The following is a 72,089-nucleotide window of genomic DNA, read 5'->3' on the forward strand; positions in this document are numbered from 1 at the left end:
GCTGTGTATACACACGCTATGTGCACTAGGTGATCAGCAAAGAAGCAAAACACTGGATCAGTATCTTACACAACAATAATGTGTGCTTGTAAACATGAGAATTTATTAAAATGAAGATCCCTTAAAACTTCACAATGTTGACTTGCTGTGGGATGTTCTGTATGCTGTGAATGTGTTGCTCTGATTGATTGATAAATAATGCTGATTGGCTAGTAGCCAGGCAGGAAGTATAGTATAGGTAGGATAAGGAGAGAGGAGAGTGCTGGGAAGTGGAAGACTGAGTCAGGAGACACTGCCAGCCACCGCTGCCATGAGAAGCAAGACATGAAGACAAAACTGGGAAAAGGTACCAAGCCATGTGGCTAAACATAAAATAAAAATTATGGGTTAATTTAAGTGTAAGAGCTAGTCAATAGTTAGCCTGAGCTAATGGCCAAACAGTTTTAATTAATATAAGCCTCTGTGTGTTTATTTGGTTCTGAGGGGCTGTGGGCTGGGCAGGACTGGAAAAAACTCCAGCTTCATTGACTGAAACATTTCCTGGGACAATTTGTTGAACTTGTGTCTCTAAATGTTGGGATACCTTATTCTTTCTGTCACCATTAACCCCAGGAACAAATATCAGGGATCTCTGTCCCTCCTGCCTCCTCATCCCCCATTCACCTGTAACCACACCTTATTCCTTACCAAGTTAAGTTCATCTTCTTCCTTACCAAGTAAATGTTTGACTCTTGGATGGAAGTGAGTAGGGAAAGCCTTGATTTATAGCATTGTGGTATTTGCCAACTTAAAGATCCTTCCACCATAGCTGATTTAAAGCTGCTGCCTTGATGTCACTGAAAGCGGAACTAACTGAATGTGTCTAAGAGACTTTCAAGGGCAGGTGCATCTCCACTGTTCCTCCTTCTGAAGCAGCAGTGCTCACCTGGGCATGATGCAGACCTTCTAAAACATTCAGTTTCTCTACCGCTGACCAGTGGGCAGCATTGGCCACTCCCTTATTGGAGAGCCATTCTCCTCTTCCGGTTCTCTCTCTATTTCTGCAGCAGATACTTGTCTTTTTGTGCCACATGCCACCTGCCCAGTTGATGTTTCCCAGGGGTTCCATTTCGGGCCCCATTCTGTGTTCTGTCTTCACTATCTGGGTTTCATGCCCCTCCCTCCCCTCATAAGCTCCAGTCATCTGACTCAGCAAGTGTGCACACAGTGTACTGCTGCTTCTCTTTGGCTTACCACACGTGCTTTTAGCAGAATTTTCAGTCCTGACATCTTAGACTCTTTTTATTCTTTCTCATTTTCCCTGCCACTGTCTGATATTTTGATCATGTTACATCTACCTTGAGGTAATGCCACAGCTTTCCTAGATGATGTCCTTCTTCCAACTTCTTTACTGGTTCTTCTCTTCTACACCAGCTTATGATAGTTAAAATTACTCTTATTTAGAACAATCCAGTCATAACTTCTCCCATTTTCACTATAGAATAAAATTTTAAGTGTGTGGTTCATAATTTCTCTTGCCTTCCCACAATGCATAACACATAACATAGGAATCCAGACATATTAATATTAAATAATCTACCTTCTACTTAATTTTCCCATTATAAGCACAGGATCTTGACTTAAAAAATCAGGTATATGAAAGAAAAAATACCTCGTGAATTTTATGATTCCTTATGCTCCCGTGGCATGTTAAAACACAGTTATTTACAAACAACACACATTTATGCTCTTACAGTTCACAAAATGAGAAGTTGTGCAACTCTTCCCTCTAGAATGAAACATTCCCAACTGGAGGATGGGGGAAGGCTACAGACTCACAAGAAAATCACAACCCATGAGACCTCTCTTCAATGTCATACAAGGTAGACAGTTGCTGGGAGAGAAGAAACCCTCTGATGTAGCTACTTGCAAATGATGTAGGGAACCGTGTTGATGCAGCTTTTGTGTGCCACTGTTCATGCTGGGGTGGACTTTTTAATGTTATGTTTGCTGGAGTCACACATGCTCCTGCAAGAAAATCTAAGAAACCCATTGGCTCCACAAGATAGGTATGGGGTGGATAATGTCTTTGGTCTGCTATTGGTTTTGTCCAACATTGGTTGACAGGGCCACAAGTCTGGAGGATAAAAGGAGAATCCATAGAAGCTGATCAAATCCTCTGGCTAAGGCCCTGGATCACTCCAGCCCCTGTCTTCACTGTCCTCACACAGGTCACCCTCCCACTGTTCTCTTAGGAAGACTCATGTGACTACATTGGTTCCTCCAGAATCATAGAGGATAGTTCCTGCTATGATTTTGAAAGCATTAAGCTAATTAATTTAAAAAATAAGGTAATGTATTTCCCAAATGCTAGGGATTCAGCTATGGACTTCTCCCCCTGCCACCTTCCCAGGAGAAGGCACACACTACCTGCTTAAACTGTTAGTTAAGAGCACCAGTTCTAAGTTAGTCTAACTGGATTCAATTTTATTTGTAGTTATTAACCACTAAAATAAATATCCTGGGAAAAATAATTAAGTTTTCTAGACCTTCATTTTCTCACCTATAAAATGTGACCATACAAAATGTTGGTGTTTTATAAGGACAGATAAAGGTTAAAATAAACAACATTAGCAAAGCATAAAGAATTATACCAGACCCAGCATAGTTAGCAACAGTTCTAGTATCCACCCAGACCATGTGTCTAACTAGAACATCTGTAGTGACACATTACCCAGGACATTAACCTAACAACAAAGACAGTTTGTTCAAGATGATGAGTTCTTGTAGTGATATATTTATAATCTAAGAAATAAAACTTGCTTGAAGATTAGAGGACAGAGCCAGCCACAGAGTTAGCTGCAGAGATTAGGCAGTGGGGCACACACCTTTAATCCTAGCACTCGGGAGGCAGAGATCTGTCTGGATCTCTGTGAGTTCGAGGCCACCCTGGAATACACTAGATTAATCCAGTTGAAAAGGGAAACAGGCAGGCAATGGTGGCTCACACCTTTAATTCTAGCACTTGGGATCACACACCTTTAATCCCAGTACTTGAGAGTCACACACCTTTAATCCTAGCACTAGGAAGATTGAGACAGGAAGTGATATGGCTGGGCAGAGAAAGGAATATAAGGCAGGAGGAGACAGGAATTGGGCCCTTTCAGCTGAGGACTCAGAGGCATTCAGTCTGAGAATTCATGGAGACAGGATCTTCTCTTTTTTGGCTGAGGAGTTGGTAAGAAGAGAAGTGACTGTGGATTGCTTCCTCCGATCTTTCAGTATTTATCCCAATCTCTCACTCCAGGTTTTATTATAAGACCATTTATTTTTGCATTTCCCTGATGATTAGGGATGTTGAGCAATTCCTTAAATATTTTTCAGCCATTTGAGCTTCCTCTGTTGAGAATTCTCTGTTTAGCTACATAGCCCAAGTCTTAATTGGACTGTTGGGCATTTTGATGTCTAATTTCTTGAGTTCTTTATATATTCTGGATATCAACCCTCTGTCAGATGTGGGGTTGGTGAAGAGACCCCATGGGAATAGGAAGAAGCAAAGTGCTAGAGAGGTCCCCAGAAATCCACAAAGATACCTCCACAATAGACTACTGACTACTGGCAATGGTTGAGAGAAAGCCCAACTGACCTACTCTGGTGATCTGTTGCGATAGAACTCTCATCCAATGACTGATGGAAGCAGATGCAGAGATCCACAGCCAGGCCCCAGGTGGAGCTCCAGGAGTCCAATTGGCAAGAAAGAGGAGGGATTGTATGAGCGAGAGATATTGAGACCATGATTGGAAAAAGCACAGGGACAAATAGCCAAACTAGTAAAAACATGAACTATGAACCAATAGCTGAGAAGCCCCCAACTAGATCAGGCCCTCTGGATAAGTGAGACAGTTGATTAGCTTGTACTGTTTGGGAAGCCCCCAGGTAGTGGGACCGGGACCTGTCCTTAGTGCATGAGCTGGCTTTTTGGAGCCTGGGGCCTATGCTGGACACTTTGCTCAGCCTGGGTGAAGGGAGGAAGAGACTGGACCTGCCTCGACTGAATGAATCTACCAGGCTGAGCTGAATCCCCAGGAGATGGGAATGGTGGGTGGATTGAGGGCAGATGGGGGGGGCAGGTGGAAGGAGGACAGGGGAATCTGTGGCTGATATGTAAAATTAAATTAAATTATAAAATTAAAAAATATATAAAAAAGAGTTGTCATGGTCATGGTATCTCTTCACAGCAATAAAACCCCAAGACAAAAAAAAAAAAAAAAAAAAAAAAAAAAGACCATTTAGGATTCGTGCAATAAGTCCTGTTTTAGAATAAATGATCACGTTTCTCTTGCTGTATAGTAATTCAAAAGTCCCTAAATAAAATGCAACGGTGCATAGTTATATTTGGCAACTTGAATTTTTAAACCAGTGAGATTCTCCAAAAACAAAAAGGAAATTGTTTGGCAATAGCAGAACATTGTCATGGGAACATGTACATTTTAGCAAATTATGGACATATGCAAGGACATTGGAACAAAAGATCAAAATGGGATATTTTGAAACAATAACCTTAAGTCTCTGGTTAATAAAAAGAATGGGGTCATTTCCAGTCTGAACAGGTAGGTATGAAAAATTACACTTAAACCACTGCAGTTTACCATAGGGGGATGACTTTCCTTGAGATTCTGATGTCCACGTTTGTGAGTCCCTTTCTTACAGCAGTGCACTCCCCCATAATTCCCCAACTGTCAGTGTGCTTGTATCTGAGCTCAGCCTTCATCCATCAACAGCCATGGTGATTCAGGTATAGCACACTATCCAGTGCCCAAGGGCAGCTGGATTTATCATCCCGTGTTGGCTGTGAGCACAGATCCCTGTTCCTTTTCTATTTTTATTTGACCCGCACCACAAGCCACACAAATACAGATAGCTTCCTGCTGTGTGAGGATAAGGAACTGTTGAAGAAAAGTCCCATCTCAATTGCTTTGTCCTGTGAAAAGGGGTCTTCCTGCTTTACACCCTGCCCCTCCCACAGACACACACATAGAGGCACCCAACACACACATACACACAGAGGGAAAGAGAGAGAGATACAGACACATACACACAGAGACATAGAGAGAGAGAGAGAGAGAGAGAGAGAGATACACAGACACACACACACACACACACAAGACACATACACACAGAGACATAGACACACACACAGAGAGAGAGAGAGAGAGAAAGAGAGAGAGAGACAGACAGACACACACAGACACACAAGACACATACACACAAAGAGACATAGACACACACACACACACACACCAAGCCCAACAGGCAGTACAAGCTGAATAAACACCACAAGCGTATCTTAAGCACTAGCAAAAGGTGTGGTGATATATTGTGTACCCTAATAAATTTGCCTGAAGATCAGAAAACAGAATAACTCACTAGATTAAATAGAGAAACTAGGCAGTGGTGGCACACACCTTTAATCCTAACACTTGAGAGGCAGATATCCAGCTGGATCTCTGTGAGTTCAAAGCCATGCTGGATTACATGAAATTGACTCAGTCTAGGAGAGAAAACAGAGCCAGGCAGTGGTGGCACACACCTTTAATCCCACCATTTGAGATGTCGTCCCTTACTTGGGAAGCACACACTTTCTTTAATACCAGGAAGTAATATGGAAGGGCAGAGAAAGGTATCTAAGGCAGGAAGAGACAGGAACTAAAGGGTCTCTTTGGCTGAGGCCTTTCAGGTGAGGACTCAGAGGCTTTCAGTCTGAGGATTCATGGAAAGAGGATCGACTGAGGAGTTGGCAAGGTGAGGTTGCCTGTGGTTTGCTCTGCTTCTCTGATCTTTCAGCTTTCACCCCAATATCTGGTTCAGGATTTTTTGTTTGTTTGTTTGTTTGTTTGTTTTTTAATAAGACCATTTAAGATTCGAACAGCAAAAAGGCAGCACCTGTTCTCAACCACTCAAAACCACTGTCACATGGACTCCGTGGACTGACTTCCGGGCCTGTCTTCTCTCCTAAGCTTGGTATTCAGCTCACACTCGCATCTGTAAAAACTGAAATACTGCCAGGAAGAATTCTTTTTAGAGCTTCTCATTTTGTGCTTGTGGGGAGCAATCATCTGAACAGATTCCCATTGTGAATTTACTCAGCCTTGCAGCCGTGTCCTGTTGGGAGCCAGGAACTTGGTGTTCTCCATTTGGACTCTCAAAGTCAGACTCAGAACGTGTTGTTTCTATGAGTATAACAAAGGGATAAGCCCAAAGCTTAGACATGGAGGTATTAAACTCAACAGACATATGAAATGGTAATACGTAATTTAGAGAAAAATTTAAAGCTACTGAGATTTTTTTTTGTGCCCCGCAGAGCTTCTTTTTAAAAGAAAGTTATCTGTGAGCTTTTGCAGTACTTTAATAATGTCTTTCAGTTAATGTATTATTTGGTTATTCATGAGCTTATTCACTCAACAATTATGGGTCTATAAGTGTGCATCAGAAAAAAATGGCACCACAATTCTGATGTTAGAAAACATTGCTGTTGACATATACGGAAGCCACTTGAAAATATTAACATAGCACCAAAATTTTAGTTGCTTAAAATGTGAAAATAATGAAAAGACATTGTAAAAGAAGTTTTTTTGTTCTGACTGTCCAGTTCCAAATAAACACACAGACACTTATTTTATTTATTTATTTATTTATTTATTTATTTATTTGTTTGTTTGTTTTGGATTTTTGAGACAGGGTTTCTCTGTGTAGCTTTGATGCCTGTCCTGGATCTCACTCTGTAGACAAGGCTGGCCTCAAACTCACAGAGATCTGCCTGGCTCTGCCTCCCAAGTGCTAGGATTAAAGGCATGCACCACTGTGATCAGGATCTATTCCTGGTGCATGAGCTGGCTTTCTGGATCCCATTACCTATGGTCAGACACCTTGTTCACCCTTGATCCAGGGGGAAGGGGCTTGGTCCTGCCTCAACTGAATATACCAGGCTTCGCTGTCCCCCCATGGGAGAACTTACCCTTTTGGAGGAGGGATGAGAGGTGGGTCAAGGGGTTTTAGGCTGGGTGTGGGGTGGGAGGAAGAATGAGAGAAGGATCTGTGGTTGGTATGTAAAATGAATAAAAACAATTTCTCTTAAATAAAAAATGTTCTTCCAATAGTTCAGGCTTATTACTAACTAGCTCTTACTTTTAAAATAACCCATTTTATTAATTTATTTTCACAGGGCTCGTGGCTTTACCTGTCCTCTAGCATCTTGCTTTCCTAGAGGCTGGCTCGAGTCTTCCTGAATTCTGCCCTTCTTCATCCCAGTCCTCAGTTTGATTGTCCTGTCTAACTTTATCCTGCCTTGCTATAGGCCAATCAGCTTTATTATTAACCAATGAGAGTAATGCATGTTCACAGAGTACAGAAGGATTATCCCACAGCAAGACATTATGCATTAGATCCTGTGGAGAAATCAACCATTTTAGGTGAACTGTTTTTGTTTCCTGTAGCTTTCTATAGCACAGCTATGTCATTTACTAATTTTTAGTATCAATTAAGAAATTGAAACAAAATCAAATGTATCCTGTAGGAAAATAAGATCTTCATTCAAGAGCCCTCTTCACTGATAATTTTGGAGATTTTAAAGACTTTTTATTTGTGTGTGTGTGTGTGTGTGTGTGTGTGTGTGTGTGTGTGTGTGTGTAAATGTATGCCATTATCAATGGAGATCCAAAGAAGCGGTTGGATCTCCTGCAGCTGGAGTTAGAGGTGGTTGTGAACTGCCTGATGGGCATGCTGGGAACCAAACTAGGGTTCCCTGAAGAGCAGGACACACTCCTCACAGTTGAGCTGCTTCTCCAGCCCCTTTATTGATGGGTTTGTAATTTTATTTCCATCAGCCCTGCCTAAATTAACGTTCTAGCAGCTAAATGGATTAAAAAATGAACACCGCCTTTACTTTTTTATATCTATAATGATCTCAACGTTATCAAAAAATTAGTTCTTCCCATATGAGAAAAAATTGGGTACCTGCTTGCTGAGGGTTACAGGGGCTTTAAGAGAATCATCGTTGTTAATAAAAACAGAGGTTAGGGAAGTTCACAGTAGCTGGTGTGAATAGAAAATCTTTTTCTTACGCAAATATCCACTTAAAATAGTTTATTTATCTATGTGGGTGCTTTTGTCTGTGTGTACATTTGCACACCACAAGGGGGCATTGGAATTCATGGGACAACTACAGGTATAGACAGTTGTGACCAGCCATGTGGATTCTGGGAGCTGCACTCTGGAAGAACAGACAGTGCTCTTAACCACTGAGCCATTTTTCTAGCTTTCATTTTTTTTTTTTAAGATAGGCTTTATTTTATTTATTTATTTATTTAATTTGAGACAGGGTCTCATCATGTAGCCCTGAGGGGTGGAGGTGGGGGCTAGAATTTGCATTTCAGATTGGACTTGAATTCACAGAGTTCTGTCTGCATCTGACTTCCAAATGCTGGAATTATTGGTGAGTGTCACCATGCCCGGCCCCACTTAAAAATATTTAATGACAACATAATTAAGTAAACCAAATTTACCAAACAGGAACAAGTTGAAAAACAAACTGAGCTTTCAAAAAGGATCATTGCAAATAAAATTCAAAAACGTTTTTTCTTACTAAACTTCATATTTATCTTTATGCACATTTAAAATTTTTACATGGTGATTTATTAAATCTACTTTCAGTGTTAATTCTTTAGAAATAATTACTAAGTAAAATATTGTGGAGATATAGAAACAAACTAGTTTAGTTACTAGTCAATGAATTAATCTTTACAAACTTGTTTTCAAGTTAACAACAGCTGAAACCTGTGTAACTTAAAATTTTAAATGTTTTGTGTATTAATATTATGGATGATAATTAAATGAAAAAGATATTGATTCCTTCAGCGGTACATTGCCCTCCAGCCTACTTGTCCATTTTCTTTTTTGACTGATTTTTTTTTTTAGCGATCATCCGCTAAACATAGAAGAAACTTTCCATCAAAGATGTGAAACAGCCTTTATGCTGTACTGCATTCGTTGCAAGAAGCGCTCTTATGTAATATTAGCCAAATGCAACTCTAGACACTTCCCAAATACTTCACTACATACAGCATTCAGTATTCACAGCAACTCTTTTAAGTCGAGCATCATTATTAGTTTCAGAAGAAACCAAAACCTAGAGACCTTAATTTGCAAACGCCAAGAATCAAACATGCAGTTTGACTCCAAAGATTGTAAACGTCACTACCACGTTATTCTGTCCGGTCTGCTGACACTGCTCAGGTTCACAGATTCCACGTCCTAGCTGGCAAAAAGACGCTTTGCATCGCGGTTACGCTATACTGGCACAACTGAGCATGAGCAATCAAGGTTCCCTGGCTTGATGGCAGAGGGCCGGTCCTGTCTCCTAGGCAACAGCCATTGCACACAGGCTGCTACGGCACGGAGCTCCCAACACCTACGCCGGTGACGTCACTTCCTTCGGTCTGAGCCGTTGTCCTAGCGACGCAGGCGGAAAGGCGGTGTTGGGTACCCGAGAGACCAGGAGAGTTGGAAGTCACTTCCTCCCGGGGACGCTGTTGCCTAGCAACCGCCTTCCGCCTCCATCTTTTGCCCCGCCTCCTGCTTATTCCAATACCTGGTTTCCCACACTGCCAGGCCCTGGCTGGAGGCGACATCGGTGCTGGAGCCCAGCCGCTGGGTTCTCAGGTGGTCACAGGAGCCTGGGCGCAGGGGGCGCGGGGGTGGTGGCGGGACGCGCGGGCCTTGGGGCGCGGAGGAGCCGAGGGGACCGCGCCGGGCGTGCGCGGCCTGGCGCGTGCTGGGTCGGGAGCCGCGCGGAGCTGGGGACAGGGACGCCACCTGGCCGGCCCGGGGAACTCTGGGCGGCGGCCGCGATCCGAATGGGCCTCCGGCGTCGCGCGCCAGAAACAGCGACTTTAATGCAGCCCGGGGTCGAGACGTCCTTTGTGTGTGTGTGTGTGTGTGTGTTTTTTGTGAGAGAGCAAACGAATGGCTTAGGAAAATGTCGCTGCTGTTTGTGGTTAAGCATTGTATTTGAATACGGTTATCTGCAAGGCATTTTTCCGGGGCAGGGTCATATAACCTTGACTCTGACAACCCTCTTGGTCTCGTCTTGAAATTAGTCATGCTGGCATCTACAATGCTATATTGTCTAATAATGGAAAGGTGAAAAATATTTGGCTGCAATTTATTCATCCTTAAAATAGTTTAGAGCAGTAACTTCCTTTTGTATTTTCTTTTCGTGAAAGCAAATTTGTTGTGAGAATTTTATGTCTCTACTAAAACACCGTTTATATTTTTAGGTGAACATATAGGCCAGCGTTCAGAGTGGTTTCTCTTTATTTGGCAGGGAGGGCACTAACCCCAGGAATAGAGTATCCCGATCGTGTAAAGCTTCTAATTCTTTTATATCTTTCTGTTTCTTTCAGCCAACATCAGAGTTTGAATGAGTAATTCCAATTATTTATTAACAATTGTATAAAAGTAGCGAAAAAGAATACACTATGTCCGATGAAATCTTCAGCACAACTTTGGCATATACCAAGAGTCCAAAAGCTACCAAGAGAACTTCTTTTCAGGTAAAATATGTCAAAGCATTTTGGTTTTGAGTATGCTAGGACTCAGCATTTGCTGATTCTCTGGGGTTCTGGCGAGAAGTGGGAGGAGTTCTTGCTTCTCTTTTGCTGTGTTGTAGGCGATCTGTTAACTTTGGACTTGCTATTAAAATATCCATCTCTGTGGCTACCCTTTCTTCAATATTGGCTGCTAAGATGAAAGTAAAAGAGCCACTTCAGAGTCCGTCGTTGTCTAGACTTCAGTTTTCTCTCGTAAGCATAGAAAGGACTCACTGTTGGCTAACTACAATTTCCAACTCTTCCTCTGCATCTGCAGTATTGATTATGCCCATCTCTGCAATGTGCTGTAACGTACCAGCGCAAGGCTGAGCGTGTGGCTCCCTGTCGGCTGTGTGCCTACCCTGCTCGTCAGACCCAAGCCCCTACCTCCCTCTCAACGTACAGATCTCTACCAAAATGTCAATTTCTAATAAATCCTATCTACATGAATGCCCCATCATTAATTAGCATTGAGCTCAGATCATAACCTGCAATTAATTTATCTGATACTAGCAGTCACTTCCTGTTCAATTACGAATCCCGTAGGAGACGGCTCCGATTTCAATATTCTGCAGTGAGTTGGATGACTTGGGAGCATGGGACAGAGTAGGCTTAGAGTGACTGTAGGTGAATGAAACTGACATCTGAAAGCAGAATAATCAAGTATTGTTTGTTTAAAAATTACTTCTAGGTAGGAGACATCCCTGCTTGGATGGGAACTGATATTACTGTTCTCATTCCAGGATGAGCTGATCAGAGCAATTACAGCCCGGTCGGCCAGGCAGAGGAGTTCTGAATACTCAGATGACTTTGACAGTGACGAGATTGGTATGTAAGGACACAGACAAATGAACTCATTTCCTGCGTTTTGCTTCCTTAGTTCCCTTTCACCTACCCACTAACTCCTTAGGATAATACAGTGCCTATGAATTCCCTAGTTTCAGAATTCTATGTGTGCAATGAGTTAGAAAGCCATGCTTTACTTTCAAGAAGCTAATGGATTATCTTTTGCTCATTTCCGAATGTGAATTTAAAAATATATAAATACATTATTACCGGGTCTACAGTCAAATGATGATGCCTTAGGAGAGAGCTATATTGGAAAGTAGTTCCATCTTTAAGAATTCTCCATTTAGATAGCACCCGAGCTCACGGGAGGCTCATGAGGAACACTTTGGTAAATGCTTGATACAGACCAGATCTGGGGTTGGAATTGTGGGGATGTGGAGCTTTTTTCTGCTTTCTGTTGCTGGTATGAAGCATCATGACCAGAAGTGACTTGAGAGAAAGAGCTTATTTGAGTTTATCGTTTTAGAGGGATGCCAGTCCATCATGGGGGTGGGCACGGTAAAAGCTGCAGGCATGGTGGTGGGAGCAGGGAGCTGAGACAACTCCCAAAGCAAATACAAAGCAGAAAGCAAACTGGAAGGGTGTCAAGGCTGTGCGCTCTCACAGCCTGAGTTACGGACTTCTTCCACAAGCTAATTCCTGCTCACCAAGCAGTGTCACCACCTGGGGACCGAGTAGTCAAGTACTTGAGCCTCTGGGGAACATTCCCATTCGGACGACCATATTCCACTGGCTGTAGCCCAGGAGCTCAAGCACATTTAGCAACTTAACATTCCCCCCCCAGTCTTCAACATTTTCAGCGCTGTTTAAAAGTCCGATCTCCTTTGAGACTCAGGGCAATCTCTTAATTGTAACCCCCTTGAAAAGTCAGAAAAGCAAATTACATGCTTCCAACAGGATATATATTACCATTCCAAAAGAGAGGAATGGGGGGCATAGTGAGGAAATACTGGACTAAGGCAGGACTGAAAGGAACATAGCAGGGCAAATGTGACGTCTCATATGGCTCCTTATCTAGTGGCTGGGACTCTAGTTGGCTCTGCCCCTCAAGCTTTTCTCTCTGCAGCAAACATCTCTTTTGGGATGCTTCGAATCCTGTGTGTAACTCTCTTTGACAGAGGTCTCATGGCTCTGCATCTCCGGCATCTTGAGGTTCCCACCACAGCCCAAGTTCCATTTTCACGATTGCACACCATGTTTGTTTGTTTGTTTGTTTGCCCTCTTAAGGCCTTCAAGCAGTGACTTCCTGGTCACAACTTTACTAGCCTGGAGGCCTCTCTGCATCGCATAGGAGGAGACTCGGTGATCCTCTCACATTTCTGAATTGCGTGCCTCCAAAGTCAGTACCAACTAAATGGCACTGCTGTCAGCTTGGGGTGGGCTCTCACTCCCTTGAGTCACCCCCTTTTTTATCCCATTGATTTCAAGAAGCAGAATTCCATATGCTCTTTCACAACTGGAAATTTAGCTACTTAGCTGGGAGGGGTCTTTTGCCGGGAGGGCATCCTTCCCTTTGTACCATTGCGGAGCTGGGAGCCTCCCATAACAGTGCTGATGTCATCAGCCTCCAGGGCTCTCCCGGGACAAGCTGTGCTGAAACAGTAAGCCTCCTAGGGCTCTTTTTCTCTCCTGGCTGTACTTCCTTTTGCATAAGCAAAATCAATAAAAACCACGCCACAGATCCAATGCTGCACTGTCTTCAAGCTTCCTCTTTCAAATGAATTAGTCCATTACTTTTTAAGTTAGTGTACTCTTTGTTTTCTATTGCCATGGTAAAACATTAACCAAATCCAACTTGGTGTGGGAAGGGTTTATGTGGCTTGCACTTCCCTAGAACCATCCATCATTGAGGTCTGTCAGGCAGGAACTCTTTCAGGAGCTAGGATGGGAACGGAAGCAGAGACCATGGAGGAGCCGTGTTAAGTGGCTTGCTCCTCCTTAGTTTGCTCATCTTGCTGTCCTACACTCTTAGGACTGCCTGCCCAGGCGTAGCACCGCCCACAGTGGGCTGGACCCTCCCACATCACTCATTAATCAAGAGCATGCCTTAGATGTGCCCACAGGCATTCTGTTAGAGGCAGCTCTTCCTTAGTAGCTTCCTCTTCCCAGATACTCCAGTTTGTGTCAAGTAGAGAAAAACAAAGCAGCACATTTATCCCCAGGCAAGATCTTCTGACAGGGGCAGAAGGCATCCAGATTCTTCACCAAGATATCACCGGAATGGCCTCTATGCCAGAGGCTATTAAAGTCCTTGCATCCTCCTGAAACTTCCTGAACTCGGCTCCTCCAGTCCCCATTACTCTCAGAACGTCAGTCTTCCAGGCTCCTACTAGAACGGACTTTCCAGCTCTCCTTACAAGGTTTAACCACTACTCTAATCCAGAGTTCCAGGGTATTCCACATTCCTCCAAAACCAGTATGATCAGGTTTCTGACAGCAGCAGCCCACTCTCTGGTACTGACTTCTGCATAGGTACTCTTTTGTTGCTATGAAAAAAATACTATGGCCAAAATGTCTAATAGAAGAAGTTTATTCTGGCTTCTGGTCTCAGAGAGATGTGAGTCCATCCTGGTGGGGGCAGCATGGCAGAAAGGTGCAGGCGTAGGTGGAAGGAGCTGGGTGCTGAGGGTCATGCCAACAGCAGACGGGAAGCAGAGAGCACGCTGGAAGTGGGTCAAGGCTGTGTACCCCCCAAGCCTGTCCTTAGTGACGTACTTCCTCCACAGGGCAGCAGCTCCCACCAAACAGCGCCACCAACTGGGCACCAAGTGTTCCAGTACCCGAGCCTGTGGGGGACATTCTCCTCCAAACAACCAAAGTGGGTCATTTTAGAAAACAGCCCCTTCACATGGATATGGCCACTATTTTGGTTTAACTTGGTTTCTTTTAAGTGAGCAAAATATTCCACTTTAGATTTCTGGTATAAGGTTATAGAATTCTGAATCTGAAGTTGAATGTGCTACTTGGTAATATTCACTGAATAAATGGTCTCTGTAAAAGTATTCTGAGTAGCCGTTAAGTCATGTTAAGTTGGTGTTCTTTATTAGACTGTAGTATTTTGGGGTGGGTGATACACTGAGCAACCCTCTGAGGGACACACCCCAGAATAAACACAGTGCTATAGGAACTTGGTAAATATTTTAATATGCTAATGAAACTCAGATTTTATTTCATAAATGCCAACAAGGAGTGCCTAGATTAGGTGTTTTCAAGAGTTAAAAAATAAATTTGTACTAATTTGGTATTGTTGATTGATTTCTAGTCCTTTCTCTTCCTGAAGATAGTTGCTTTTCAAAGAAATGGAATAAAACCTTCAGATGTTTAAAATACACTGTTGAAATCGCCTTGTTCATATTTCAGTTTCTTTAGGTGAATTTTCAGATACCTCAATAGATGAAAGTCTAGTTAGAAAAAAGATGAATGATTTTCATATATCTGACGATGAGGAAAAGAATTCTCCAAGACTGTCTTTTTTGAAAACCAAGAAAGTAAACAGTGATATATCCAAAGATGAGCAGGAATCTGTCATACAGAACAGTGAAGACATATCACCTGGTGTTCATGAAGATAGGATTGGAAATTCCTTTTCTGAATCTCAAACTGATGATCAAGAAGTTGGAAAAGAGATCATTACAATAAAGCCTAAACCCAGAATTCTTCCCATCAAAGGAAATATATCTTCAGGTAACTTGGGAAATTATTATAATTACATTTCCAGAACATTTGTTTTAAGATAAAGTCACAGAATGCTTTTTTTATGGTAGTTTATATATTTAACTTTTCAGTTTCCCAGCTTAACTTAGTAACCATAGCTACAGAAGCCCTTTGAATATCCAGCCTGGAATTGGTGCTGGTGCATGACAGAAAGCCAGAGCTGCTGTGGTACCCACAGATGTAACTCCCAAACACCTGACTCATCAGCTTCAATTCTGTTTATGGGGATGGAGCTGCAGTCAATCTATTCTGATCCCCACGTGTTCCCCAGATTAAAACAGTCATCTATAAGACTGGGGCTGTAGTGAGGAGGTGGACAGGTGGCTAGCTAGCACAGGGCCGTGTGTTCAAGCTCAGGCCTATGGAAGCATTTCTTCTATACCAGTATTTTGCTTTTATTGTTAACGAAGCTTCCAGACTCTCCTTAAGAAAACAGAATCTTTCTTTGGTCTCTTGCATGGGACTATCAGCCAAAACCCAGTTTCCTGAAGGTAGCTTCCTGGTGCAATTAAGAAGGACTGGGGTATTTCACTAGTCTGCTGAACTCTTGACTTTGGGAAGAGATGGAGGACAGCCAGGTGGCACCCTGGGAGCCTGTGGGAGATTCAGTGGAACTAGCCTTTGGAAAGGCAAGGATTCTATGTCTCCTGGTCATCTTCTTTTTCTGTTTTATAAAGGAAAAACTAGTTGATGCTGAGCAGCATCAAATGTTGCCGCATCATACTGTGTAGCGCTGTCAGATATTTTATAGTTAACGGGGTAGAGGGTACCAGTAACATCAAATACAACTTTATTTCAGGCATTTGTTAAGGAATCCTAGGAACTTCAAAAGGATAAAAGTAGAGCAGAGACCCCCAGAAAAGTGTCCAAGACACTGATTAAAAACACTGCATGGCCGGGCATTGGTGGCGCACGCCTTTAATCCCAGCACTTGGGAGGCAGAGCCAGGCGGATCTCTGTGAGTTCGAGGCCAGCCTGGGCTACCAAGTGAGCTCCAGGAAAGGAGCAAAGCTACACAGAGAAACCCTGTCTTGAAAAAAAAAAAAAAAAAAAAAAAAAAACACTGCCACATAATAGTTATGTGTGACTTGGGCAAATGGATTCAGCCACTCTAGCTTCATGAGTAGGAGGGCAAACCTGTTTTTCCTGTCCCACCATATTGTTTTGAGACTCTTTTGAAGTATCTAGAAAATGCCATCAAATGTAAGCAGTCAGTGTAAGGAAGCTGAATTAACTTCTAACCCCAGCCCTCCACGTGCAGTGGTGGAGTCATAGGTAGACAGGAACGTAGGTGAACTTAGTTATTCAGAAAATAGGAGGACTGGGAATATAGTATAACAATAAAGTTCTGGCCCAGCATACGTAAAGGGTCCTAAATTTGACCCCCAGAACTGACCAGAGAAATGAGTAAAAAAGGAAGTCAGAGAAGAAATGTGAATACAGCGTATAATTACCATTTTACGGCAAGTGTCAAGCAATACTCCACCTAGGTAATGTCTTAAAGCTATGCTAGAGCCTGATGTGTTAATGCGGACATGAAGTCCTATCCCTCTAGAGGGTGAGGCAGCAGGATTGCTGTGAGTTTGAGGCTAGCCTGTGCTACATAGATGTGGACTGAAAAACAAGACCTCCTTTTAGTTCCTAGAAAAAGTGGATGGGGAAACCACTGTAAAGGTGAACTAAAAATGAGTAAGGCAATACTATGTTCCAACCACAAGGTGGCAGCAGAATTCTGAATGCCCTCTTCGGTGTGGATGCCCGAGTGTTTCCATCTAAGTAGACAATCTTGTTAGGGTTGAAGCAAAGCATTTCAAATGACTAGAACTTAGTTTTCTTTCTGAGAATTTGACAGTATTTCTGGAAATGGAATTGGGGCATAAAATATACTAAAGTTGTTGGGTTCTTCTGTCTGAAGAATAATAATTGAGGTTGGTGGTTCTGAAAAGTAACTGGCACAGAATTCATGAAGGATCTAAATCATGAAGGGTCAAAATGAATAGATGAATACATAGCTGATCCCTTCATTTAAAAAAAAATGTACTTCCTGGCTTTAGCTATGCTGACTAAATCTTTTTTTATTCTGTATTTAGGATGCTGGGGATTAAACTGTTTTCTTGAGGGCTAAGCACCTTGTGAACCACCATAACCACTGAGCACTAAGCACCTTGTGTATCACCATAACCACTGAGTGCTAAGCACCTTGTGTATCACATAACCACTGAGTGCTAAGCACCTTGTGAACCACCATAACCACTGAGCACTAAGCACCTTGTGTATCACCATAACTGCTAGGGAACCTCTTTGGATGGAAGCCTTGTCTAATCTGTCACTTTGCATCCCTTCCTCCAGCAAGAGGCCTTCCATCCCCTAAGGGCCAGCATCATTTTCTGCATTCTGTGACAACACTTACCTTTGTTTTGTCATTTTCTTTATTTAGAGTCATGTGTTTTCTCTGCCTACAAAGTCCTTGGATGGAGACCTTGTTGCCAAATGGTTAAAAGGGCTGGTTTTGTATGGAGGGCGGGGCTTCAGCAGAGGTTCATTTCACAGAGGGAAGGTTGTGTGATAGTTTATGTTTTGGAAATGTTTTTTGGTTGTTTGTTTGGTTGTTTTTTTGTTTTGTTTTATTTTGTTTTGTTTAGTTGTTGTATTGTTTTTCGAGACAGGGTTTCTCTGTGTAGCTTTGCTCCTTTCCTGGATCTCGCTCTGTAGCCCAGGCTGGCCTCGAACTCACAGAGATCGTCCTGGCTCCACCTCCCGAGCGCTGGCATTAAAAGTGTGCGCCACCACCGCCCGGCTTGAAAATGTTTTTAATACTAAGAGAACTCACAAAAATTGAAATTAACTTTTTGTAAAACTAAATTACTAAATAGACTAGCTAACTACAGGATGGCAACACTTGTTTTAGATTTGGGTTATGAAACCTGTGCGTTGTTAGAGCTCGTGGAGAAGTGTGTGCTCGCCCGATGCTCCAAGCACTGCAGCAGCATCTCCAGGAGGGCAGCTGAAGCCGAGGTCAGTTCCACACACACCTGAAAGCATTTCCTTTTTCAGGGGAAGACAGCAGCAGTCATGAAGCAGATGGCCACATTAAGCCTTCACCTCGGCCAAGGAGCATGAAAAAGAGCAGCCCCACGGAGGAGGGAGACAGACCAGAAGATGATGAAGAACACTCCCCGAGTGAAGACTCTGCTACCATGCCTTCCCTTCCAAGGCAGAATGGCACAGAGTTGGAAACTGAGGAAAAAGTACATTCCAAGAACCTTGATCTTGAGGTTGGCATAATATGCAGCTGTTGAATTGTTCTTTAGTTCAGACCTAACGTGAGTGTGTGCATGCATGTTGCATTTTCTTTTGAAATTGTTAAAAGAGTTCTCATTAGTTTTTGTTTGTTTGTTTGTTCATTTTTTATTTTTAGTATACTAGATTCCATTAAGTCTAAAATTCCCTAGACTGTAAACATAACATGATTTTACATGCCACTAGAAATCTCTACCACAAAAATTATAGCAAGACTCATCCATTTCAAAAAAGATAAAATGCTAAAATAATCTTGCTTTTCTGGGTATTTGTAGTGTTGCCTATCTTCAGTTATAATAATTTATGTGATTATTTGTTTGTCTTTGCTTATATGATATTTGGCTAAGGACAGTTCAGTTCATGTCGTTCGTCTGGCTAGACGCACTTTCAGATTACTGTTGTGTCTTCTGTGAGACTCGGTACCTCCTCAGGTTTCCATGAGGAGTTAGGATCGCTGTGTCACCAGGGAGACCACCTGTCGCCTCTCTGTACTTCACTGTGAAAAACCAACTTCCAGCTCGTGTCTCCGAAGAGTAATTGTTCCCCATAATCAGCTTGAACAGACAGGGAAGCTGAGTGGCAAGCAGACTGGCTGGCTTCCTCCACTTTCCCCTCAGCGCCAGGGAGGGAGGGAGGGAGGACCTGCTCCCAGGAGCGGGTGGAGAGAGGCTTTGGTACCTGGAGTCCGTGGATTCCTGCCACTAAGTCAGACCCCGGAGCCACATCTCCTTTAGAGCTGACGGTTTTGATCTCACTTGTGGCTCCTCTGGCTAGTGCTTAATTTATTCTGAAAAACCAAGAGAGGAACTGGAACAGTGATTTTATGTATTTAATACAATTACCTGCTCAATTGGATATTGCATTGGTTTCCTGTAGCTGCCGGAACAAACTGCCACAAGCCGGGAGATTGACAAGAGGAGAAATTTGGTCTCCCTGTTCTGAAATCTAGATGTCAGGCCACTCTCTCTAAGGCCCTAGAGAGGGCCTTTCTTCTTGTCTCTTCCCAGTATGCCAGCTGCCATCTGCCCTCCTTGGTCTAAGGAGACATCACATCACCCTGCGGTTGTCTCCAGGCCTTGTGTCTCCTCCTCCTTTTCTGAAACAAATACTGTCAGAGTTAGGGCAGCATGCCTTCATCTTAACTACAGTGATATCTGTAAATATGGTACTTACAAGTGAAGACCTCTGGGTAGACATGCTTGGGGAAGAGAGCGCCATTCATTCAGGGACAGATTCTTTTTTTAATGATTTACTTATTTTATGTGCATTGACGTTTTGATTGTGTGTATGTCTGTGTGAGGGTGTCAGATCCCCTGGAACTGGAGTTATAGATAGTTGTGAGCTGCCATGTGGGTGCTGGGAATTGAACCCAGGGTCTTTGAAAGATCAGCCAGTGCTCTTCACCCCTGAGCCATCTCTCCAGTCCAAGGGACAGATTCTTAACTGTACAGGTTTCCTTGGATTTCCCCCTGACTTGAAATGAGATGTATGTGTGTGCTCCGCCCTCCCCCCACCCCCAGTAGTGTCATGCTCTTGCAGAAAGGAGCATGTACGCATGTACGTATTAAATACGTACCCAGCCATAACCCCTCTGCCTCAGCAGTGACACTGTTCCTCCCTTCCCGGCTGCTTTCCTCGTGTCTGCCATCACGCTCGTTGTGTTTTGTGTTGGACTTCTTGTTTGTAAGGCATGGAGTCTTCCCATGCTGTGAGGTGGTCTTGAAGACACATTCACAAGTGTCTGACATAGCCCACAATGGAGAACTGCTGTCCTGTTGGGCACTCTGTTTTTGACGATTAAATGTTCCCTAGTGCTCACTGTAAGTCTCCTGGCTGTGCTCTGACTCTTCTTTTTTTTTTTTTTGGTTTTTTGAGACAGGGTTTCTCTGTGTAGCTTTGCGCCTTTCCTGGAGCTCACTTGGTAGCCCAGGCTGGCCTCGAACTCACAGAGATCCGCCTGCCTCTGCCTCCCGAGTGCTGGGATTAAAGGCGTGCGCCACCAACGCCCGGCCATGCTCTGACTCTTCTATAAGGTCACTCTCATGGGGATTTCACATGGAGTGTGACCAGGCCTTCTCTTCCCTGGGTGCGTGATCTTTGTCTCTTCAGTGGTCAGTTCCACGAGTGTTCAGTGGCGCTCAAGCCCTTTCATCTTGGTGTGAGCTCTCTGATCAACTTCACCTTCTCCTCTGCCTCAACCCCGCAGATCCCACACCAGACAGGGAAGAGGTGGAAGTGAATGACCTTTGCTTCCTCTCTGCACGTTCTTCTTGCCTTTCCTCAGTGTGCATACCTGTGCGCATGACTGATGAGCATATCAATTATACACTTCCTGCCTTAAACCCTGATTGATCAAGACACTGTAAGCTTGGTGCTTTGATTTCTTACTCTGTTGTTAAACCTTCCATCTATACATGTCTGAAGTCCATTGCTGTATGAGGATTTTTTTCAGATGTTGTAATCAGGCTTAAATGTCAGATGGGATTACTTCTCATTTATTGTGTTTGCCTTTCTGTGTCTCCTCTCTATTTACAAGAAGTTTGTTATAAAACACAAAATTATGAAAAGTTAAATTAGAAGGTTCACCAGTTACACTATTTGGGACTGGAGACTTGTTTTGGAGAGGTCTGTGCCATTTTGTTTTTTTTTTTTCTTTCTTATTTCTATTTTGTTTTACATTTTATATACTTACTAACTTTGTTTGTTTGTTGCCTCTGTGACTCTGTGTATGCTGTGGTTTGCCTGGGGAGGAAAGAGGACATCTCTGTGGAATTTCAAATCTTCCGGCCTTACATGGGTTGTGGGGATTGAACTTAGGTGGTCAGGCTTGTACAGCAAGTGCTTTATCTCCTGAGCCATCTTGCTGGCCCTTGTTTTTTTCTTCCTGATAGTTTGGCATGTGTTGTTGAAGGCAGAAGAGAGTGTCCCATCCACAGGAGCTGGGATTACAGGCCGTTGTGGGATGCCCACATTGGTTCTAGGAACTGAGCTGGGGTCCTGTGGAAGAACAGGAAACACTGTTAATCCTTGAGTCAACTTTCCAGCACACACAGACAACGTTAATGATCTCTGTTGCCTCTGGGAATCCTTAGGGCTAACCTTATATGGTAAATACTTTCTTAACAGGACTCGCTCTTACAAAGTCTGACCTCATCATCCCTCAAAGAAAGCCCTGGAAAATGCACCTCACCAGAATCTCAGGAAAAAGCATCCATAAAAGGTAGTCATACCTATTACTATACCTTGTTTGGGAACTCTGTATGACTCAGTGTCCTGTCTGCAAGGGAAACTGCATTTTGCATATTTATGGGAAAAGATACATTTGCTTTTGTGTGAGTTTTAACCCTGATTATGCAATGACTGGGTGACATTACAATATAGAAGTTAAATTCCCAGTGCCTCAGATTCCCCGCTGTACTGTAGAACTGTCTCAAAAGGCTGTTGTGAAAAGTAAGTGTTAAAGTCTTTTTTGTCCCCAGCAAAGTCTCAAGGACAGCTAGAATGATCATTTAAGGGGAACCTGTATTACGTGTTTGATGCTATAATCATGCAGATAACACAGCGTAATGGCTACCTGGACTTTGTATCCAGACATAGACAGATGGACACAGTAGCAAGGTTCTCCGGACCTGTGAATTATCCTTAGAGTCATCTACCTCATGTGGTTGGGAGAATTTTAAAAATTAGTAATGCTTAGAAGGCCATGAGACCACTACCAGAGTAAGTGCATATTAAATGTGAGGAGTGTGTTGGGAATGTCATTTCCTTGGTTAATGTTGGAGCATGTGTAGCTTGATGCAGCCAAAAAGAGCTGGTTGCAGGGACTGTAGTGTGGGACTAGCATTCAGTAAGTGCTATGCAGGTTAATTTTAGTCAACTTGGTATATGCCTAGACATGTCTCAGAAGAGGGAATCTCAGCTGAGGGCATGCTTGCTTCATCTTGGTCTTGTGGCAAGATGATGGATCATTTTCTTGATTAATGATTTATGTGGTTAGAACCAGCCTGTTGTAGGTGATGTCACCCTTGGGCAGGTGGTCCTGTGTAGTACAAGAAAGCAAGCTGAACAAACCATGGGATTTAAGCCAGTAAATAGTGTTCCTCCGTGGGCTTCACTCCAGTTCCTGCCTTGAGTCCCTGCCCTGGCTTCCCACAGTAATGGACTTTGAACAGGTCATGCAAGCCAAACAAACCCTTTCCTTCCCAAGGTGGTTTTGTTCAGTGTTTTATCATAGCAACAAAGAAGTAGACAAGGATATTTACTTATGATGTAGTGTAATTTTTGTCATTTCACAGATTTAAAAGAAAAAAAAAAAAAAAGTGCAGAGTTATTGAGACACATACCTAAGGTCTGTGATGGAGACATGGTTTGAGCACCTCCTAAATCCTTGTTCTTTTCACAGCTCCAAAGAGTCCAATAATGAATTGAGTCATGGATGCTCTTCAAATTCAAACCTAACAGCTGTAATGACTAAGTGATTTTGAAACTTAGTGACTCCCCAAAATCTGCCCCCCAAATAGCCATAATGAAAGCCTCAGAGTTAAGACCTTTCAGTGACTGGAAGTTAGATCTTGGTGGAAATCAAAACTGCTCATCCACAGGGATGGCTGCTGGCTCTTCTGTTGAACATCACTCAGTGATCACTGGCTTCCTTCTGTTGGCTGTCCCGAAGTGTCATAGAGTCAGTATAAATAGAAGCAGTTCTTCTTCTGGGCAGCTTAGGCTTGTGCCGAGGAGTCCTGAGTGTTCAACAGGCCAGTCCTTGGTCCCCTCTTTGTGTGAGATGATGAAGAAATGAAGGGGTGAAGCGGGCCTGAGCCCGGTTAGAACTCTGCGTAAGATGAGTTACAGGGGATGATGCTTCTCTCCCCATCTCTGCAGTTCACCTGAGCTGCTGCTACCTGCGGTGCTGTGGAACTGTTTGCCTCCTGATTTCCCAGCATGCTCTCTTAGCTTTAATTGGATGGATATTTCGGTTTCAGTTACTTGATTTGTACATCCACATGTTCTCCTTTCCTTGGGGGTAATTATTCCATTCTAATTATACATATGCTGTTATTTTCTAAGTATGAGGCTTGTCAAATGTTAGGTTGAATAAGTATCTTTGCACTCATAGATTAAGTGTGTTCAAATTTAACTGGATAGTTTTCATTGTGTTTTATTTTGTAAGAGAAAAGGAGATTATAGTCAGGCATCATAGCACATGCCTTTAATTCCAGCACTTGGGAGGTAAAGGAAGATGGTTCAGGGGTTCAAGGCCAGCCTCACCTATAGGACGCCCTGCTTCCAAAAGAGGGAATCAGCAATTAAGAGCACATATTACTGCTATTATAGAGGACACCAGTTCAGTTCCCAGCACCCACATCAGGCAGCTCACAACTGCCTGTGACTCCAGCTGCTGGGGATTTTGACTCCTCTGACCTCTGAGAAGGACACCTGCATTCCTATTCACACACACACACACACACACACACACACACACACACACACACACACATTTAAAAAAGTTATAACAACACTCATTTGAAGGATAGTAAATGAATCTGTCATACACCATGTAGAATCAGAAGGATTTAGTGCTCTCGCTCCGCCTCTAAACAGATCATGATGGAGAACCGACTGAAATCTGGGATTCCTTGATATCAAATGAAAATGAAGAAAATTCGGTTTTGGTAAACTGTGTTACTCCTGAACTTGAGCAGCCCAAGGCAGGTCTCCCTAAGGCGGCTACAGATGACACTGAAGAAGAAAAAGAGAAGGCTGCATTTACTGATGATGACTTCACCACTGACCCACTGCTCTCCACGTCCCCGAGTGTCATAACACCCACTGAGACAGCAGAGCCAACCAAGGTACATCTGTAATGGATAGCACTGGCCCTGCACCTCACACAGGAAATAGAACCTGCAAGTATCTCATTTCCGTCTTCACACTCCTATAGCAGTGTGGAGAACATCTTTTGATAGTGGTATTTTCAAGTAGATGTTACTTAATTCAACTGAATTTCAATTTCACGGCAAGTTTGCACTTGGCAGAATGAAGCCAAGTGTTCACTGGAAAGTGTCAGGCATAGTATTATAATTTAAAATATTTCATAATCACATAGTATATGTGTCTCTTCATAGGTTTCTATAGATTAGGTCATAAAAATACAACTGTCTAGAACAGCTATGAAGATGTTACATCAGTGAAATTTTAATATCTCTTCAAACATAGACAACTTTCATGAAAGGTTTGAAGAGCACCTTGGCTACATAGTGAGTTCCAGGCCAGTGTAAGCTATATGAGACCCTATTGAGAGAGACAGAGACAGAGAAACAGATGAGGGAGAGTATAAAGAAGGAGGGAGAGAGGGAAAGGAAAAGAGAAGGGAAGGTTTTTAAAGTGCTTTTCAATGTCTGTCCCTTTTCAAGTGGGTGAACAGGGACGGTGGTCAGGAAGATGATGGTAATGTTTGGAGTGGATTTGTGTTTTCTAGGATGATTTTGCCCTATGATAAGACTTGTCAGAGTCCAGGGCTTTTACAGTGGACAGTGCGGCACTTGTGATCTTTATTTCTCTCAAACTGCAATGCCTATGGCTATCCATTTCCAGTGACTGAGAACTGGCTTACATAATACAAAATCCAATGTGAATGCATCCAAATTAAAATACATAGTTTACACACTATGATAAGGCCAGGGTCTTCTTCCGAGGTGAACTTTGGTTTTATTCTCATGCTCTACTGAATGATCCTTCCTACTTGGAACCCAGTAATCCCCCTGTTGCGGTTTATTTGTTGTTTCTGGGTGTCTTAGTTAGGGTTTCTATTGCTGCAAGGAGACACCATGACCACAGCAACTCTTGTAAGGAAAACATTTCATTGAGGGAGCTTGCTTACAGTTTCAGAGGTTCAGTCCATTATCATCATGGCAGGAGCATGGCACTGTGCAGACAGACATGGTGCTGGCAAAGTTGTTGAGAGTCCTATATCTTGTAGGTAACAAAAAATGGTCTCAGTGTCACACTGAGAGAGGGAAGCTTGAGCAGAAGAGACCTCAAAGCCCATCCCCACAGTGACACACTTCCCCCAACAAGGCCACACCTACTCCAACAAAGCCACACCTCCTAATAGTGCCACTCCCTTTGAGGACCACTTTCTTTCAAACCACCACACTGGGCATGAGTGGCATCTGTGCTTCTTTCCACCATCTGATGAGCTCCCCAATGCTCCTCAGAATGCGTACTCCTCTCCTGTCTCACTGAGCCTCAGCACTGTGTTTGTGCACGTGTTAACCGCGGCTGGGCACCTGGGCTTTCTTTGTTTCTGTAGACCCTCACATTGCCCTCCACTCCCCCTTGCGGCTCCCACCATGCTCCCAGGGCCCTCCCCGGGTCATCTTCACCTGAGCAGCCCCTCAGCCCCTCTCTAGCCACTCACTGTCCCAGTGTTGGCTGTTTCATGAGCCACAGTCCTTCTGCGATCGTGCCATTCATGCTTAGGATGCTTCAGACCTGGAGGGTAACCAGGGCACTGACCCAGTGCCTAGAGTGCTTGACACTAGATATAGAACAGTGCTGACTTCTTCAGTTTTGCTTCCCAGCCTGACATAATCATGGTGAGTGATCCAGTTATGTGTTTTTCTTCTACTAGAAATCAAATGAAGATCGAAACATGAAGAATAAAAAGTCAACGACTAATAGAATATCCAGTGCCTCTGGCAGGTAAAAGTTACCAACATCATCATGTATGGGCTCACATTCTAGCAAAAACGATCCTTAGTCTAGAATCCACGAGACAAATTTCCCTTGCTGTCAGGGATTTCTCTAGTAATTTCCATTGTCAGATGGGATAGATATCTCATGATGAAACTCTCAGTCGGTTTCATTCTTCTGTAGAAAGATCTCCATTTATTCAGTATTCTTGGGTTTTTCTCTCCAGCTGCGTTTTTAGTTTTTTCCTAATCCCACTGCAGAACTCCTTGGCTAACGCTCCGGTTTTGATGAGACTCTGTATAGACGGTTGTAAAGCTGAAATCCAGCACCGTTTTTCTATTAAGTGTTTTTGTCAAACACAGGAAAAAAATGCACAGTCTCCAGGGGCTAAATGGGTGTATTAAAATGATAAGATCTGAAGCTAAGCATGTTGGCACATACCTGTCACGCAGCACTCAGGAGGCTGGAGCAGGAGGATTGCTGTGCATTCAGGGCCAACTTGAACTACATAGTCATGCCCTGTCTCACATCAAACCAGGTGATAAATAATAATAACACTAAATGCTGAGAATCCATAGGGCTCCCTCCCTACTCTCTGACTGATGTTGCCAACTCATCAGTGTCCTGGAGATCTTCTGACTCCTTTACATTACTAGACAAATGAAGCCGGACAGCCAACTCGGCCAGTACGTCGGTATTTTACATTTTATGAGCCGTTCTATTCCTGCCTCAACCACTCAGCTCTGCCATTGCAGCCCGAAGGAGGGGTGGGGCATATGCAAATGAGTAACTAGAGTTGCCATGCAGTAAGCTTCATTCATCGAAAGAGAAGATAGGCCAGGTTTTCCCATAAATATCTGAAATACAGGGTCCTATTCTTCTAAATTCATAGAGTATATCAAGTAACAGAATAATACAATAACATATTCAAAGAGTGATTAAAATCTACTTTTACTGGTAGTTTTTAATGTATTTTAAGATGTGGCTTATGTTTCAAACTATAGTTCCAAGTTATAAAGTTTAAATTATGATAGCAAAACTAAAAAAACATGACTTTTCACTGGATTATTTTCAAAGTAATTATAATTCATTGCATTTAGTCATAATTTTGTTTCATTTTGATTGCTTGAGACAGGGTCCCACATTTAACCCAGGGTAGCTTGGAACCTACTGTGTATATCAGGCTGGCCTTGAACTCATGTCACAGTCTCCTGAGTGTGGGATTATACATGTGAGGTATCACACCTGGTTTTAGAATGTAGTTTTAGAGATAATAACTGTATATCTGGCAGCTCTATCTCACTTGCTCTTGGTCCATTTGGAACTTTTCAGGCTTATGACCTCAGAGTTTTTAAAGAAATCCGGCCCCACAAGGAGAAGTCCATCTGCAGCTACCCCTTCTCACTATTTAGGGTCTTTGAAAGTTTTGGACAAGAAACCATCACGGAAGCAGAGCCTAGAGCCAGATAAAGCTGATCACATAAGGGCAGCTGTTTATCAGGTAAAATGGAAACTATTTCTTAAAAAAGAGTTGATCATTTCCACAGGCCTGCTCATCATTAATAACTCGCCATCTACAATGATAACTTGTTACTCACTGTCATTGGAAAGTTTTTTTTTTTTTTTTTTTTTTGTTTTTTTTTTTTGTAGAAGTGTGTGCTCAATCCTAAGGGTTTTTCTGAATTATTTGCTGCCATGTTTTGTTTAAAATATAAAAATAATGTTTTTAAGGAAAGAGAAGATACTGTTATAATTTATAGAAATTTAGCAAAAGCCACTTTGTTGTAAATCTACATGTATTTTATCATGTTTCTTCTGAAAGTTTATACTGTTCATGATCAAATTTTTTAAACTTTTTCTTGAAACAGACTAAGATTTTCCTACTTTTTTCCCCCACAATTTCAAGAAAGATCCTTTTTGTTATGTTACGCAGAATATAATCTCCTTTGGAAATTTTTACACTTGAATTTCAGTATAAAATGTTGACATATTTAGCCATTATATGAAATCATTGAGGTCTTACAATACAAGAAAGATAATACACAGAAGATTTTTTTAGACAGCAATATTTATCTCTAAGTTTTACAGTATCACTGGAAAAAGAATACTATTTTTGACAAAATACATAAATTTCTTGGTTTCTTTTTTAAACTTTGAACAAATATTTCAAAAGTAAATAAAAATTCTGTGTCATTTGGACACCTTATAGTATCATATAACCTTTTTTTTTTAATTTCACAGGAGTGGTTAGAAAAGAAAAATGTGTATTTACATGAAATGCACAGAATAAAAAGAATTGAAAGTGAAAACTTAAGGATCCAAAATGAACAGGTATCATAAAAGAAAGAATTTTATGTCAGTAAAAGATCTCTGGATATTTGATGTTACCAAATGAACTGCTTTGAAGTGGTAAAAGTGTACATAAAAGAACTGATTTCTGATTTCATTTTTGGGTTCAATTTAACTTTTACATAAAAACACATACACTTTAAGTTTCATATGAAGGGGTGAGGCACAGCAGGGCTGACTATTATTAACTTAGTGTTTGTGTGACCCCCAAATTCAGTCTCAGAAATTGACATTGATTAGAGTCCGGCAGGGACGTAGTCAGTATACACCAGCTTCGTTTTCCTCCTGTCTTCCTTGCCAACCGCTGCTATGGCTCTTGACCCACATTCCCCTTCGCTGCATGAGACTTGTCCAGCCCTTCCTGTGATTTCACTCTGCCCCCTCACCTGCCTGAGAGCCCACAGTGCGCTCAGATCTTTCTTTTCTTCCCACTTCATTGGATCGATCCACACTAAAGTAGGTCGACAGGGAAATAGTCTGGAAAAGAGCAGCCCGGGGCCAGTCAGTTCTTTGGGTGGCTCCAGGGGCTGTGCCTCTGAGCTCCTTTGTGCCCTTGTACTGCTGTGTGGGACCTGGGGTACTTTGGCTTCTGAATTATGTCACCTCCATGGTGCAATCTATGTCTTCTAAATATTGGCCTTAATGGGCTTAGAGAATAAGTTTGTAACATAGCTGTAGTTAGTACTGCCCCTACACGTTTTACAGTGTGGTTCCTTTATTTGACATTTGGTATATGATCATGTCATAGGAATATCATGCTTTCCTATCAAAACGGGGTTCAATCCAGACACCTGTACCTACTGTGTGCCTTAGGAAATTTACCTTGCTTTAAAATCTTTTAACTTTCATCATTTTTTTACTAAACATTTTACAGTACCAGTTCGCCTGTTGTCGTTCATTTTGAAAACATTTATTTAGCATACTTCCAAAGTCAATAGATGCTTCTTTCTCATGAATACAAAATAGGTCAACACCTGATAAGTGCTTTGACATTCTAAAAGGCAGTCAATTTTTGTACATCAACTTGTCCAAGTAATTCTTAAATAAATTACCTGCTTTGTAACTTCTTTGTATGGCAACTGTTGAAAGATTAAAGACAAATACATATTTATCTATCTGTGTCTAGGCCTGGATTCGGGTCTAGATATATTTACGTATGCCATTTTTTTTAATCAAAATAGAAAAGAGCTGCTAAAAGAGAGGAAGCATTAGCATCATTTGAGGCCTGGAAGGCTATGAAAGAAAAGGAAGCAAAGAAAATAGCTGCAAAAAAGAGGCTGGAGGAAAAGAACAAGAAGAAAACGGAAGAAGAGAATGCCGTGAGGAAAGGCGAGGCCCTGCAGGTGAGTACCCCCGGCCTTGACTCTGACTGGAGTTGTGCGCCACACTTGTGCTTGAGTGAAGGATCCATTGTACTTTTACTGACCTCAGAAAAGTCGTGGCAAGTAAGAAAACCACTCTGAACTCTTTTAGGCATTTGAAAAATGGAAAGAGAAGAAGCTGGAATACCTCAAAGAGAAGACCAGGAAGGAGAAAGAATTTGAGAGAGCAAAGAAACAGAAAGAAGAAGAAACAGTTGCTGAGAAAAAGAAAGACAGTTTAACTGCTTTTGAGAAATGGTAATCCTGCATGATGCGCAGTTCAGTGGTTTCAAGCTAATACTTGAGGCTTTCCTAGGACCTCCTGCTTACAGGTCTACTCAAACTCACCGCTTCCAAAGCTACATTAGGACATCTCTAGTGTATAGTCTCCTTTAACTTCCAGTGTTTCATTTCTCCTACACAGGAGTGAAAAAAAGGAAGCCCTTCTCAAGCAAAAGGAAAAGGAGAAAATAAACGAGAGAAGAAAGGAAGAGCTGAAGAGAGCGGAGAAGAAAGACAAAGACAAGCAAGCCATCAGTGAATACGAAAAGTGGCTGGTAGGTGTTGCGTGTGATGAACTTCCTTTTTAGCTGGCTCTTTATTCCTTTTCTGCCTCTCATTCCCACTCTGTTCTGCCTGGAGACTGCCTTGCTGAGCTCAGCCTTCTGCAGATCAGATGCCCCCAGGGCCTCTCTTCTGTCCATGCTTCTGAGGTTGACGCAAGCATCTGAGCTTACATCAGTTGTCATGTTCTAGGCCTGCATCCCCACCTCCGTCCCTCCCCGTCGTCATGCCTGTTCTTCCTTCTGTGCTTCTTGCCTCTGACGTCCTAGAAGGCAGACAGGTGCACTGAGGGTGCCGAGGCTTCTAGGCAGAATCAGTCATTGCGTGCTGTAGCACTGACACTGATGGTGAGGAACTTACTCCATTTCTTAGACTCTTTTGCTGTTGCTCATGATCCGGGGAAAAGGGTCTTATTTAGACATTGTCCAATGAGAGGATCAGTACTGAAGTTGGAAGGTACAATATCCAGCTGCCCTTTACTAGATGGTTGAGTAATAAATATTTGGTTTTAATTTACATATGTTAACAGGTTACTTCTGGTACTGTCAAGCAAAATACAATCTTCCATTTTAAAACAAATACTCATTTTGTTAATTTTGAATAAATAACACCCATAAATATTGTACTTCGTGCAAGAAGATGACATCTTATAAATAGTTTATATAAAATTTCTCCACAATCCTTTTAGTAGTTTTTTTTTTTTTTTTTCAATCTGACTTAACTGGATTCATCTCAATCTGCTAAAAACATCATTGTGAGTATTTTTTGACTTGCATACCTCAGCCTGAACTTGAGCATGTTTTCATTTATAAATATGTGTTAATAATGGATATTCTGTAAATTCTCCCTTCATAGATGCACACATTTTTCTGTTGGATTGTCTCTGTCGTACTGATTTCTAAAAGCCTCTTCAGTAGGGAATTCCTCTATAATTTCTAATGAAGATGCAATGTTTGCACCCGCTCTGTTCTTGCTTTCCCAACTTTGTTACTAGTGTCTCAGGCCGTGCCAATTCCACTTCATTTTGGATTTCTGTCTTTTCTCTTGGTCTCTGAGTCTCAACCCTAGGTGAAAAGCCCTTCCCCATATTTGGAGCTACTGGGTCTCCTTCATTCATTTACGACTCCAATATCTCACTATCTTAGCATTTTCTCTGCCTTCAAGTTATTTTCTTATACAATGTGAAATTTGATTCAACTTAACTTTCCCAGGATGTATGTTTTACAAACCAGCACATCTTTTCCTGGTGGTTTAGAGCTCATCTTCATGATAGATCCCTGCATTTGACGTTCTGTTTCTTGACCTTGTGCCCCATTGCTCAGTCTCATTATACATGTAATTTCTCTAGTACCGGTCAGTTTCCTTACGAGGCCTCACGTGTCATGTGTGGATCTGCATGCTTCCCCATCACAGTTCCTCGTTCACAGTGCTTCTCGCTGTGCTTCCCTGTTTTTCGTATACATTTTAGAATTAGCACTTCCTAGAGCACAAAAGACCACGTTAAACTCCTTAAAAGTGGTCCGCTATACAACATTGAGGTGTAAAGTGAATGATCATGTAGGACCAACCTAAGGAACTCTGTAGAACTCTCCTGCAGGCCAAGACTTGAGGAAATGCAGCACAAAGCTCTTGGGTAGGAATGACCTTAAAATGGTGATATAAAGACGTCCATTCTGTCTGAGTCAGCAGAGTCCTGATTGTGAAAAACCAGTATCATTGTCGTTCTGTGTGGAACAGTGTGTTGGCGTGATCCCGTTCTCATCAGTCTATTCCTCAAAGTCTTCACAGCTAGCGCTGCCTCGTGCAGTAGGACTTCACTCTGGAGGGCTTCCCAGAGCAGGATCAGATCCCACACTGCTGCCCCACTCTCCATCTTCCCCATTTGTTACTTTACACTCGCTGCTGGCGGAACAAAGTGTGGTGAAGGGGGGAGAGTGGAGAGGAAGGAGCTCGGCTGCCCACAACTGTCAGCATACCTCACTAAATTCTTGTAGTTGTTTTAGCGGTGACATTGTTGATTCCTCGTGAGGGTGATGGCTGTCTACTTCCTGGCTTTTCAGCATCCTCCTAGTAAGGTCACACTTGTCTCAGGTTTTATCTTAGAAAGTAGGTTGGAGAAAAAGAAGCGTGGCTGGATCAAGTGAACTAAAGACAGCTTTTCCTTTGGAAGGTTCTAAATCGTTCCCCTTTGCTTCAGTAGGAGCCTCAAGCATTCAGACCCTCTCATGGAACAAGGCTTTGAACGTTAAGACCTCTCCTCACTTCTCTTGCCTTATGAATATTGTCTGCGAATGGAAATCTTACATTGTCATACTGTTTGCATGACACTTCTCAATCTTCATATATACTGTTGAATGATGCAGACAGCCAACACCCACTCTGGTGTCTTCTCCAAGCCATCAGCCTACAGCGACAGGCTTGTCTAAGGGTCTCATGGAAACTGCTGCTTTTCTGAACAATGTGAGGAAGCCACATACAGGAGAAACTTCAAAACTTTTGTTCTTAGCAGAGAAACAGAAACAGAGAAACAATCCAAGTTTCAGGATGGAAAAGCAAGTGCTGTTCAGACACTAAGTAAAATGTGTCTAGATGAGTTTGTAGACTTTGTATTAACCCCTAAATGAACATTAACTCAACAGAAGTGTAAATGAGAAGAGGCTCGAATTCACCTGCTGTAATAATGTAGAAACATGAAAGATACCACTTCAACAATAATAGGAAATGCCACTAATCCTCTATCCGAGCAATAAAATAGAAATATATCATGCCTCCCCTCTGTGAAGCTGCGTTCTTTCTATCTCCTTGAATTATCTGCCTCATGTGTCATAGAAATTAATCAGAAATAAAAATGAAGTAATGAAATCTACTCAGCATCCCCTTCCAGCTCTGATCCCTCATATTCTGCTTTTCTTAATTTCAGGGATTCTTCACTTTTTCCAGCGCTCTCCACCCTTGCCCTGTCCCTGTCTCCAGCACAACCAAAGCCAAGCTAGAAAAGTTCTGGCTTTTACCAAGCCACCTGATACCACAACACTTGATTCACTGTCCCTGTATGAAAATAGAGCGCGCGCGCGCACACACACACACACACACACACACACACACGTCCTTCGCTAATTATGTCCCTAGTTGCAGTGTTCTGAATTCTGGATGTTACCATGGCCTACTGTTATTGGTGTCCTTTTCTCATCTGGGGCCACTGTTCCTTCCCCCAAACTTTGGTCACAGTGGCATCACCAGCTCCCAGCTCCTTCTGAGCTGTGACACTTCAAACCTCTCTGCTTGAAACCTCTTTTCCCACAGAATCTGCAAATGTTTTCTCTTTCCACTGTGTGTCCCTTTAGATTGATGTTCCTTTAATCCACTCTTTGGTGGGAGCACGTGACCCTTTGATTCTTTGTTTCAGAGAAACTCACCCAATTTTGAATCTTATGCTATTAATTTACTTGTTTCTCACCTGTCCATTTTGAAAGTTTTCTGGGCAACAGAAGCCATGTGTATGTGAGTGTGTGAGTGTGTGTGTTTGGATTTGATAAGCACTTTGTGTTTGACACCAAGTAGAAGCTGAGTGCTTGACATTTGAATGAAGAAACAAAAATCAAGGCTGCCTGGTGCCAGAAGAATTCGAGCTCCATCAACACCTCAGAACCTTTTTATGTAGGAACGTGGTGTGTGAGGAGCAGCATGAATTAGGGTGGCAGCAGAGTGGCTATGGGGTAATTCCTTTGATATTTAGACTCCAAAGCTTAGCTTGGAAACAGGAAAAAAAATGCCAAAGGGATTAATGCAATAAATAGGAACTTACAAGCAATTGGACAAACCGAAAGAAAACGTAACACTGTGTTCTTCCAGTCTCCTGGATCTGACGCACTTTCTAAACCATTAAATGCTCAGTCACCAGGGAATGAAGTGGTGCTATCAAACTGAAGAGCGTTAGCATATAGTAATCTAAAGCTCAGTGTAGGTGCTGGTGGGCAAGTCAGTTCCTCCAGCTGCTATGGGAATAAATGGTTGTTTGGTGAAACTGAACGTATGTAAACACTGCCAAAAAGGTTGGGAGAGGGGAGCTGTGGTGGGGGAGCTAACACAGAGCCTTGAGAGTTGGGGTTGTGTTCACTGGGTAATCACCTATTGTTAATATTACACAGTTTTCTGTAGTTGAATTATTTCTTAATACATTGTGAAAAAGTTAACACTAGAATAGCGTAAACAAAATCACACAAAACAATATTTATATTTGAAAATACTCAAACTAATAAAAATTAAAAGTACTGTTATCCATTCATTTAGATAAATCAAGTAATTAAACAAAAAAAAAAATCACAGAAAGGACAACATACTGTTTTAAAATGTGCTCAAGCACAATAAAAAATAAAAGGTGAGACTAGATTTTCAAGAATCTGGATATCCTGTGTTGCCAGTCAGACGTCACTCTTGCAGGTCTCCTGGAAATTCGTCCTCTGAAGGTCATCACTATCTTTTTATAATCATGATGTTTGTTATAAAACTGCACACTCAACGATTTTTGGTTTTAGTTTTTGAAGCAGAGTCTTGCTGTGTGGACAAAGCCGCCTCCAGCTTATGATCCTCCTCTCTCTTAGCTCCCAAGTGCTGGCTTATGCGTGCATCACTGTGCCTCCGATTCACCACCTGTCATGTTGTGCAGCCTCCCCTCTTCTCTATTCTTCCTCTTCTCCATTTCCTATCATCGTCCTCAATGTCTACTCCAGACAAGGTCTCACTCTGTAGCCCAGGCTGTCTGGAATTCACTCTGTAGCCCAGGATGGCCTCTGGTTCATGGCAATCCTCCTGCCTGAGCCTCCTGAGTATTGTAAGCTTCCATAGCTATTGGACATTTTTACTGTAACTTTCAACCTTTAAAAAAGTGAAGGCAGCTATGGCGGTTCACGCCTTTAATCCCATCAGTTGGGAGGAGGAGGCTAGAGGATTAGAGTTCAAGGTCCTCGTTGACGAGGCTTTTGAGTGTCTATCTCAAAAACCAAGGAAACAAACAAAATGTGACATTAATACCTATTAATAGTAAATTTGTGTATGCTCATACAAATCAGCAATATTCCCTAGCTACTTTTTCTTCATAACTAATCAAGAAATTGTATACAAAGATCTTATAATGAATTATTTTCTTCCAGCAATCCAATTCAATAACAAGTTCGCACAGTGTATGTAAACTTAGAGTTTTCTGTTTTGATTTCTGTTTTTCTTTTATCTTTTTTTTCCTTTAGGAAAAGAAAGAAAGGCAGGAAAGAATTGAACGTAAACAAAAGAAGCGCCATTCCTTCCTTGAAAGCGAGACACACCCTCCATGGAGCCCTCCAAGCAGAACTCTGCCCTCGAAAGTATTTTGACAGTTCTGGTTCTTGATTTATCAGTTCACCAACTTTACCCATGGATTTAAAACCATTCATCTTATTATTTCTGGTTAGAAGAATCTATTTTAATTACCTGCAGGAACTTCTGTGGAGCATGAAAGAGATACTTCACAGTTTAATCAGTGGAAGCAATTATCTGAAGTGTAGATCAACTGCCTCAGACAAGAAGCTAGTCAGATTGCTGGGACAATCCAGATGCATGAAGCTTTATCATGTCCTAATCATTCCTGAAGTGGGGTGGTCTGTGGTCACTGTCACTGAGTTCTGTGTCCTTTTATAGCATGTTTGACCCCACTGATGGAAGGATGCCATCTAGGTACCGCAGTTATAGGAATGATTCAGTCCCTGGAAGCTTGTGCTTCTCCATTGGAGTTTGGGAATTAAGGGTCCCTGGGGAGTATGGACATATTATGTCGTCTAATGTGAGTTTTCAGCTCAGAGCAGCATCTTCGCTACGCAAGTTAGAATTGTGATCAGTTGAGGCCTCAGAGCTTTAGTCAGTAAAGTCACTTTAGTTAAGAACTTGGCCTTATGGGTTAGTCTCAGTGTGTGTTGCCTGTGTGGGGCTTACGTGACAATCGCAGCCACTTCGATAATGGGCTCACTTCTGAAATTTTTCTTTCTAAATTCTATTTCAATTTGCTTATTATTTGCTTAACACCAAAAGCCATCAATTTGATGGTAGTGTTGTCTTATGTAGTAGTTGTGAAAATTTCATAGGGGTTCAGGGTCACTATCAAAATTCTTTTTAGACTAAAGGTATAAAGATAAATGAAGGCAACTCCCACCTTCTAGAGTGTTTCAACTTGCATTTAGAGGCAGCTGAATAAGAAAGCAAGTTTGGAAAAATATTCAAGAACTTCTATTTCTTGATTTATTTGACCTCTTTTTCTCCCAGTATCAACTAGTCCCATACTGGCCTGTTCATCTCTTAAAACAGACCAGTTGTTGGAATGCTGTTGTAGGCAATAATGCAATGCAGAGACAATCAATGGGAAATGTAGTTGTTACTGTTCACTAAGCTCTTACGTCATCTCTGCTGTTACAAGTGGAATTTGTCAACTTTGTCACAACGATTCAGCGTAGGTGTTATTAGCTTTATTGTGCAGATAAAAATACTGAGGCTTAGAAAGTCCAAAGTAACTTGCCATACAGCTAACATATGAGTCGTGGGACCAAAACCCATTGTCTCCCTTGAGACCTTAGTGACCTCAGAGACTGTGGCTGACTTCTGACTTCAACCTTGCAAATGCTTGAGACTCCAAGGGTATAAATCATGCACTGTTGGTGAGACATGCTCCTTTCTTAGTGTCTCTAGATGCTGGACCTCCTTACTTATTTAAAATGAAGTGAGGATTCATGAGATTTTGGATGTTCATCTTAGTGTCAACAAAGCCAGCAAATTGTGTAAAACCAAACTATAGGATGTGCACAAAACAGAAGTCATGCACTGCTTTGTAGCATTACAGAGCAGATAAAATCACATGACAGACATCCATAGATGAAGCTAGAAGCTTCTGATACTGCCAGAAGTCATCACTGAAAGGTTATCAGCAGTGTGGGGTATGGGATTTAGGACTGGAATTTTTGTGTTTTCCCATGAACAACCAAGCCTGCCAGAATAGATTCATATAAGCTTCTTGTATTGAAATAAATAGGTAGAGATAAAAAGGGGTTTGCACATTGTGAGGAATGAAAAGGAAGATCAGACAATGGTGTGGCTCTCCCATGGCCACTTTCTACAGTGTTGTATTTGTTATTGCTGTTAGCGCCTAAATCATGCGAAATGGATGATATAAGTTAACTCATGTGAAGTATTTGGAACATAAGGACTCAGTGAATATTCATTATCATATTTATTTACCACAGTCCCCACTTCATGGACTTGAGATCAGTGTGGGATGAGCAGGACAGTAGTTATTTGGCATATATTTTTAGCATACAGAAGAACTCAGTCTTCTGGTCCTTCTTTGATGTACCAATCACAGTCAAGTGCAGCCAGGGAATGAATCCTCTGAGAAGACACCTGAATACTGTTTTTTGTTTGTTTGTTTGTTTGTTTGTTTGTTTGTTTGTTTTTAAGATTGTTTCTGAAGAGAATTAAGTGATAAGTGAAGATGTACCCAATGGCCCAAGATGTCATTCCCTCAAATATGATTAAGGATGAGTATGTTTATAGAGTAAATAAAAAGTTTTTTTACCAATTTAGAACAACCTATATTCAATCTGTATAGAATTTATCTAGTTCAATAAAATTACCCCTTCTGCTGTATCAAAAATACAACAGAGCATTGGACAGTGAGTGAACATCCAGTTCTGTAATGTGGCAGTCTGAGTTCCAGAGGGAAGAATCGAACCTGGTAAGATTATCTTAATGTATTTGCCTGTTTAATAAATAAGACTTTCTCATATTTCCTTAAAAAGTACCAAATATTGATATAGATTCACTTATAATAATGAAAAATAAAACTCTTACATGAAAGTAAGTTTCATAATAACAGCAAAATATATCACGCATATCAAAAGGAATGAAACGGCACTTTAGGTGTGGAAGAGTTAATGTTTTCTTAAGGAAATAAGCTAAGAACAACTCAGAGTAATGGTATTGCAGTAGCCTGTGTGTGTGTTACTCTAGAAGGTTCACTGGTTTAGATTGTAATGATAACTGATGTTTTTACTGTTGCCAAAGTGGTACCTCGTAGGAGCATGGTAGCCACAGTTGGATGGTCCTCGGAGTGATGTAGCTGTTAATCAACCCAGACCAGACTGTTCTATGCTGAATACTGTGATGTCCAACACTTTTGCCAACCTCAGATGCCTGGTGTTATCTTATCATTCAGGTCGACAGCAGGCCCTTTGCCTATCATTCCACAGCTGTGGTAGTCTGCTAAAATGCTCACACAAAGTTTAGTTAGTGATAGCTGGTTGTGGCTCTCTCCTGTTTCCCTTTTCTCCCCAGCCTTACAGGAGAACAGCTGTCTGGGTGTTCACACTGCTATTTAAAGTATAAGGAAATAGTGGCACTTCTTAAATCCTAAGTCATAGCCTAAGATACAATAGAGACAGAAGGTTTCACAAAATAGGGAAAAGTGCATGCTAGTCAAAATCATTCTCAAAAATAAGATAGTACAGGAAACAAATTTGCCTAATTTAATTCTGATTCTTAGTTCAATTGTACTGTTCTAAAAGGCATTTGAAAACCTGTATGTGTCCATTCTACACAAAGCAAATGTGTTATTGATTTTCCTCATTCCTAATTACACTGACTGATAGAATAACGGAATGCTATGTAGGTGATGAACTGGAGACACAAGCCCTTTTATTTTAAAATGTTATGTGATACTGGTAGTTTGAAATGTTGTGCTACATAGAGTGGTAACTGTATAAGAGTAACCAGAGTATGTGAAATTCTTGGTGCTGAACTTAGGGTGTCTTGGGGGTTATTGGGGGAGATATAGTTAATGCCTGCTCCATAGTAATACATTTTTGTTTCATACTTAATTTATTAAAGCTAGCCATTCGTGGTTTATTTTATTGAGTGTTATAATTTATTGGCTATATGCCAAGTGTTAATAAATGTGATGTTTATTTCTGAGCTAAAGATAAAATATGTCATGTTGATACATCTTTTATTGGAAATGAATAGTGGACAGGAAGTGATTTTCAATGTAAGATTTGGATATGAAACTGATTTTACAGTACAGATTGCAAAAGTGACAGAGTTATTACGTGATTAGAAAACGCAGATTAGTGAAGTCAACGTATTTCCATTCCTCCATGATAACTGCAGTTAACCCGGTATTTGCACTCACCTGTCTTTATTTTCTAGTGAGTACACTACTGTTGCTGAATGTAAGGGATGAGGGGGCAGCTCCTGCTCTACTCCTGGGTCTCTGTCTCTCTCCTCTCTCTGTATTATCTAAGTGTAAATACATATATGTATGTGTTTATAATCTGTATTTGATCATTGGAATAAAAATGAGATCAAGCCATCATTTGTTAACTGGAATCTTTATTAAACAATTCCTCAAGAACATATTTCCACAGGGACATAACTCTAATGATTTTTATTCTGTACCTACAATTTATTTCTAGGTAATTTGTCCTCAAAGTGTCATAGTGTGTAGCCAGTATCATTGTAGTAAATATCTATAATAATAATGATGGTGAACTTTACTGAATCCATATAGTTAAGTGAAAGGTGACAATACTTATATATTAGAATGTCAGAAAGCCCCTTGGGCTGTGAAATAGAGGTGTTATACAAAGGCCTTCCCTGACTGCAGTCCTCATGTGAGGCCAAGTCATCACAGATCATCTAGGTCATTTGAAACAAGGTCATCAGTACTGCAGATTTAGTATGTCACCTCTCCCTGTATATTATGTCACCAAGGTTTTTCCTCATCACTGTCGAGTCACATGTGTCATACCGTCAATACACACACACACACACACACACACACACACACACACACACACACACACACACACGGCCTCATTAAACTTGGCAAATGTTCTACAATTGAGTCACAGTTCCAGTCCTCTATACTTCACTGGTAACCCACCTGAGTGTTTTCACTCCCACCATCTAGTTTTCTGAAAATGCAACTTTATTTTAGTTTTGACTTTCTTTCCTCCTCTACATGCCAAATGACTACAGTGTAGAGAGCTTCGCCAGTAAAGACCACAGGCTCGAGGAGGCAATCAGGGGCACTGGAAGGATGGACGGGAAGGGAGCTTGGCAACAGCCAGTAGTAGCCTAGGTGAATTTTCTATTTTTAAACATCTCTGTCCACATCTACTAAACAAACAGCTCATAGCACTGACCCTGGAAGTTCCAAATGAAACAGATCTACAAAGCTTCCTGGTCCGATTTTCTTTCTCAGAAATTCCCAATTGCTGTGCCAAAGGTGCACACGTGAGCGAGAGCACTCGGAAAGACACAGATTTTACAGGCTTGGTTCTGTCAGGGCAGCCAGGGGAACATGATCAGAGTTCCTGTGGAGTCAGTCACCTCTGGCCATGAAACTGCCTCATATGAGCTTCTGGGAGAATGTCACCTTGGGGACTTGGGCTTGTTGATATGTCTCTCTATGCCTACTAATTGCTACAAAATGAGGAACACACAGCAGTCATCTTAGAGTCGTTTGTGACATGGAGTCCACTTTGCATGCCTGTGAACTCTAGGAGAGCTGAATTCTACAACACCCAAGAATTACAGCTATAGGGCATTGTCCAGTTAGAGACAATGGAGGTAGGTGTTACCTGAAGACTAAAAGGAATCTCCCAACAGGTGCAACTCTCTGCCTTAAGGCATATCTAGCTGCCAAAACTATGTGATTTTTTTTTTTTTTGAGGGATATACACCAGCTTCTGGAAGAGTGAAGGGGTCCCTTCATACTGCAAAGGTAACAGCCTGCAAACAGCATCCTGATTATTTTGGCAAACTGACAAAATATTCAATGACTTAAAATCCATTTACTTTGTCAGAAGAAATTTTAGCATTTCAATTGCTAATAAAATATAATTCCAACAGTAAGGATTTGATGATGCAAAATATGTTTTCAAAAATCTCCTTGGACTACATCAAAATAAAATACTGCCGTTCAGCAAAGGAGACAGTCACCAGAAGATCCCACCTACACAGTGCCAAGAATTACTCAAACTACAATCAGGTTCAGAAGCAAGAATCAATGGGCTCTTTCATTTCCTATCATTTCATTTTACATATTTGAGTGTTTTGCCTGTATGTGTGTCTGCACACCATGTATATGACTGGTGTCCGTGAAGGTCAGAAGAGGACACCAACCATAACTGGAGTTACAGATGGTGGTGAGCTTCTATGTGGATTCTGAGAATGAAACCCAGGACTTCTAGAAGAGCAGTCACTATTCTTAACTTCTAAGCCATCTCTCCAGGCCCCATGAACAGCCTTACTTAAAGTGAGCAATAGAACCAAGTCGACTTTTCTAAAAGTCAAATGGCCAAAGGGAGCAAGAAAATGGGCAGTCTCACCAATCATCACAGCAAGGCAAACCCAAACCCCAACTAATCCTCGCCTGTGCCAGGAAGAAGGACTGCTGTGTAAAGACTAGAGACAGAAAGTGATGGCAAGGATGTGGCTAAAACAATTCTCTCCCACTGCTAATGTGTAAGCAAATTAGCGTGGGCATAGTACAGAGAGTCCTCAAAACATTCAGAAGTCCTGCTCCCGACACGTCACCTTACGTAGGAGACACCTGTCTTCACAGCAGCACAATAAGCATTGGCCTAGATGAAAATCAAGCGTCACATGGGTCATGTAGTCTCAGTCAATGTGGCATCTACAAGAAAGTTGATCTCATTAAATTGTCAGTAAAATGAGGGTTGTGAGAAAATGAGAAGAGGTGGGAACTGAGTTACAGCTAGACCATAGTAAGGAGTCCTGGCCCTCCAATGGACAGTAAGGCCACCGATGCTATGATGTTCTGTGCCTTTCAGGACCTGGTAGAGAGGATTTTGAATGTTTTACCATAAAGGAATGATAAGTGCTTGAGGAGGTATATGCCACTACCCTAATTCAAGTGTACAGTGTACATCATGTGGTAGTCCATTAATGTATAGAGGTTTTATGATTTTACAAGTTTAAATTAAAAAATATCTTAGCATGTGAAACATACATGACTATGCTGTGGGTTGTTTTTCTGTACTCTGAATATGTGTTGTTCCCATTGGTTAATAAGTAAAGCTGCACTGGCCTATGGCAAGGCAGAATAGATCCAGGTGGGAGATCCAAGAGCAGGGAGAAGAAGAGCCAAGTCGAGGAGATGCCATCAAGCTGCCCAAGAAGCAAGATGTGAAAGTATTGGTAAGCCCCTGGCCATGTGGCAATACATAAGTAAATAGAAATAGGTTAATTTAAGATGTAAGAACTAGGGAGTAATAAGCCTGAGCAATAGGCCAAACAGTTTGTAATTAATATTAAGCTTCTGACTGATTATTCAGGAATAGGCCTCTGACTGATTATTCAGGAATAGGTGGGAGAGATTCGTCCATCTACAAGACTATAATGAGTATAGTTTAAAACAACATCGTAAACCAGTGAGAAAATAAGATTTTAAGTCTGAGAAAGTAAAATTTATCCTATAAGCTTTTCTATTACTTCCAATATTCATGTTTTTCATCAGAGACATAAAATGGACTACACGATATTAAAACACTTTTATTTCTTATTCAGACATACAAGCTGTCTTGTCTGTGGGAATGAATATTCAGGAGGTTTTATAATATTAAATGTGTTGGTCAGGATTCTATGCAGACACCTCAGGTAATCAAATCACATTGGAACATGCTAAATCTAAATAGCAGATACAGGACTCTTATTATACATTTTAAATCACTTTTTTTAAAATCTTTTATGTGAGTTCAGTATTCAAGTACTCCATAATAACTGAGTTTTTACTTTTATGCAAGGAAAATGCAATTCTGCTAACCAAGCCTACTACAGAACCTTTTACATAGGTGGGCTCATCGGCAGTGACAGTGATTGCCTGGTGTCACATGACAAACGTTTAATGGCACAACCTTACCTTTCCCCTCCAAGATCAGAGCGCTTGTGTCTCAGAACTTCACAAGCAGAGCCACACAGCAATTTCTGAGCAGATGTTTGTCCAGCTGCATTTCCTTCTTCATACTAATTAGAGAGTTAGATGGCAGCCCAATGGATACTTCCTCTGTTAACACAAGTGAGAACACTGAATCTCACTTTGTAGTGAAGCAAAAAGGATTAACTTTAGAAGGGAAGATCCAGAGTGGAAAACTGGCCTGGCTGTGCTTTGTAGGAGGGATTCTGGCCTACTCGTGGTTCTGTGTCCTATAGATGCCTAGTGCAAGCCGATGGCTAGCCTCAACACTGAGAATAGCATAGGGATGAAGCCAAGTTCCTGTCTTGATGTAGTTTATACTCCAGGAGCAAAGTGGGGCTCTGAAAGGGAAGCATGGACACATGAAACACATGTGCCAGCGGTTGTGAATCTAATAACCTGCAGGCTGGGTAAGTAGACAGACGGACAGTCATTGTTGTGAAGGATTAGCACAGGTCTGTAAAGAAATGAATTATGAGCAAAATCCCAAGAGAACTGACTGAGCAAACCATGTGAATTAAGTAAAGAAGCCCTGAACCTTAGGGATCCTTGGTCAAGACATAGACTTGAACATTACCCTGCATTACAGGTAAACTCAGAGCACTAACAGCAGGGCCCTCTCAAGCACTTATACTATAGACAGTGACCTTTGACTGTGGAGTATGCAATAGATATCTGGGGGCAAACATGGATGGTCATAGAGCTATAGGGCTATTAGGGAGAAGTAAGATATGGTCCTAGGGGAGCCTGGCCATCAAATTCCATGTCTATATTGAGGAAGAGGCTACAGGATTTACTGATGGATTGGGTAAGATTATGGAGAAAAAAAAATAGAAAAATCAAGGTTTCACTGACCAACTTGATGAATGGAGAGGCCACTCACAGAAATGGGGAACACTGGATAAAGTCAAGATTGAAAGAGAAAACAATTTTTTGAAAATGTTAGTTACATATTGGTAACAGGTCACTAGTTAGGGCATTCAAATCACAGGAGAGAAGCTGCACAAATACAGATGTGTTTATGACACCACAGGACTTGCTGGAATTAGCTAGCCAGTAAGTGTGTACAAAGAAGAAAGGAGGGTTCTGGAAAAACATTTAGGGAAACTCAACACATATAGGCCAGAAAGAAAAGGGACCCAGCACACGGCATAAAGGAAAGCTGGTGTGATTGGAGGAAGGCCAAGAGCCACGAATGCCCTGAAGTTAATTGCAAAAACGTGTTTGAAGGACAGTGCCAAATATTCATGGTAGATCAGAGAGCAGGATACAGAGAGTTTGTATGTTTGGTAATATGGAAGTCAGTGATGACTTAAGAGAATAAGATTTCAGCAGAGCACAGAGAGGAATGTTTGAGCACATCTTAGAAACGGGAGGAGAGGAAACAGGATCAGCGGTGCTCATGAAAGCAGTGCAGAGAAAACAGAGTGGGATGACAGGTGGAGGGAGTCTTGGGCATCTAGGGCGGGTTTACTTGTTTCTAAGATAGAAGAATTTGTAAACTGTAATATTTAGCAAAAATAAAACAAGATTGTACCTTTTATACTTTTATAGGAGGTACATATCCTATGATTGAAGAATTCAACTAACTTAGATAAAAATTTCTCTGCCATTTGGGCAATAATATTCATATTCTCTCCTTTTATCAAGTACTACCTAATGAGGAAATTGTCTTAAGGAATAACGTGGAAATGTAATGTTTATCACTTAGATTTGACAACTGTCAAGTTCTTTCTGGTCAGTCTTACTTATTTCTGCCCTGGCTAAAAATTATTTAGAGCAACCATAAAAGTTGGCAGTAATGAAAATATTGGAGAAATAATTACAGATGAAAATAGGCAGGGTTTTGACATGCTTAAATTTCTAGATGTAGAAAATAGTTTATTTGGAGATTCATTTAAATAATTCTAAGTATGCACATTAATATATAATAACTGAAATGTATTACATATGTAAGCTTAGACATGATTTTTCTTATGGTGAAATGAAAAAATAAAGAGAAAATAAACAGAGTGATGCATACTGTGGTTACATATGTAGCTCATCAAAGCTGTTGGCATTTCCGGAGTGTCTCAGCTTAAATGACCCTCACATCAAGAAAAAAATAGAGAAATAAAATGTCATCCTTCAAATAAATGACAATTATTATCATCCTTGAGCCATGACAGCAAGTGAAATCTGTCACAAATATCACATATGAAAGCAGCTTCCAGATGTTTCTGACTGGGCCAAAGTATATGTTTTATTTATGAGTCATTCTTCAGACTTGCTTAATTGGGAATTTCCAGCAAAACAAAGCAGAAGAGAGTCAACGGATTGATTTTTCATTTTGATTACACATTCAAACTATATGAGAAGACTACTATTGAATTTATTAAAAGTAAAAGTAAATTAAACTCAAACATGAAAATTGGATTGAGTAAGCTACTAAATGGAAGTCTTTGAGATTTTTGACCTTAGAATTTGACATCTTTGCTGTTTTACCCCAGTGTTTGGACAATGTTTATGCAGATATCTCTTTTTCAGGTTTCTCATTGCTTAGAGTCTGGAGAATAGGAATAGGTTAAATAGAGAGCTGGATTTTGAAGGGTCCTCCTGAATGCAGGCTTCATAACCTTATTATGATACATCCAGTTCAGGCAGATGGTCATTTCTGTTGACTTTCAGAATTGTATGAAATCACCTTTATTGTTTTTCTGGGTCTTTATATCTCCTGCATAGACAAATACTCAGAGCCACAAATTAGAGGTGCAGAGTTGTTTGTTATCGTTATACGTCCCAGACATGGCCAGTTACACAGCCAGTTCCCTGCCTCAATTCTTGATTGGTAATGGAGCTGTGGGAATGGGTAGGCTGCAAGATTCCCAGTTTAAACACTGACTTTGCATCTTTCCCATGCTAGTTCCCATGGTGACAGATGATATATTTCTATCAATATAAATAACATTATATGCTCATAAGCTTAGATGAGCATTGAAATTCCTGATTTAAAAAAAAAAGACAGGCAGAATATACTTTGTTATTTTTTCCTTGAACACAGAATAATGGCTGGAGCTATAGCAATCATAGTACTTGTTATTTCTGAATCTATGTTCTCATAAAAAAGTAAGTAACTAGTTCTTCAGTCTGCTGGCAACAGGTCTTCTGAATCTATGTTCTCATAAAAAAAGTAAGTAACTAGTTCTTCAGTCTGCTTGCAACAGATCTTCAATGATTTGTAACCAAACATAATGTTCCATAACACACTCTCATTCTCTTAATGTGCACAACTGTTGTGGAATATTTGTTTAACTAGACAAAGATGTGTTACATTTGTTTATGCTGAATTTGTTTAACTATGTAAAGATATGCTGCTGTTTTACCTTGTCTGTCTAAAGCACCTGATTGGTCTAATAAAAGCTGAACGGCCAATAGCTAGGCAGAGTAGGGATAGGCAGTGTTGGCAGGCAGAGAGAAAAGGGGAGCCAGCCAGCTGGCCAGGGAGTAAGCAGAGTCCAGCCAGCTAGGCAGGGACCAGACAGCCAGACATGGAGGAAGCAGGAAAGTAGGACATACAGAATGAAAGAAAGGTAAAAAGTCCCCAAGGAAAAACATGAAGAGAAACAGGTTAAATTAAGTTATAAGAGCTAGTAGGATGTGGGGGACCAGCCCCCACTTTTATGACCCAGGTACTCTTGAATAGGGAGAAGTGTAGATAGAAAAAGATACCTAGTGATGAGAGGAAAGTTAAAAACAGGATAGCTTTGGGAGGGCCTGGATCTTTATCCATCTGCCCAGAACTTTATTCCAAAGGGCTTTTTATGAGAATGCCAAGGGGAGGAGCACAAACCCTCCCCCTTGTTAGATACAGCCAAGTGTAGACTCTTCCAAGCACCTGGTATTCAGGCCCATGGTCCAATCATCTTCTTCATGCAGACCTGCTGGATAAAGTCACTAGGAAACCTACGTGGGACAAGCATATGATAAGGCTGAGCACACAACTAAGAAGTCTCCATGGCATGATTTGGGAGCTGGCAGTCTGAGAGCAGAAGACTGAGAGCTACACACAGCAACTGAATGAATCTAATCCTCCATGATACAGCCAGGAGTTAGTTGCTGTGGATGCTGGGAACTAAACCCAGATCTTCTAAAAAGAGCAGCAAGTGCTCTTATTTGCTGAGCCATCCCTTCAGCCATTATCCCACTGTTTAAACATATGTTTATTGAAGAGTAATTCACAGAGAGCAAAAGAGTCACAAGAAGATGTCCAAGGTTTTGATGTCTTTGTGTGTGTGTGTGTGTGTGTGTGTGTGTGTGTGTGTGTGTGTGTGTGTGTATAATACACTTGTATATACACTCTCCTCTTGACATACCAATATAACACCCCACCACCCCAGAGAACTTTTCCCTGTCTCAGCCCACACAAATAGATCTTATCTGGTTCGGTGTCACTCATATCAGAGCTATACATAAGCAGAAATTACAGGTTTGCCATGTCATGTTTTCTTCTTCCATGGAACATAACATCTCTGAGATTCTTGTGTATTACTGCATGCAATGCCAGTCTGCTGCCTCAGATTCCTAATAGAATACTACTGTGCATTGTACATTATAAATTCCCAACATGTGCCTGGTTTTAGTATTTGAGATTCTGAATGATGACACTATAAACACCTTCATTCAGGCTTCTGAGGAACACAAGCTTCATTTCTGGTGAGCAAATGCCTTTGAATTGTACTGCTGGATCATGGGGCAAGTATATGCCTAAGCATTTAAAGAAAGGATTATCAAAATTTCCAAAGAGTGGCGCACGCCTTTAATCCTAGCACTCGGGAAGCAGAGCCAGGCGGATCTCTGTGAGTTCGAGGCCAGCCTGGGCTACCAAGTGAGCTCCAGGAAAGGCACAAAGCTACACAGAGAAACCCTGTCTCGGAAAACCAAAAAAAAAAAAAAAATTCCAAAGAGATTTTATTCTCCTTTACAGCCATTTTTTTTCTGTTATCAGCTTCTAAGTGATGTTATTTAGGAATCTTATTCTAGAAAGGGAGTTAATGTTTACAGATTTTAATATATGTGTTCACAATGTTGGCCTCAGAGTAAATATGGATGGATTTGGGTTCTGTCACAAATAATTGTATTTAAACCAATTAGCTAACTCAGTGACTACTAACCTGTTATTTCGTGAGTAACATTGCCTGCATTTCTCATGAGTAGAATATGACAAGCCATCAACAGTTTTGTCTACACATTCATGAAGTGATCAAGAATAATATAGACTAGGCAACACCATCATACATACCTCTTTTCCTAGTGGCAAAAAACTTCAAATTGACTTTAGGGCATGACTAGAGACAACTGAAATTTCCATGTGTAGGGCCATTTAATCATTAGCCCAATGCCACAATAAATTGTTCAAAAGAATAATACTTGGTTTCACAGCTAGATACAGAGTGTTATGATCAAGAATGCAGCAATTGTTACATGTGTTCTCTTTAGTAATGCTGTTAAAAAGCAAAAGCAAGGACAGTTAAAGATTTGCTTTATAATCAGAGTTCCCTACTTATCACAGCTTTCTTGTCAATAAATCAGTATAGAATATTAGTGAAGGGAGAATTGGCCGAGGACTTTTTTCACAATTCTTTTCAAAGTGTAACTATATACAGATGAGTTCACTGTCTCAAACTGATGCACATCGATTTATAAATTCTGTTAACCTATGACAGTTAAAATGTGCCACAAGTTACAAAAACTACCAAAACGAGCAGCATATTTTAAATAAAGTCATCTTGGGAATATTTCAAAGATAGACCCATTTTTTAAAAACAGAATCAATGTGAGTGGAGAATATAAATGTTAACAAGGTTAAAAATAGAAAAATGTAAGGTGGATATAAATAATGAAATTCAATTTTTATCTTTTTAATCAGTCAGAAAGAGTTTAAGTGAGGTAGGAGCCAAAGGTTCAAACAGCCCCCTAAAATAAGAATTTTTTTTTGCATTAGTTTGGAGTGGGATCATCTTTCTGTCAAGAACAAACTTGTTTAAATGCTCCCATTGTTTCTTCATTCACAGGTGAGCTGCTTCTACATGAGTGACCTATATGCTCAGTATTTTAATTATTCTTTTTCTAGGATTTTTATCATAAGATGGTGATAGATTTTTGTTAAAGGTTTTCTTTATTGTACATTAATGGAAATTTTCATGTCATTTTTTTACCTTGAGTCCATTTATGTGATAAGACATGTTCATTGATGTAGGCATGTTGAACCATCCCTGCATCCCTGTGCTGAAGCTAGCTTGATCACAGGGAGTGATCTTTTGAGTGTTCTTGAATATGGTTTGTAAGCAGTTATTTGTGTCTATATTTATTAGTGAGATTGACTGGACTGTAGTTCTGATTTTTGTTGAATCTTTATCTGGTTTTAGGTATCATAATCATATTGACTGACTTCATAAAGAGTTTAGAGAGTGCCTTTATTTTATATTTTACAAAATAATTTCAGTGGTATTAGTTTTAGTTCTTCGAAGATCTGGTAAAGTTCTATGATGAATCCATCTGGCACTAACCTTTTTATGGTTGAGAGTTTTTAAATCACTGCTTCTGCCTCAGTGGTTGTTATATGTTTCATGGTAATTTTATCAGTGATGAAAGTTTTCATTCATTATTTGAAGACTAAAATTATCATCCCTACCTTGTACACCATCTCTCTTTCCCATGCAGTCCTACTAGACCTACACTACTATTGAAAACATCTTCGCACCTATCATACTTAGTTGTAGCCTGTGTCCTATGGTTAAATGAGCCCTGGGTGAATGCTGATTCTTTTGCCTTGATTTCTCCAGTCATTATTGGGTTTACTCAGGTTTATCATATGGTATTTTATACAAAATAGTTTATAACTATGCATAATGAATTCTTATATGCTTAAGAATTTCATTGTACTTGAACGAAAATTATGCTAGATATAAAATTTTGGAAGTTTTCCACCTTTTCTTGACACACTCAAGGCTCAGCATCCTCTTCCTCTGAATGTGCCCATGAAGGGGTGTGAGCATGAGAGAATTTTCATCCCTCACAGATAATTGTTATGGGCTGAACATTAAAGCCTTAACCTACAATGATGTTACTTGAAGATGAGCCCTCTGTGGCTAAGTTTAGAAGAGGACATGAGAGTAGAACCACAGAATGGGATTAATGTGTGCAGACACCAGAGATGGCTCCCTTTGCCTCATGAGGATACTGTAAGATGTTGCCTTTCTGCAACCAGGGAAGAAAGCCCTTCCCAGAACACAGCCATGCCAGAATCATGATCACACTTAGTCTTTGATCTCTAGAACTATGTAAAAGTTCCTGATATATGAGTCCAATCATACATTTGGCTTCGTCTCCATTCTATTGTTTTATTTGTCTGAGCCAGATACCATTGTCAAAATTTATAGATGTTAATTCACATAGTTATGGAAAGTTTGCTTGTATATGAGAGTATTTTTGTTTTCCATTTGCTAAATTGTTCATTGAAGACGCAGAGGTGTATAGATTTCCTTGTCTGTCATCCATATATATAATATTCTCTATGATGCTTTATATTCTTTCCTATTACATATGATCCTCTCACTTTTCTCATTCATGTTCTCTAGGTCACTTGCTATGATGTAGGCAGTGTCTCTTCTATTCTCATGTTGATTCCTTTGTCACGTTCTTTTACAGTGTTGTCCCACCGGTATCTCTGACTCTATAGTTCTGTGTCCTTTTGCATTGTTTCCACATCTCACCTCACATGTTCAGACCTCTGCTCCATGATTTGTTGTTGTTAATTTCATTATGACTTATATTCAATTCAATTAAAAAGTTTGCCAATCCAGTGGAGATAATTTTTCCTCATTTCAAGCCTTTTTACTCCTTTTCCCACTAGTATTTATAGTAGTAATATTTATAAATGATAGTAATTGGTTTGATTTATTATTTCCATGTTGGATGATCTAAGTCAATCCCAACTCACTTATTTTAGAAAATTTGTACTTAGAAAAATATCCCCCCCAAAACCAAAGCTAGCACAACTTTAGCCCAATTCCCTTAGCAGCTTTTGCTGCTGCAAAGTAGTGCATGTGTGTATGAATTTGTATGGCACACTGTCTCACCACCCACAGAGACTGGCACCTGTGAACTGCTCACAGCATGGCACCTCAGCACTTCTCTGACACCTTCCCAGCACTTTCACCACCTGACATTTTCAATCCCAAAGGCAACTGCCCTATTCACTCTTGGGAACCACTTAGCCTTGGGGGAAGCAGTCTCACTGTTAACATATGAGCTTTGTTCTAGTTAGTTCCTTTATTGCTGAAGGTTCTAACCTCAATGTACACTGCTTCTGGGAAAATGATGGCATTTCAACAGCTTCTGTGGATTCTGTAGTAGCAAGTGCCCAGATGGTGTGGAGAGTGATCTGTCTGCTCACACCAATGTGATTGTGGGAGCTTTTCCTCATGTATTATTGTTTGAGCACAGATAACTCCTCAAGTTATCAAAAAAAGGAATTTTGTATTTTAGATAAATTTGTTATTGTACTTCAGGTCTTCACCACTCCTTCCTCTCCTTCAATTCCAGTCCCCCAGTATCATACAGTTCTATAACAGACTACATATTGAGACCTTTCCTCACTCTCTGCCCCCATTCCTAGGGAACTGAGAAGCTCATGGTCAGCAACCACTCCTATCATTTCTAAATGTCAGCTTCCATTACCTAGAAAACCATTTTATCCAGACCCCCCCCCCCAGTGGCCACAGCTGTCAGTATCCCAGAAGAATCCCCTGCCGGGCAACACACAGCTACCACACCCTTCTAAGTGCAAGAGAGTTGCCTCATCCAGCTTTTGATATGAGGGTATATGCCTAGTCTTATTGTAACTTGTTACGCCATGTTTTGTTGATATCCCTGGGAGGCTTGCTCTTTCCTGAAGGGAGACAGAAGTAGAGTGGATCTGGGGGAGAGGGAACGTGGGAGCAAGGGACTGGAAGGGAAGAAGGAAGGGGAAATTGTGGTTGGGGTGTAATATATGAGAGAAGAATAAAAATGTAAGTTAATTTAAAAAAGAAATGAAAGACTTCCTAGAATTTAATAAAAATAAATATACAACATACCCAAATGTGTGGGACACAATGATGCCAGGTGAGGCAAGTTCATAGCACTACGTGCCTACATAAAACAACAATAAATTGGAGCGATCTCATACTAATAGCTTAACAGCACACCTAAAAGCTCTAGAACAAAAAGAAGAAATCACACCCAAAAGGGATAGATGTCAAGAAATAATCAATCCCAGGCATAAAATCAAACTTTAACCAATGGAAGGAAATCTAGGAAGAACCTTGATGTGAGATGGGAGTGATCTTTACACTCTCAGCAAAATCTCTGAGAAAGTTTGAACTAGGTGACTCCAACTGTACCTGGATTATGGATTGCCTCTCCCTCCAATGAAATGGGGAACTTTAATTTATATTTCCATGATCTTTAGTGAGATAATGGACTTAAATCCTTGAGGTTTTTTTTTTTATTTCAATTATGATTTTTGACCCTTCTGATATTGTCAGACCATGAAACCATATAACAAGATTTTCATTAAGCACACACTTCTTAACAATATTTATAAAAGTGTTTTCAATACTAAAACTTTCTCCCATGAGCAAAAATTTACCCTAAGCAATGAACGAAAGCCTGGAGCAATCATCAGTATTGTGTGGAGTAAGGCACAATGAAATTATATGAATGAAGAGCCCTCTCCCCTGATAGCTGTGCATTTGCATGGCGCCGGTTACTGCAGCTCAGGGATGCTAAGACAGACACATCAGAGTAAATGAATTAGCGGAAAGTAAGGGGAAGCACACCCTTTCTCACTGGATCTGGACTGAGTCATGGGGAAAACAGTGCTTTCCATTCTCAGAGGCACTGTGTTGAGATTTGGAAAGGCAAGCATTCTGACCAGAGAACTGGAGCTTCCCACCACTCCTAAAAATCTGATATCCCAACCCTGTCACTCAGAACCGGCAAGGGGCTTCTGCCACACAGCAGCTGTCCCTGAGAATGGCAATCCAATCGTATTCTTGTGCCTTTCCCCAGGGGCACAGCCACTGAATGTCTGCATGAGGTAAAATCAAATTAAGTTGCCATCCATCCACTTAGCTGAATACAGAGAGCTTTTTAATCTATGAGCGTTAACATCTGGTTAGGTTTTCCCCAGATACTCTGACTAAAGAAATCATGGAGGAATTACATGCCCTTTGTTAATTCTCAGAGGTAGTTGCATCATTTCACCATCTAATGAAATTCTCCTTGAGTTTCAGGCATGGCTACCTCGGAAATATTTAGGAGGTTCTCTGAGGAGAACTCAGGATATGATATGGGACTCTGAGTGCCTGACTCTTATCTCTGAGTGATCTTTATCCTGTTCTGAACTTCCACAATGATTGCACTGTGTTGTTGTTGTTTTTTTATGGTTCTGTCTCCCTAGGAGACTGTTTGATTCTATTATACCAACCATGATTTATGAGTGTACCCATTGTCCATTCTTTCAAGCACACAGCTTTGCTAGCTGTCAGTGTCACTGTAAGGATACCATAAAGATCTCACATCTCTCTCCTGACCTTAAGCAAGATCAAGCTCATGGTGACGAAACTCACTCACAGTCTCTATAGTCTCATGGAAGCATCTCAACAGAAGATTCCCAGAAATAAAGCAGCTGCAGCCAACTCCATATGCACACTGTGAGTCTACACTAACACAAGTGCACCCTGGGTCCACAGCCACACAGGTGCTCAGATCTTCATGTCCCAAATACCACTTTTCCTTGGAAGATATGATCTAAATTTTCTCAAGTATCCATCGTAAATTCTACTTTGGGAAGATAAGATGTGGCTTAGTTAACTGTTGTTTCCTAAGCCAGGAACTAGAGTAAGCCAAGTAGTACAATTAGAAACTTTTTGTTTTGTTTTGTTTTTAGTTTTTTTGGTTGTTGTTGTTGTTGTGGTGGTGGTGGTGGTGGTGGTGGTGGTTTTAAGTAGCTGTCTTAGTTAGGGTTTCTATTGTTATGAAGAGACATGACCATGGCAACTCTTATAAAGGAAAACATTTAATTGAGGTGGCTTACTTACAGCTCAGCAGTTTAGGCCTTTATTGTCATAATAGGAAGCATGGTGGCATACAGGCAGACTTGGTGCTGAAGAAGGAGCTGAGAGTTTTACATCTTTTTTTTTTTTTTTTTTTGGTTTTTCGAGACAGGGTTTCTCTGTGTAGCTTTGCGCCTTTCCTGGAACTCGCTTTGGAGACCAGGCTGGCCTCGAACTCACAGAGATCCGCCTGCCTCTGCCTCCCGAGTGCTGGGATTAAAGGCGTGCGCCACCACCGCCCGGCGAGTTTTACATCTTAATCTGTAGGCACAGGTAAGCCACACTGGGAACAGCTTGAGCATCTGAAACTTCAAAGCCTGCCCCCAGTAACACACTTCTTCCAACAAGCAACACTTACTCCAACATGGCCAAACTTTTTAATAGTGCCAATCCCTATGGGCTTATGGAAGCAATTTTTATTCAGTACACCACAATATGTAAATTTCTTATAAACACAGGTGTTTTGAATATCAGATTTTATTTTTTTGATTTTTGTCATATTTGCACATACATACTAAGATGTCTTAAGATGTGATCCAAATGTAAACACAACATACACTTCATATTACACTTTATATGTAGAGTCAGGAGGTAATGTTACATAATATTTTAGATAAAATTGTCCATGAGGCATCATTTCATAGAGCTTATAATTTGAAAAGTTGTGCTGATCCTTAAAAAGTTTCCTGTTTTGAAGCACTCCAGCTTGTGGATTTCTGGATTAGGGTTGCTGGAACCGTAGATACACAAAAGAGAAGATGGGTGAATGTGGAAATGGTGTGAAGGCAAATTTCCTACTGAATTTTAATTATAATTCTTAATCAAACATAGAAACTTAAAGGAACCAAGCTAAAACAGTAAGTATTCTACAATAGAACAGAGTACTATTTCTCAAGTTTCAGTCTTATATCTGAAGATGCCTATGCTTTCTGTTAAAAAAAAAAAGACAGACATGGAACTTGAATTCAACCCCCCATTCATGGGAAAACAACTGGGCTCATATTAAGACACAACAACGGAAATACAACTACAAAGAAGAGAAGCTTTGAAAGTACAGTGACCTACCTTCTCATCTCAGCTCTCCTGCTTAATTCGTAGGCAGCCTGAACAAGAATCTCTAAACCTCAGCCTTTTCTGTAAAACACAGAGACTTTGGAATGCTTCTGCAAGGATGTAAACATAATAGTGTAGCATAATCAGTAGAAAGGGGTCCCCTGCTGGAGATGTTTGTTATCAGTTGCTTCAGTGATTATGCAAGAGAAATGCTGCTGTCCATGGTCCTGAAAAATATATTTCGCACCTACAGAAATACTCAGTGGGGGGAACAGTGCATGAACTAATTCTTAGGTCTCTCAAAAAATAACAGACTTGAAACGGATGTGGATAAGAAGTCCAGAGTGCAGGTTTTTTTTGTTTTGTTTTGTTTTGTTTTGTTTTTACTTTTTGGGGGGTTCACCACCCAGCTTCCAAATAAATACACATAGAGGCTTATTCTTTCTCATAAATGCCTGACCTTAGCTTGGCTAATTTCCAGCCAGCTTTTTTTTTAAAAAAAAAACTTATCCCATCTACCTTTTGACTTTGAGTTTTTACCTTTCTCTATTTCTTTATTTCTTTACTTTTCTTCTTATTACATGTCTGGCTGTGTAGCTGGGTGGCTGGCCCCTTCTTTTCTTGGTCCTTTATCTTGCACCTCCCAGATTTTCCCTCCTATTCATTCTCTCTGCCTGCCAGCTCTGCCTATCCTTTCTCCTGCCTTTCTATTGACTGGTCAGCTCTTTACTAGACCAATCAGGTGTTGTAGACAGGCAAAGAAACACAGCTTCACAGAGTCAAATAGATGCAACAGAAAGGAATGCAACACATCTTTGCATCATGAAGCAAATATTCCACAGCATAGACAAATGTAACACATCTTAAAATAATATTCCACAACACCAGAGAATAAGAGGTTCTCTGTCAGGAATATAAGAGGTTGTCTCTGCAAGCTACCCAAGAGGACAAGGCAAGAAGATTGTGGATTTGAGGTCTGCCTGTGCAACATAACAAGTTTTAGGCCACCCTGAGAAATGTTGAGAAAGCCTTTCACAAAACAAAAAGTAAAAGTGTGCTGGGACTACAGTCCAGTGTTAGCTTAGCATGGATGACACCGTGTATTCAATATCCAGTGGAAGGAAACAGTGAAGCAGACAGTTATAATAAGGTGCTTAGACTGAAAGAGCCAGAAGCTTGGATATGTGGGAAGATGATTGAGGTGATCAACAGTAGGACATTTTGTGAAACAAAGTTAATGATGGGTTCTGGGAATAATTGTAGCTGGAGAGCTTCTCTCCAGGTCCCACCAAGCCCTCACAGTCCCACAACCCATGTATAAAATAATCACTCAGATGCTTATATTACTTATAAACTGTATGGCCGTGGCAGGCTTCTTGTTATCTACTTCTTTTATCTTAAATTAACCCATTTCTATTAATTTATAAGTTGCCACATGGCTCGTGGCTTACTGGTACCTTACATCTCACTTGTCATGGCAGCAGCTGGCAGTGGCTCTCTGACTCAGTCTTCCTGTTCCCAGAATTCTCTTATCTGCTTGTCCTGCCTATACTTCCTGACTGGCTACTGGCCAATCAGCATTTTATTTATACAGAGCAATATCCACATCAAATAATGGCAAGCAAAGCCCTGATTAGACCAGACTATCTAGCCTGCAACAAAATTTTAGTAAAGACCAGACCCGTAGTTATGTTATTTGTATAAGGATATGTTTTCCCTAATTCTAAGTTGTGACTTTGTAAGTCAAGATAAGAATCTCCAAGATCTGTATAGTTCATGTAAATCATGCAAATAAAACATCAACCTTACTCCAGTATCTGTCTGGTATAATCCAGTGGTGCATTCTTGCCTCTCTCCCAACATGAATGGCCTTAATGTTCTCCATAACTTGAATAAACTTTAAACAAGTTTCTTCCACACTAAAGAAATCTCACCTCCATTTTCTTAAAGCGATTATCTCTAGGCTTTTATGGATTCAATAGCCAGGAGCCCTTCACAACAACTCAGAAGCCATTCCTTTATAAGGCGATCATTAAGAAAGATTATGCTTTAAATCCCAAGCTTTGTGAACTTCCAATTCAATAAGTGACAGCTAGCTAATGGGAATGCCAATGATAACATTGTCTCTCTAATGTCCTTCAATTCTTCCCCAGGAGATTACTTCAGTACTTGAAAACTCTTTAATTGTAAGTGTTGGGAGATGAGGTCACTTCCTCTCTTCTATTGCAACAGTCATGAAAACAACCGTCTTTTGTCTTTGTGTGTTTGATATTGGGGGTTAAGCTTAGGGTTATAGTCAGGAAAGGCAAGCTCTTTGCCACTACACTATTGTTTAACTCTTTACTTTGACAGTGTATAGCTATGTAACCCAGGCTGGTCTTGAATTTTTTATCTACTAAATCAGCCTCTGGAAGAGCTGTGATTACAGACCTGCACTACTGGGGCTGACCCCTTTTGTCTACTTGACTTGTTCTATGCAATGTTTCTTTTATGCACATGTGAAATTAAGGTCCACAAAGTTAGAGATGAATGATTGTTCTGTCACATCATTGCTGTGTCTTTAGCATCTATAGTTTTAATTATTATGCTTGGATCAATAAACTATGTTTTATGGAACAAACTTTGCCTCTTACCTTTTATTATCTATGATACCTTGAACTAGTCACTGATCTTCTAAATATTAATGTCTACTGGTAAAAATGAAGAAAATGCAAATATTTTAGTATCATAAATTGACTATAAACACTGAATCTGTATATAAAGCCTTAGAAATATGTAAGGCCTTTTGAACTTATTATTGTGTTTTCATCTATCAGACTTAAAACATAATATGGAAGCATTTTAATTCATTGCTTTTAGAAAAACAGGAATGAATAAATAGCTTAAAGAATTTAAAAAGAATAGAGAATCTGGAAAAAAAGAGAAAGGGAGGGAGAGAAAGAAGAAGGAAGAAAAGAAGGGAAGAGAAAAGAAAGTGAGAGGAAAATGGAGAGAAAAGAAGGAAAGAAGGAAGGAAAGTGAGTGAGATTTGGAATAGGCTTCAAGGGTGAGGATGTATGAGTGTGTGAGAGTAAACAGGAATACTACAGCACTATTGTGCTTCTTGTTTTTATGGTTTTACTTTTCTGGTGTTAAGTCTTGAACCCAGGGCCTCATGTAGCAAGCACTCTACATTGAGTTATATTCCCAAACCTATTGTGTTTGTTTATCAGGTAGAAAGAGACAGTATTCCTCATGGCAATTGTTATCATATCATAGATATGATCTGTAGTTCATTTTTTATTTAAGAAAATTTTAAATTCATTTTACATACCAACCACAGATGCCATGCTTATCCCTCCTGCTGCTCCCCACAAGCCTTACCTGCCTCTGCCCAACCCTCATTCCCTCCTCTGAGAGGATAAGGCCTCCCATGGAGAGTCAGCAAAACCTGGTACAATCAGTTGAGGCAGGACCAAGCCCCTCCCCACAGCATCAAGGCTGAGCAAAGCATCCCACCATAGATAATGGGTTCAAATAAGCCAACTCATGCACCAGGGATATACCTTATCCAACTGCCAGGGGACCCTCAAACAGACCAAGCTACACGACTGTCTCCCATATGCAGAGGACCTACTCTGGTCCCATGCAGGCTCCAAAGCTGATGGTTCAGAGGCTGTGAGCTCCCACAAACTCGAGTTAGCTGTCTCTATGGTTTTTGCCATCATGATTTTGATACCCCTTGATCATGGAATTCCTCTTCCCTCTCTTTGACTGGACTCCCAGAGCTTGGTCTGGTATTTGGCTGTAGATCTCTGCATCTGCTTCTATCAGTTACTGGATGAAGGCTCTATGATGACAGTTAGGGAATTCACCAATCTGATTACGGGGGTAGGCCAGTTCAGGCACCCTCTCCACTACGGCTGGTAGTCTAAGCTGGGGTCATTCCTGTGGATTCCTGTGAATTTTCCTACCACCAGGTTCCTCCCTAGCCACATAATGTCTCCCTTTATCAAGATATCTCTTTCATTGCTCTCCCACTCCATCCTTCCCCCAGCTCAACCATTCCATTCCTCATGTTCTCATCCCCATCCCCTCCCTTCTATTGCCCCCCCACTCCTAGTTTACTCAGGAAATCCCATCTATTTTCCCTTCCCAGGGCAATCTATATATCCCTCTTAGAGGCCACCTTGTTAGCTAGCTTCTCTGGAGCTGTGGGTTGTAGTCTGGTTATCCTTTGCTGTACATCTAGTGTCTACTTATGAATGAGTACATACCATGTATGTCTTTCTGAGTCTGGTTTACTTCACTGAGGATGACATTTTCTAGTTCCATCCATTTGCCTGCAAATTTCATGTCATTGTTTTTTATTGCTGAGTAGTACTCCATTGTGTATATGTACCACATTTTCTTAATCCTTTCTTCAGTTGAGGGGCATCTAGGTTGTTTCCAGGTTCTGGCTATTATGAATAATGCTGCTATGAACATAGTTGAGCAAGTGTCCTTGTGTTATGATTGAGCATTCCTTGGTTATATGACTAAGAGTGGTATCACTGGGTCTTGCAGCAGATTCATTCCCAATTTTCTGAGAAACTGCCATACTGATTTCCAAAGTGGCTGTACAAGTTTGCACTCCCAACAACAGTGGACAAGTGTTCCCCATATTCCACATCCTCTCCAACAGAAGCTGTCCTCAGTGTTTTTGATCTTAGCCATTCTGACATGTGTAATATGGTATCTCAGAGACATTTTGATTTGCATTCCCCTGATGAGTAAGAATGTTGAAGAACTCCTTAAATGTCTTTGGCCATTTGAGATTCTTCTGTTGTGAATTATCTGTTTAACTCTGTAGCCCATTTTTCAATTGTACTGTTCAGTATTTTACTGTCCAGTTTCTTGAGTTCTTTATATATTTTGGAGATCATACCTCTGTCAGATGTGGGGTTGGTGAAGATCTTTTCCCATTCTGTAGGCTATCGTTTTGCCCTATTTACCATGTCCTTTGCTTTACAGAAGCTTCTCAGTTTCAGGAGGTCCATTTATTAATTATTGCTTTCAGTGTCTGTGCTACTGGTATTATATTTAGGAAGAGGTCTCCTGTGCCAATACGTTCAAGACTGTTTCCTACTTTCTTTTCTATCGGGTTCAGTGTAACTGGATTTATGTTGAAATCTTTGATCAATTTGGACTTGAGTTTTGTGCATGGCAATATATATGGATCTATTTGCAATCTTCTACATGTTGACATCCAGTTATGCCATCACCATTTGTTGAAAATTCTTTCTGTTTTCCATTGTACAGTTTTGGCTTCTTTGTCGAAAATCAGGTGTTCATAGGTGTGTGGTTAAAGTCAGGGTCTTCAATTCGATTCCATTAGTCCACGTGTCGGTTTTCATGCCAATACCAAGCTGTTTTTACTACTATAGCTCTATAGTAGAGCTTGAAGTCAGGGATGGTGATGCCTCCAGAAGTTTCTTTATTGTACAGGATTATTTTAGCTATCCTGGGTTTTTTGTTTTTCCATATGAAGTTGAGTATTATCCTTTCCAGGTCTATAAAGAATTGTTTTTGGATTTTGATGGAGATTGCATGGAATTTGTAGATTATATTTGGTAGGATTGCCATTTTTTTTTATTATGTTGGTTCTACCTATCCATGAGCATGAGAGATCTTTCCATTTTCTGGTATCTTCTTCAATTTCTCTCTTCAAAGATTTAAAGTTCTTGTCATACAGGTCTTTCACTTGCTTGGTTGGAGTTATCCCATGATATTTTTTTACTATTTGTCACTACTGTGAAGGACGGTATTTCTCTGATTTCTTTCTCAGTCTGTTTATCATGTGTATACAGGATGGCTACTGATTTTTTTTAGTTGATCTTGTATCCTGCCACATTGCTGAAGGTATTTATCAGCTGTAGGAGTTTCCTGGTAGAATTTTTGAGGTTACTTGTGTATACTATCATATCATCTGCAAAAAGCGAAAGTTTGACTTCTTCCTTTCCAATTTGTATCCCTTGATTTCCTTTTGTTATCTTATTGATTTAGCTAGAACTTTTAGTACTACGTTGAATAGATATGGGGAGAGTGAACAGCCTTGTGTTACTCCGAATTTTAGTGAAATCGCTATGAGTTTCTCTCTATTTAATTTGATGTTGGCTGTTGGCTTGCTGTAAATTACCTTCATTTTGCATAGATGTGTTCTCTGTATTCCTGATCTCTCCAAGACATTTATCATGAAAGGGTGCTGGATTTTGTTAAAGACTTTTTTACAATCTAATGAGTTGTTAGTGTGTGTGTGTGTGTGTGTGTGTGTGTGTGTGTGTGTGTTTTCATTTCAGTTTGTTTACATGGTTGATTACATTGACAGATTTTTGTGTGTTGAGTCATCCATGCATCTCTGGGATGAAGCCTACTTTATCATGGTGGGTGTTTTTCATATGTTCTTGGAGTTAATTTGCCAGTATTTTATTGAGTTTTTTTTTTTTTTTTGCATCAATTTTCATGAGGGAGATTGGTCTGTAATTATCTTTTTTGCTGTTGTTGTTGTTGCATCTTTGTGTGGTTTGGGTATCAGGGTAACTTTAGCCTGATAAGGAGTTTGGGAATGTCCTTTCAGTTTCTGTTGTATGGAACAATTTGAGGAGTATTGGTATTAGCTCTTCTTTGAAATTCTGATAGAATTCTGTGCTGAAACCATCTGGCCCTGGGCTTTTGTGGTTGGGAGATTTTAATGACTGTTTCTATTTCCTTAGGGTTTATATTTAAATTTAAATATTTTAACTATATAAATTGTTTATCTGATCTTGATTTAATTTTGATATGTGGTATTTATACAGAAAATTGTCCATTTCTTTAAGGTTTTCTAATTTTGTGGAGTACAGGTTTTTGAAGTATGACCTAATGATTCTCTGGTTTCCTCATTGGCTGTTGTTATTTCTACATTTTTTGATTCTAATTTTTTTAATTTGGATATTCTCTCCCTACCTTTTGCTTAGTCTGGATAAGAGTTTGTCTATCTTGTTGATTTTCTCAAAGAACCAACTCTTTGTTTCATTGATTCTTTGTATTGTTCTCTTTGTTTCTATTTAATTGACTTCAACCCTCAATTCAATTATTTCCTGGCATCTATTGCTCCTGAGTGAGTTTGCTTCTTTTTTCTAGAGCTTTCAGGTATGCTGTTAAATTGCTAGTGTGATATTTCTCCAATTTCTTTATGTAGGTATTTAGTGCTATGAACTTTTCTCTTAGCACTGCTTTCATAGTGTCTCATAAGTTTGGGTGTGTTGTACATTCATTTTCATTTAACTCTAGGAAGTCTTTAATTTCTTTCTTTCTTCCTTAACCCAGTGGTGATTCAGTTGATCATTATTCAGTTTCCATGAGCTTGTAGGCTTTCTGTAATTTTTGTTGTTGTTGAATTCTAACTTTAAGCTGTGGTGATCCAATAAAATAAGGAGGCTATTCTAACTTTTTTGTATCTTTTGAGATTTGCTTTGTGACCGAATATATGGTCAGTTTTAGAGAAGGTTCCATGGGGTGCTGAGAAGGTATATTCTTTTGTGTATGAGTGGAATATTCTGTAGATGTCTATTAAGTCCATTTGAGTCATAACATCTGTTAGTTCCCTTATTTCTCTGTTAAGTTTCTGTGGGTAGACCTGTCCATTGGGGAGAGTAGAGTATTGAAGTCTTCCAATATTACTGTGTGGGGTTTGATGTGAGATTTAAGCTTTAATAATGTTTCTTTTACATATGTGGGTGCCCTTTATTTGGGGCATAAATGTTCAGAAATAAGACTTCATCTTGATGGATTTTTCCTGTGATGAATATGTAATGTCCTTCTTGATCTCTTTTGAATAATTTTAGTTTGAAGTCTACTTTATTAGATATTAGGATAGCTAAGCCAACTTGTTTCTTAAGTCCATTTGATTAGAAAGTCTTTTCCCAACTCTTTACTCTGAGGTAATGTCTGTCTTTGAAGTTGAGATATATTTCTTGTATGCAGAGAAGGATGGATCCTGTTTTCATATCCATTCTGTTAGCCTGTGTCTTTTTATAGGTGAATTGAGTCCATTGTTATTTGGCGATATTAATGACCCGTGATTGTTATTTCTTATCTTTTGGTGGTAGTGTGTGTGTGTGTGTGTTTCCTTTCTTTGGGATTTTCTGATGTGGGATTATCTATTGCCTGTATTTTCATGGATGCATCTAACTTCCTTAGGTTGGATTTTTTCTTCTAGCACTTTCTGTAGGGCTGGATTTATGGATAGGTATTGCTTAAATCTGTTTTTTTTTTTTTTTTTTTTTTTTTGTCATGGAATATCTTGTTTACTCCATCTATGGTGATTGTAAGTTTTACTGGGTATAATGGTCTGGACTGACATTTGTGGTCTCTTAGTGTCTGCATAATGTTTGCCTAGAATCTTCTGGTTTCCAGAGTCTCCATTGTTAAGTTGAGTGTTATTCTGATGGGTCTGCCTTTATCAGTTACATGGCAGCTCTTAATATTCTTTTTCTTTGCAGCTCTTAATATTCTTTATTCTGTATGTTTAGTGTTTTGCTCATTGTGTGGCTAGGGGACTTTTGGGGGTTCCAGTCTATTTGGTGTTCTGTAAACTTCTTGTATCTTCATAGGCATTTCCTTCTTTAGGTTGAAAAAGTTTTCTTCTATGATTTTGTTGAATATATTTTCTACACCTTTGAGCTGGTATTCTCCTTCTTCTATCCTTATTATTCTTAGGTTTGGTCTTTTCATGTGTCCCAGATTTCCTAGACATTTTGTATTATGACTTTGTTGGCTTTAATGTTTTCATTGACTGATGAATCTATTTCCTCTATAGTATCTTGAACCAATGCCAGAGATTCTCTGTTCATCTCTTGCATCCTGTTGCTTATGCTTGCATCTGTAGTTCCTGTTCCTTTACTCAGATTTTCCATTTTCCTTGGTTTGTGTCTTCTTTATTGCCTCTATTTTAATTTTTAAGTCTTGAACTGTTTCTTTCACCTGTTTGATTGCTTTTTCTTGGTTTTCTTTTTTTAAGTTCTATTAATTTAATTAGAAAACTTACATAACATTATGGATATTAAGATAAGATTAAATGAAGCCAATGTCTATGGAGATGTTAGAAATCCACTAACTTTCACGAATAAAATCACATAATTAAAGTTTGGCTAATGGCTATAAAGAAGATATACTTTCAAGTTCTCATTAGTGTCTCAGGGGATTTTCTTCTTTTTTTTTATTTTCCTTTATTAAGAAATTTTCTACTCACTCCACATGCTATCCACAGATCCCCCTCCTCCCACCCCCAGCCCTCTTTCCCAAGCCACCCCACATCCCCACATCCCTCAAATCGAGGTCTCCCAAGGGGAGTCAGCAGAGCTCAACACACTGAGCCTAGGCATATCCAAGCCCCTTCCCATTGCACCAAGGCTGTGCAAGGTGTCACACCTCAGGCACCAGATTCCCAGAAGCCTGACCATAGACCAGGGACAGAATCCAATCCCTCTGCCTGGGTGCCCCCCAAACAGTTCGAGCCAAACAACCGTCTTTCATATCCAGAGGGCCTAGTCCAGTCCCATGGGGGCTCCACAGCCACCAGTCCACAGTTCATGGGCTTCCACTAGTGTGTCCCCCGGTCATCCCTGCACATGTCCTCCCATCATGATCTCAACATCTCTTGCCTGCAGATTCTCTTCTCTCTCTCATCAATTGGATTCCTGGAGCTCAGCCTGGTGCCTGGCTGTGGATCTCTGCATCTGCCTCCATCAGTCACTGGACAAAGGCTTTATGATGACAGCTAGGTTATTTGCTAGGCTAGTCACCAGAGTAGACCGGTGCAGGCACCCTCTGGACCACTGTTCTTGGCTTTCTTTAAGGAATTTATTGTTTTCTCACATTTTTTTTTTTGTCTTTTCTTCAATTTCTTTAAGGGAATTAATTTTTTCAATTTCTCTCCTTAGGCCTCTATCATCTTCATAAAGTTATTTTTAACATCATGTCTGTATCTCATGTGTTGTTGGGGTCTTGAGACAGAGTGAGACTTCTAGATTACAGGGTCTGAAGGTGGGGGAGGGGTTGGGAAGGCTTGCCAGTAGGAGTCTTGCCTACTGGCCTGTAACTGGGGCTGCAATCCTGTCGTGTTTTTTTTTTTTTTTTTTAAATCTGTGGGTAATATTTTCTTTAAAAAGCTACCTTTTGGCCTATGTCTTTTGAGTGATCCAATAATGTTTTCTCTGGAGTCACTTGTCTGAGACTATTCGTGTGATTTAGAGATACCCTCTCCATCCCATCCACATGCCTTGACACTGAGTTCCTAGCTATCAAGGATATGTCTCCACAATAGAAAAAGGTAAGGCAAAGTTAAGGTAGGTTTAAAGGTTAAACAATGTTACAGCCTAGATGCCGTCCAATTATATTAAAATGAAAGCCGTTTTCATAAAGTTTAGATCTGATTTTCAGAAATCTTTCTCTAACAAAGAGGGAAAAAAGTAGAATTTCCCCCCTTTCCACTGTGGTTACTGAGTGACATGTGAGACAATGACCAGAGATGTTTAACCATTTATAATGAAAGTTGGGAGCACATGACCTACCTTTGATAGCAAAGGCAAATTATCCTATAGACAATGGACAGGCAGTACAGAGCTTTTGAAGAAGGACATCCATGAAAGCTTAATCATATGCATCTATGTTCACAGAAAGAAGAGTGAATAGCCTTCAGGAAGATGTTAAGAGGCCCACTGAACATTAGTTATGAATGGACATGCTGATCATTTTGGCCTCTTGTATACTTCCAATGATAGAGGATGTGATATTCTGGGATCCTCATTAAGGCAGAATTTTTAAACCAGGTGTTGAAGGCTTCAGAAAACACAAGATTGCCTAGACTACATATGTCCTATAGCAAACCTTATCCTGAACATGTCACTTTTTTATAACTATGCTGTGTGTGTTGGGGAGGTGATGGGAGAGTGAGAGACATCAAAAAGAAGAGGTAAGAGTGTGAAAGATTCATACCAGACATAAGCTACATAGAAGACATGCTTTGGTATATACTTCATTCTTAAGCCTTTAGTAAATTAGATGAGATTTCATTCTATTGCGTTTTTTCACTTGTTTTCAATTTACCATTTCCTTTACCCAAGTAAATGAATCTCCTCAAGGGTTTTTATATATTAATGTCCAGACCAAACAGACGCCAGATACATTTCAAACAAGATAATTGTGCCTCCCTAGAGAATTCATTTTTTATAGGTTTTTGTTTTGTTTATCCCTGGGACAAAGCTTACTTGTCCTTTACTATAAAATTCTAGATTCTCCTTAAACTTTCTAATCAATCAAAGTGAAGTCATGGAATCACAGGTGTGCGTGCCTAGGGGTTACATTTGCAGTTCTTTGTAGCTAGAGTTTTCCTGCCTGGCCCAGAGTCAGGACAAATCTTTGTCACCCACCAGTCCCACAGCCGCTCAGACCCACCCAAGTAAACACAGAGACTTATATTGCTTACAAACTGTATGGCCATGGCAGGCTTCTTGCTAACTGTTCTTATAGCTTAAATTAATCCATTTCTGTAAATCTATACCTTGCCACATGGCTCATGACTTACGGATGTCTTCACATGCTTCTTGTCATGGCGGCAGCTGGCAGTGTCTCCCTTTCCCTTCCTGTTCCCTTAATTCTCCTCTCTGTTAGTCCTGCTTATACTTCCTGCCTAGCCACTGGCCAGTCAATGTTTTATTTATTGACCAATCAGAGTAATTTGACATACAGACCATCCCATAGCAGTTCTTGGTCTCTTTGCTTCAGCACACTACTCTACTAAGTCTCATCTGAAGTGAAGTGCTGCTGTTCCACATTGACCTCTAACACATGCACATCCATCTTTTGATCTCAGGCAAACACAAACTCCCAATTCTTTCATTATTGCAGCTGTCTTTTCCCTCCTGATTTTGCATTGTTATTTTTGTGGGAAACTGAATGAGATTTAACATGTAATCATTAGATCAGTCCATTCCTCATCCTGAAAATGTACCAGACAAATTTAGAAATCACCTTATTTTCATGCCATAAATAATATTTTATAACATTCTAGATTACAAATTGAGAGGTAGGTTTCATACAGTTATATGTAAAATCTTGGTGATTTGTAGCCCACATGCTCCCCTTTTCATTGTTTGGAGGTTATCAGAAGAAAAAAAGTATAAACAAACATATCTCTATTGTCAGTGGCTGAATCAGTCTCTTTTCCCAGAATCCATGAAGACATGTAAACCCCGAATGCACATTCCTATCTTTTTTATTCATCTAGACTAATAATGTCATGTGGTGATATATTAGGTACCCCAATAAAGCTTACCTGGGGATCAGAGGACAGAGCCAGCCACTAAATTGGACATAGAGGTCAGGCAGTGGTGGTGCACACCTTTAATCCTATCACTTGAGAGGCAGAGATCTATTTGGATCTCTGTGAGTTCAAGGCCACATTGGGCTACATGAGAGAAACAGAACCAGGCAGTGGTGATGATGCCTTTAATTCCAGGAAGTAATATGGCAGGGCACAGGAAGGTATATAAGGCATGAGGAAACAGGAACTTGCTCTCTTTAGACTGAGGATTTCGTAGAGGTAACAACTTGTGGCTGGCTTGCTCTGCTTCTCTGATATTTCAGCTTTCACCCCAATATCTGGCTCCAGGTTTTCTGTTAATAAAACCTTTTAAGATTCATGTTACAGTGTCATTCCAAGATTTTGGTGGATTAGCACACTAGCTTGCTTTACAAGTTCTCAGTGACACACAACTGTTGACATAATACGCTGATATGTCTGGTTCTTGCTCAGTCTAGTGTTTTGTGGCACCTATTTCTCCCCCATAGCTCAATTCCACAAATGATTCAATACCCAGGATCCTTCCATTGTATGTTACCACTGTTCCCTGCCATTCCATTGTCAGAAAGGAGAAAAAGGATGTGGAACAACCAACATACTCCTTTACAGTCTTAGCCTGAAAGTAACAGTTTATTTCTTTGGCTCATATTCTGAATTAGTTACACAATACATTTAGGAATAAAGGCTGCTTCCTAACTGGTCATCTGTAGCCATAAATCTCTGCTCAGGGCTTTATTCCTCATACAGCTCTGGAAGAGACAAGAAAAAGAGCATGCTTTGGTACACAATAAAAATCTCTACTGTCATTGCAACTGTTAACATAGCCTATGTTTTGGTATTATAAATTTCCATGAAAAACCACCATAGAGGCTGTTTTAAGCAAAATAAATAAGGGGTATTGTTGTAATAAACCAATATTTTAATATTCAGCAGTGCTTAAGAACACATCACAACATGCACATGATAATCAGTATTATGATCTCTGCACTGAGTTAGGGGTTACTTACTTATCCTACCACCATGAATAATGCAACAGTCCATTTCTTGTGTCACCTTGGTTAGGCTGTTACCAGAGACTGAATTTTAGTGTGTTTGCAAAGTCCTATTTGAAAATGCAATCCCTGAAGTTACAGTGTTAGCATTTGGAGCCTCTAGGAGTTGCTTTAAGTTGCAAAGTCATTCAGTTTTTTGGAAGTATGATTAATGTACTTACAAAAAAAGACTCTATATGCAGACAGAAGTCCAGCATCTTAAAATGAAGAAGTAAATGTCCAGCAGATATCTATCCTAAAGATCTCTAATGTAGTTGGGATTTTCTTTGGGCCATTAGCTCACAAAAAATGACACTGAGACATATTAATTATGAAAGTTCAACCTTAGCTTAGGCTTGTTTCTAACTAGCTCTTATCACTTAAATTAACCCATTTATATTTCTTTAATTTCCCTCTTGTGGTTTTATTACCTCATCTTCACACTGCCCATCCTGCTTGCTCTGTGTCTCCTGGTGACTCTGCCTTCTTTTTCCCAGCATCCTTTCTGCCCAGAAATCCTGCCTAGCTATTGGCCATTCAGTTTTTTATTAAACCAGCCAGAGCGACATATCTTCACAGCGTACACAAAGACTATTCCACAACATCTAAAGTCTAAAACAGTAGAAAATTAGTTTCATATTATTTATAAGCAACTAAGTTTATGATATGTTATAGTATTCTAAATGAACAAAGACAGCTATGATGCCCAGATGTTTTACTCAACATCAGCCTAGATGTTACTGTGCATTTTGTAGATCTGATTGATATTTAACAATCAATCAACTTTTCCTGGGGTTTAATATCCTTGGTAATGTGAACAAACATCATCTGATCAGTTGTGAGCAGTAACAGAAAAACAAAGCTTTCGAGAAGGAAGAATTCTTCCTCACAGCATATCAACTTTTACCTGAGTTGTCAACCTGCCGCCTTTCACACAATTTAATTCCCCACAATTCTATGAGAAAACTCACTCTCCCTCTGTCCCTTCCTTTATCCAACTTTGTTCCCATCCCCAGTTGGCTCTATCTCCAGTGAGAACTCTGACTGACACAAGTGTGGATATGATTTCATTGAGCCAATCAGATGCCTGAAAAGCAGAATAGGAATGTTTTCATAAATTACCCTTGTAACTTGATTAGACCAGCCCTTAACATAAAGAATTTATAACAAATGTAGAGGCATTGGAGTAAAGCACTAAACAGCTTCACAAACCATTGGATATAAACCTATAAATAAGTAGAAATCTACATATATGAATATATTCAACCAACACACACACACACACACACACACACACACACACACACACAAAAGCTGCTGCTGCTGCATACAAAGCCACAACAAACCAATGATTCATCTGTTTGGCAGGGGAGTCTGCTCTGAACAGTGTGGGTCCTGAGCTAGCCTTATGCATTTCATTTCATGTCTTCTTGCTGTGATAAACTACCCTGACAAAGGCAACTTTAAGAGGGAAGGGTTTACTTTTGCTCACAGTTCATAGATGAAGGATATAATCCACCGTGAAAGCACAGTCATGGCTGAGTTTGAAGCAGCTGGTCTCATTGTAACCACAGTCAGGAAGCAGAGAGAGAGAGAGAGAGAGAGAGAGAGAGAGAGAGAGAGAGAGAGATGAATGCTGGTGCTGAGCCAGCTTTCTCTTTTTACTCAGTCAGGGATCCCAGGCACTGGGATGGCATCACTCACATCTAGGGTGAATCTTCCCAGTACTATCAATCTAATATGTATATAATCCCTCAAAGATGTGCCCAGAGATTTGTTTCCATGGTTATTCTAAATTCCATCAATTTGATAGTAGAGATCAGCCATCATACTTGCCTACAAAGAATCACCAAAACAACTGCATTTAAATTTTAGTTCAAGGAGCATATTCTTGAATAAATTGTTTAGAAACCCCAATTCACTATTTTATGTAGTGGGTATCAGATACAAAGATTTCCTTTTGACAATTGAAGGGTACAATCTGTGCAAGGCGTGAAAACTTTAACAGCATATATAGTGAATTAAAATAACTTTTGTTATTGTGATGTTTACTGTTAATTGTCAATTCCACAGAATCTAGAATCACCTGGGAGATGGGCCTCTATTCATATTTGTTGGGAATTTTCTTGATTATTTTAATTGAGTGGTAAGACCCATTTTAATTATGAGTGGGGCCATTTCCTGGGCATGTGATCTGGGCTGGAGAAAGAAAACGCGACAGTAGCACCCATTTGTCATTGCTCTCTGTTTCTGATCATGTATGTGATGTGACAAGTTCCATCAAGCTCATGTGACTGTTATGTCCATGCTGTGATGGATGGAAGCCTGGAGCCATGCATACAACAAAATCAACCCATTCTCCTTTAAATTGTTCTTGTCACAGCAACGAGTAAAGAAACTAAGGTGCTCACTTTTGCCATTGTTGCTGTTAGGCACTACATTTGTTTTTGTAAGAGACACAATACTAATGTTTTTCATATTAATTAAAACATGAAACTACCTGGATTTCACTGTGTCTAGCATGGGTGAGAATTGACCAAGAGCAGCAAGGGGATGAAGAGAGGATACACAGTAAAGAAATGACAGACACATACCCCAGAAAGCTGGGGCCAGGTACATTGTATACAGTCTCATACAGTGGAACCAACTGCAAAGCATCCTGAAAGCCTCAGCTAGTTTACTGTGTACTAGTCTCTGTAGGAGGAATTAGATAGTCTCTGTAGGAGGTCTCTACAGGCTGACAGTCTCAGGCTGTAAATACAGGGAGAAGGAAGCTGTGATGTGGTTGCCAGTTTCTGTTTACGCTGGCCAATTGTGTTCAAACACTTGTATGTAGACTTTTTGTCTTTCCAGCCTGACTCAAACGAAAGGCATTGCAAATTCCCCATGGGTCTGAGACCTTGGTTTTTGACAGTACGAGCTCATGTCAAATAATACACACTTACTCGGGACTTCAATCACTCCTTCTATGTTCATCCAAGGCTTCCTCTGTTCCCCACAGGGCTTGGTACTGGTGGGTTGAAAGGCCATTAATGTA

The 72,089-nt window shown here is 40.5% G+C and overlaps 1 protein-coding gene across 1 annotated transcript; it reads left to right on the forward strand.

The window, feature by feature from the left end:
* The first annotated feature begins 9,591 nt into the window (after positions 1-9,591).
* On the forward strand, positions 9,592-39,839 carry Map9 (microtubule associated protein 9). The gene is made up of 14 exons (XM_028880137.2): positions 9,592-9,696; positions 10,440-10,589; positions 11,369-11,453; positions 14,835-15,158; positions 18,243-18,463; positions 21,615-21,708; positions 24,090-24,340; positions 26,122-26,192; positions 27,516-27,684; positions 28,425-28,514; positions 29,714-29,875; positions 30,006-30,151; positions 30,318-30,450; positions 35,701-39,839. Exons 2-14 carry the CDS (start codon positions 10,515-10,517, stop codon positions 35,821-35,823), a joined length of 1,944 nt encoding a protein of 647 aa, XP_028735970.1. The 5' UTR covers positions 9,592-9,696; positions 10,440-10,514; the 3' UTR covers positions 35,824-39,839.
* The last annotated feature ends 32,250 nt before the right edge of the window (positions 39,840-72,089 follow it).

The sequence above is a fragment of the Peromyscus leucopus genome, chromosome 6 (genome assembly GCF_004664715.2).
Source record: "Peromyscus leucopus breed LL Stock chromosome 6, UCI_PerLeu_2.1, whole genome shotgun sequence".
In the NCBI taxonomy this organism is placed as follows: domain Eukaryota; kingdom Metazoa; phylum Chordata; class Mammalia; order Rodentia; family Cricetidae; genus Peromyscus; species Peromyscus leucopus.

Excerpts from the sequence above, each read along its gene's own strand:
- Map9 (XM_028880137.2), top strand. The coding sequence starts at position 10,515 with ATGTCCGATGAAATCTTCAGCACAACTTTGGCATATACCAAGAGTCCA. Across the intron at positions 10,590-11,368 it reads CCAAGAGAACTTCTTTTCAG|GATGAGCTGATCAGAGCAAT; the intron begins GTAAAATATGTC and ends TTCTCATTCCAG. Across the intron at positions 30,152-30,317 it reads TTAACTGCTTTTGAGAAATG|GAGTGAAAAAAAGGAAGCCC; the intron begins GTAATCCTGCAT and ends TCTCCTACACAG.